This window comes from Homalodisca vitripennis, unplaced genomic scaffold, assembly GCF_021130785.1.
Source record: "Homalodisca vitripennis isolate AUS2020 unplaced genomic scaffold, UT_GWSS_2.1 ScUCBcl_1699;HRSCAF=5650, whole genome shotgun sequence".
NCBI classification, from domain to species: Eukaryota; Metazoa; Arthropoda; class Insecta; order Hemiptera; family Cicadellidae; genus Homalodisca; species Homalodisca vitripennis.
In genome coordinates, this window is record NW_025777827.1 from 1 (window position 1) to 72,089 (window position 72,089).

The 72,089-nt window shown below is 36.7% G+C and overlaps 2 protein-coding genes across 2 annotated transcripts in view; one reads left to right on the forward strand and one right to left on the reverse strand.

The window, feature by feature from the left end:
• Positions 1–1,436: 1,436 nt before the first annotated feature.
• On the reverse strand, positions 1,437–35,287 carry LOC124371596 (glucose dehydrogenase [FAD, quinone]-like). The gene is made up of 4 exons (XM_046829942.1): positions 35,215–35,287; positions 22,550–22,766; positions 13,082–13,331; positions 1,437–1,576 (listed from the first exon to the last, which is right to left on the reverse strand). The coding sequence occupies exons 1-4, from the start codon at positions 35,238–35,240 to the stop codon at positions 1,437–1,439; spliced, it is 633 nt and encodes a 210-aa protein (XP_046685898.1). The 5' UTR covers positions 35,241–35,287.
• A 28,312-nt stretch (positions 35,288–63,599) lies between these two features.
• LOC124371597 overlaps positions 63,600–72,089 on the forward strand; it is a 15,774-nt gene continuing 7,284 nt past the window's right edge. The window contains exons 1-3 of the mRNA XM_046829943.1: positions 63,600–63,796; positions 67,559–67,628; positions 70,509–70,543. Of these exons, the coding sequence (XP_046685899.1) occupies positions 63,777–63,796; positions 67,559–67,628; positions 70,509–70,543 (125 nt within the window). The 5' untranslated portion in view covers positions 63,600–63,776. The remainder of the gene's footprint in view (positions 63,797–67,558; positions 67,629–70,508; positions 70,544–72,089) is intronic.

Sequence of the window (72,089 nt, forward strand, 5' to 3'; positions counted from 1 at the left end):
CTCACCTCTGAGCCAGCGAACTCTCTTATTGTGTCGACATCGAGATTATCTTCTGATTTTTTAAAGTTATGGCAATACCTCGTCCCAGCCCCAGCCGTTGATGCCCATGTCTGTTAAGGCTGTGTAGTCTCTGATGTTGCCCTCTCATGTACATGTTTCCCATGCAGTACCGAAGTCCCCTCCCATTACCTTGCCTGTAAATATCATTATAGACTGTTAATAGTAAAGGTCACTCAGAGTCGGCACTAGCTACTTCGCCCATGTCTGTTAAAGCTATGTATTCTCTGATGTTCCCATGCAGTACCAAAGTCCCTCCCATTACCTTGCCTGTAAATGTCATTATAGATTGTTAATAGTAAGGGTCACTCAGAGTCGGCACTAGCTACCTCGCCCATGTCTGTTAAGGCTGTGTAGTCTCTGATGTTGCCTCTCATGTACATGTTCCCATGCAGTACCGAAGTCCCTCCCATTACCTTGCCTGTAAATGTCATTATAGACTGTTAATAGTAAAGGTCACTCAGAGTCGGCACTCCCATGTCTGTTAAGGCTATGTATTCTCTGATGTTCCCATGCAGTACCGAAGTCCCTCCCATTACCTTGCCTGTAAATGTCATTATAGATTGTTAATAGTAAGGGTCACTCAGAGTCGGCACTAGCTACTTCGCCCATGTCTGTTAAGGCTATGTATTCTTCTGATGTTCCCATGCAGTACCAAAGTCCCTCCCATTACCTTGCCCGTAAATATCATTATAGACTGTTAATAGTAAAGGTCACTCAGAGTCGGCACTAGCTACTTCGCCCATGTCTGTTAAAGCTATGTATTCTCTGATGTTCCCAATGCAATACCGAAGGCCCTCCCATTACCTTGCCTGTAAATGTCATTATAGATTGTTAATAGTAAGGGTCACTCAGGAGTCGGCACTAGCTACTTCGCCCATGTCTGTTAAAGCTATGTTATTCTCTGATGTTCCCATGCAATACCGAAGGCCCTCCCATTACCTTGCCTGTAAATGTCATTATAGATTGTTAATAGTAAGGGTCACTCAGAGTCGGCACTAGCTACCTCGCCCATGTCTGTTAAGGCTGTGTAGTCTCTGATGTTGCCTCTCATGTACATGTTCCCATGCAGTACCGAAGTCCCCTCCCATTACCTTGCCTGTTAAATATCATTATAGACTGTTAATAGTAAAGGTCACTCAGAGTCGGCACTAGCTACTTCGGCCATGTCTGTTAAAGCTATGTATTCTCTGATGTTCCCATGCAGTACCAAAGTCCCTCTCATTACCTTGCCTGTAAATATCATTATAGACTGTTAATAGTAAAGGTCACTCAGAGTCGGCACTAGCTACTTCGGCCATGTCTGTTAAGGCTATGTATTCTCTGATGTTTCCCATGCAGTACCAAAGTCCCTCCCATTACCTTGCCTGTAAATATCATTATAGACTGTTAATAGTAAAGGTCCACTCAGAGTCGGCACTAGCTACCTCGCCCATGTCTGTTAAGGCTGTGTAGTCTCTGATGTTGCCTCTCATGTACATGTTCCCATGCAGTACCGAAGTCCCTCCCATTACCTTGCCTGTAAATATCATTATAGACTGTTAATAGTAAAGGTTCACTCAGAGTCGGCACTAGCTACTTCGGCCATGGTCTGTTAAAGCTATGTATTCTCTGATGTTCCCATGCAATACCGAAGGCCCCCTCCCATTTACCTTGCCTGTAAATATCATTATAGACTGTTAATAGTAAAGGTCACTCAGAGTCGGCACTAGCTACTTCGGCCATGTCTGTTAAGGCTATGTATTCTCTGATGTTCCCATGCAGTACCAAAGTCCCTCCCATTACCTTGCCTGTAAATATCATTATAGACTGTTAATAGTAAAGGTCACTCAGAGTCGGCACTAGCTACTTCGGCCATGTCTGTTAAGGCTATGTATTCTCTGATGTTCCCATGCAGTACCAAAGTCCCTCCCATTACCTTGCCTGTAAATATCATTATAGACTGTTAATAGTAAAGGTCACTCAGAGTCGGCACTAGCTACTTCGGCCATGTCTGTTAAGGCTATGTATTCTCTGATGTTTCCCATGCAGTACCAAAGTCCCTCCCATTACCTTGCCTGTAAATATCATTATAGACTGTTAATAGTAAAGGTCACTCAGAGTCGGCACTAGCTACTTCGGCCATGTCTGTTAAAGCTATGTATTCTCTGATGTTCCCATGCAGTACCAAAGTCCCTCCCATTACCTTGCCTGTAAATGTCATTATAGACTGTTAATAGTAAAGGTCACTCAGAGTCGGCACTAGCTACTTCGCCCATGTCTGTTAAGGCTATGTATTCTCTGATGTTCCCATGCAGTACCAAAGTCCCTCCCATTACCTTGCCTGTAAATATCATTATAGACTGTTAATAGTAAAGGTCACTCAGAGTCGGCACTAGCTACTTCGGCCATGTCTGTTAAGGCTATGTATTCTCTGATGTTCCCATGCAGTACCAAAGTCCCTCCCATTACCTTGCCTGTAAATATCATTATAGACTGTTAATAGTAAAGGTCACTCAGAGTCGGCACTAGCTACTTCGGCCATGTCTGTTAAAGCTATGTATTCTCTGATGTTCCCATGCAATACCGAAGGCCCTCCCATTACCTTGCCTGTAAATGTCATTATAGATTGTTATAGGTAAACCGATAACAAAAAAAAACCTTGGTTGATTTGAGTTCACGCAGGGTGGGGTAAATATCCCTCCGCCGCCCCTCCAAGCATCCCCACCACTGCTCGGCGCTCACTCTATTTCAATCTAATAAAATCAGCTGACTAATCCGGCTCAGTCGGTATCGTTCACTGCTGTGATCCGTTCAGTTGAACCGGTCAGTACAGAGTTACTAAGCCTTCCCGCTAGAGCGTGTTTTACCGGTCATCGTGTTGTGATTGAACAAAATGAACGACTGGATGTAATGACCAAGTGAATGAAAGGATCTGCTTGCAAAAATGTGTTCGGATAGAGGAAGAAACAACATATTTTACAGTGAATGGATAGATATATAACAATAAATATATTGTTTCAGGAATCTAGTAAATGTAAATATATATTATTATTATTAGAAACTGATTAACAAAAATTAACTGTATGTTACTATATGCATTACTAAATATTTTAAACGTTAATACTTAAGAACAATGGACTTGGTTGATTCATATGCCTTTGATTTATCATAAGATTATTTCACTACAAATGTTTCGATAAATTACTAAACATCAAACAGACACATTGCAATGTTTGAAAATAATTTATTTTTATAAATAACAACACATTTTAACCATTTAATCGATTAAGTTACCACCACTTTTCATAATACCCAGGCTGAGTCATTAAAATAATATTACGCACACTTTTACACAGAACGCCTCCTCTCAGATCGACCCTGCACATCGCACCTATATCGACCACATGATAACCTTTTAAATGCTAATAGGCAATCAATTTTTAACAGCACTAATGTTAATGTTTTTACATTACAACTACAGAATATTATTACAATTTCAATAGACAATCGAATAAATTTAAAACGAGGTCAATAAACGCTAAAACCATGGATTACTTCAGATTTAGTTCATGCTATAAGACAAAGAGATAAATTACGTAAAATTAGTGAAAAAGCAACCATTTAATGTGGATCTTAAAACCCGCTATGTCAATTGCAGGAACATTGTAAGCAGAAATTTAAAGCGATAAAAAAATATTATTTTTGTGATAAATTCGACCAAGCTAATGAGGATTTAAATATGTTTTGGGGGTTTTAATTAAATTGAGTGATAGAGGGGTTAACAAAGTTTCTTCCTTAAATAAATATTTTCCAAATACCAAATTATTCAATGACAAAATTAAGCTTTAAAGTAGCTAACGAATTTAATACATTCTTTACTAATGTGGGTCAGAACTTGGCGAACTCTAATGGCTCAAATATAACAATCTTTTTCGAAGACAGATCTTATAGGCTTCATTCGACCTTTAACTTACGCACTGTTACAAGAGGTTATATGTTACGTATCCAGTTTGAGAGGAAATTTCGCTCTTGGGCACGATTCAATACCTGCAAGTATATTTAAAAATATCACATCATAATGTGAATGTATCAAAACACATTCATTTTGACGTGACAACGTCTTAAATTAGGTTGCGGCTCGGAGTCACTCATGAAAAAGTGTAACGCCCGGTAACGTTACGATGCCCGTCCAGTGGGTCCGCCGCACGGGATCCGCACGGGATAAAGCAGATAACTGTGGGTCCGCCGCACGGGATAAAGCAGATAACTATGTTTATTCGTGAAAATGTGGAGTGCTTAGATTCGTCATTTACAACAACTACAACAATAAAGGTAAATAATTGTACACTGATATTTCATTATCGTAAACTATGATTGATTGATTAATTGTTAGATTGACACAAAAGTTGAGAAACTGAGTTTATAGGTTATGTCATACTATTGACAAATGTTGATAGTGTTAAGTAAATTATTAGTTTAAATCACTCTGCAATCAATCGTAATTCAGTCGATTGAGAAGAAAACAGCGCGTATTGCTAGTCAAACATTTTAAAATAACAAATTATAACCTCTAACCTGTCATAACAGTGCGACCCAAACAAACGAACTAAGCCGACCAATCACCACGCGCGGAGTTAGAATTTAACTGTGTTTAGCAAGAATTTCAAATTCCAATTTTAGTAAATGTTTTATTCAACTTTACCATTTACAATAACAAATTTTAATTATTTTCAAATTATGTACAATGTTTTAGTAAACAAAATATATTTCTATAGTTAAAATTTGTGCAATTCTTATTTTCATTCAATTCCTTGTTCCTATTGTGCAATTTAATAATATTCATATCAGTAAATATTCTACCGAGAAAAAGACGTTGTCACGTAAAATCTTCGCCCGTAAAACCGACTTTACAGGCAACCATAATTTTTTTTGACAAATAAAATCCACAAGTACATTTTTGCCTTCAGACAATTACGAGAAGTACTCACAGATAAGGAAATTAAAGTGGTCTATTTTGCTTTCGTTCAATCCCAACTTTCATTTGGTATTATAGTCCATGGTGCTGCTTTCAAAACTATTCTTGAGCCAATAATTTTTTAACAAAAAACAACACTAAAAATAATGTTCTTTAAGAGTACAACATATTCTTTAGAATTAATTTTCTTTGAGGAAGAACTAATGACTATAAGACATTTTTTACCAAAACCATTCTTATTTACTTATACATTAATTTTCATACTCTTTTAGCGTTGACAACTTATACTCATAACACACGGTACTCGCAACAAGTCGTCATTACAGTTTCTATATTAAAAAAAAACATTCAGCGTAACAAATTTGTATTATATTTCTCAAGTTTTGTACCGTAACGTGTGTTTGAGTTACAACTTTGCTTCTGTGTTGCAATGACCTAATCTTAATTTAAAAACGCGTGAACAATGGGTTTACTATCGTTAGATGGCGAAGAAGTATATAGACTTATTGTCCCCTTGTTATCGCTGAACTTCTAACCCTTCCTCGCTATTTATTGTTATTCGGTCTGTCCTGCACTATAATTAGCATAACTAATACTTCATACGACAGTGCAGCAAAACTAGATTTATACGGTTATATCGGTTACGTATCATTATCAATGTGACTCATAAATTGCCTGCGTGGTCACTGTTCTCATTGCCATCCAGCCGGATTAAAAATAAATTCTAATACCACTAATAATATCAAAAATTACTAAACTACTATTTTTTACTTATAAAATCATTTCAAAACAACCCCAAAATGTTCTGGTCTATCGTAATCGAGCTTGCAGGTAAAATTAAGAAGAGAGATTCTTTTCCTATCCATAAAGTTTTACCGGATACTCCGTATATATCTCATGGTTTGTGTAAAGAAGTAGCTAATGATTTTAACTCCTTTTTCTCCGCGGTTGGACACAATCTGGCTAGTGCCATCGATTCAAGTGGGGACCCGGTTTTGAGTGATGCGGATTACAGACAGGACACCGTGTTCACATTGACCACTGTTACTGAACTTGATGTAATACGGCACGTGACTGGACTGCGTGGGGGATCCGCCCCTGGACGTGATGGTTGTCTTCGGCTGATATGTTAAAGGACAATATTTATATCTTCTCTAAGCCCCTTCTGCATTTAATAAATTTAAGTATTTCTTCTGGCATTTTTCCCAGATAATTTTTAAAAATAGCTAAGGTCATTCCCTTGCATAAAGGAGATAGCTTCTTAGATAAAAATAATTTCCGCCCCATCAGTCTTTTAAGTGTATTCTCCAAGATCCCTTGAGGCGTATAGTTAAAGAACAATTGGTTGCATATCTTTTCTAACAATCAAATCTTGTGCGAGTGTCAGTGTGGGTTTCAGAGAGGACAGGAACATTTCTGATGCTCTTTTTGATGTCAATAGACAAAATCAATGAGGCTATATCTGACAACTTGCGCATTATTTTTAATATTTCTTGATTTGAGGAAGGCCTTTGACAGCATTGATAGAAATAGGCTGCTTCCTTAAATTGGATGCCACTGGAGTTCGGGGGGTTTAATGCGCTTTTCATGGTTCTCAACCTACCTTACAAGTAGGCTACAGACCGTGTCTGTCTGTGGGACAGAGAGCGACGACGCGCTTCCGGTGGACTACGGGGTGGTTCAGGGCAGTACGCTCTCGGCCCAATTCTGTTTTTGATTTATATTAATAATATCTCTAAATTGAATTTATATGGCAATCCTGTTTTATTTGCTGATGATAGCTTAATTTTAATAAAAGGTAGCGATTGGGGTAATGTCCGTTCTAACGCTCTACATGACCTCATGGTCTTAAAAAAATGGTTTGACCAAAACATTCTTTCATTAAATACATCAAAGACTAAGTTTATGCCCATCTCTCTCCGAGAGACCACAGACTATACCCTCGGTGACCTCGTGGTTCATAATTGTGGCAGTTACAACAATGAACTTTGTTCGTGTGAAACTATTGAAAATGTATTCGTCTTATAAATATTTGGGTGTCTTCTTTGACAAGCGTTTAAAATGGTCTGCACATGTTGAATATGTAATAAAAAAGAGAGCAAGGAAATATATATTTTGCGTTTTAAACACACTTAAGTGAAATTTTAAATGAAAAAGAAATTAAACTTGCTTACTTTGCCTATGCCCAATCGTTGTTCTCGTTTTGGAATAATAGCCTGGGGTGGTGCGTAATAATAACTCTTTTTACAGCTCATTGCAAGTGGTTCAGAAGGCAATCTTAAAAGCCGGTTTCAAAAAATCTAGGAGATACCCAACTGACACTTTATATTTCAAGAAAACTGCCATTCTATCAATTCGAAAAAATCTTCATTAAAACACTTCTTGTTACATTTATAAACATTTTTTATACAATTTTCTCTACAACTTTCACATTCTCATAACACACGATATTCACGGAATATTGGAGAGTCGCATCAATGCAGATCAGTAAATCCTTCTCTGCTACAAATTCTCTTTATATATCCCATCTTGTGTATAGAAATATCTGTAAATACTTTCCAGACAACCAAATATTCACCTCACCTTCAATACTTTACATGTATAGAAACGCTCGAATGGAATGGCTATATCTTATCAGCGCGGAGGAGGCCGAGGCAATTATCACGGCTGATTACAGAAGGACCTGACTTTGGAACCCTGCCTCCCCCCTCTTGATGGCCCTTCAACAGCACTGATGCCTTTAGATGGACTTTTCCTATTTTGTACATTTATTTGTTTTTATGTTCATAACAGTTCGTAAAGAAAATTGCTAGTAATGTGTTAGGTTGTTCTGCAGGTAGACTTTTTGATCCTTAAAAAACACATCACTCCTTAATTTTGCTTTTTCTCCTCTTTTAATATTTCCTTTAAACTATTTGTAGTATTTACGCTGATAAATTTCAATACCGTATTATGTGGATTGTGTGTGTGTGTGTGTGTATGCGTGGTGTTGATGTTATAATATGATAATTAATTAATTACCAGATTCAGTTCGTCCAAAATCTCCAGGGAAGCAACTCGAGCCTACGCACAGGGCTTTTCCGCCCATGTAGGCTCATTTCCTAGGCCACTTTAAATTTGATGTGTATAATATTTTGATGTATAATGTTGTTATGTAAACATTCAACTAGTATAGTAACAAGACAATATAAATTTAATAGTAAATTTGCACACATGTAAATATTTTTTGGAAATAAAAACTATGATTCAATTCAATTTGTTTTATTATTAGTTTTGAGTTCCAGTATTCACGACCAGAGCCTACGCACAGGTCCTAGGCCCATGTAGACTCATCCCGGTTATACTACTCTTCTTATTTCAAATTTTAATTGAATTAAATAGAATTAATGCAATGTTTATTATAATTAAGAAATAATTAACTACGTATAAGTACCGTATTGTTACACTCTGATACATGATTTTATCAGACATTGTAGGCTATATATTTGCTTACGTTTGTTGCAAAACGTGTATTATGTGTTTTTATTGTACTATTTTATAGAAAATAAACCTTTTCATTTCATTTTTCATTTCACTTGATTTGGAAAAAAAGTATCAAATTTTATTCAGTTGCCAGGCCAAATTGAACAAAACTTTCAAAGTGAATGGGTCTTTCGAAAACACTCCGATCCGGATCACTCGTTCACCTGACTGACTCGTTCGAATTGAATAATAGTAAAGGTCACTCAGAGTCGGCACTAGCTACTTCGGCCATGTCTGTTAAGGCTATGTATTCTCTGATGTTCCCATGCAATACCAAAGTCCCTCCCATTACCTTGCCTGTACATCTCATTATAGATTGTTAATAGTAAAGGTCACTCAGAGTCGGCACTACCTACTTCGCCCATGTCTGTTAAGGCTATGTATTCTCTGATGTTCCCATGCAATACCGAAGGCCCCTCCCATTACCTTGCCTGTACATCTCATTATAGATTGTTAATAGTAAGGGTCACTCAGAGTCGGCACTAGCTACTTCGCCCATGTCTGTTAAGGCTATGTATTCTCTGATGTTCCCATGCAATACCGAAGGCCCTCCCATTACCTTGCCTGTACATCTCATTATAGATTGTTAATAGTAAGGGTCACTCAGAGTCGGCACTAGCTACTTCGGCCATGTCTGTTAAGGCTATGTATTCTCTGATGTTTCCCATGCAATACCGAAGGCCCTCCCATTACCTTGCCTGTACATCTCATTATAGATTGTTAATAGTAAGGGTCACTCAGAGTCGGCACTAGCTACTTCGGCCATGTCTGTTAAGGCTATGTATTCTCTGATGTTCCCATGCAATACCGAAGGCCCTCCCATTACCTTGCCTGTAAATATCATTATAGATTGTTAATAGTAAAGGTCACTCAGAGTCGGCACTACCTACTTCGGCCATGTCTGTTAAGGCTATGTATTCTCTGATGTTCCCATGCAATACCGAAGGCCCTCCCATTACCTTGCCTGTACATCTCATTATAGATTGTTAATAGTAAGGGTCACTCAGAGTCGGCACTAGCTACTTCGCCCATGTCTGTTAAGGCTATGTATTCTCTGATATTCCCATGCAATACCGAAGGCCCTCCCATTACCTTGCCTTGTAAATATCATTATAGATTGTTAATAGTAAAGGTCACTCAGAGTCGGCACTACCTACTTCGGCCATGTCTGTTAAGGCTATGTATTCTCTGATGTTCCCATGCAATACCGAAGGCCCTCCCATTACCTTGCCTGTACATCTCATTATAGATTGTTAATAGTAAGGGTCACTCAGAGTCGGCACTAGCTACTTCGCCCATGTCTGTTAAGGCTATGTATTCTCTGATGTTCCCATGCAATACCGAAGGCCCTCCCATTACCTTGCCTGTAAATATCATTATAGATTGTTAATAGTAAAGGTCACTCAGAGTCGGCACTACCTACTTCGGCCATGTCTGTTAAGGCTATGTATTCTCTGATGTTCCCATGCAATACCGAAGGCCCTCCCATTACCTTGCCTGTACATCTCATTATAGATTGTTAATAGTAAGGGTCACTCAGAGTCGGCACTAGCTACTTCGCCCATGTCTGTTAAGGCTATGTATTCTCTGATGTTCCCATGCAATACCGAAGGCCCTCCCATTACCTTGCCTGTAAATATCATTATAGATTGTTAATAGTAAGGGTCACTCAGAGTCGGCACTAGCTACTTCGCCCATGTCTGTTAAGGCTATGTATTCTCTGATGTTCCCATGCAATACCGAAGGCCCTCCCATTACCTTGCCTGTACATCTCATTATAGATTGTTAATAGTAAGGGTCACTCAGAGTCGGCACTAGCTACTTCGGCCATGTCTGTTAAGGCTATGTATTCTCTGATGTTCCCATGCAATACCGAAGGCCCTCCCATTACCTTGCCTGTACATCTCATTATAGATTGTTAATAGTAAGGGTCACTCAGAGTCGGCACTAGCTACTTCGGCCATGTCTGTTAAGGCTATGTATTCTCTGATGTTCCCATGCAATACCGAAGGCCCTCCCATTACCTTGCCTGTAAATATCATTATAGATTGTTAATAGTAAAGGTCACTCAGAGTCGGCACTACCTACTTCGGCCATGTCTGTTAAGGCTGTGTATTCTCTGATGTTGCCATGCAATACCGAAGGCCCTTCCCCATTACCTTGCCTGTACATCTCATTATAGACTTGTTAATAGTAAGGGTTCACTCAGAGTCGGCACTAGCTACTTCGACCCATGTCTGTTAAGGCTATGTAGTCTCTGATGTTCCCATGCAATACCGAAGGCCCTCCCATTACCTTGCCTGTAAATATCATTATAGATTGTTAATAGTAAGGGTCACTCAGAGTCGGCACTAGCTACTTCGCCCATGTCTGTTAAATCTAGGTCTATGTATTCTCTGATGTGCCTTCTCATGTACATGTTCCCATGCAGTACCGAAGGCCCTCCCATTACCTTGCCTGTAAATATCATTATAGATTGTTAATAGTAAGGGTCACTCAGAGTCGGCACTAGCTACTTCGCCCATGTCTGTTAAATCTAGGTCTATGTATTCTCTGATGTGCCTTCTCATGTACATGTTCCCATGCAGTACCGAAGGCCCTCCCATTACCTTGCCTGTAAATATCATTATAGATTGTTAATAGTAAGGGTCACTCAGAGTCGGCACTAGCTACTTCGCCCATGTCTGTTAAAATCTAGGTCTATGTATTCTCTGATGTTCCCATGCAATACCGAAGGCCCTCCCATTACCATGCCTGTACATCTCATTATAGATTGTTAATAGTAAGGGTCACTCAGAGTCGGCACTACCTACTTCGCCCATGTCTGTTAAGGCTATGTATTCTCTGATGTTCCCATGCAGTACCGAAGGCCCTCCCATTACCTTGCCTGTACATGTCATTATAGATTGTTAATAGTAAGGGTCACTCAGAGTCGGCACTAGCTACTTCGGCCATGTCTGTTAAGGCTATGTATTCTCTGATGTTGCCATGCAATACCGAAGTCCCTCCCATTACCTTGCCTGTAAATGTCATTATAGACTGTTAATAGTAAAGGTCACTCAGAGTCGGCACTAGCTACTTCGCCCATGTCTGTTAAGGCTATGTATTCTCTGATGTTCCCATGCAATACCGAAGTCCCTCCCATTACCTTGCCTGTAAATGTCATTATAGACTGTTAATAGTAAGGGTCACTCAGAGTCGGCACTAGCTACTTCGCCCCATGTCTGTTAAGGCTATGTATTCTCTGATGTTCCCATGCAATACCGAAGGCCCTCCCATTACCTTGCCTGTACATGTCATTATAGACTGTTAATAGTAAGGGTCACTCAGAGTCGGCACTAGCTACTTCGGCCATGTCTGTTAAGGCTATGTATTCTCTGATGTTCCCATGCAATACCGAAGGCCCTCCCATTACCTTGCCTGTAAATATCATTATAGATTGTTAATAGTAAGGGTCACTCAGAGTCGGCACTACCTACTTCGCCCATGTCTGTTAAGGCTATGTAATTCTCTGATGTTCCCATGCAATACCGAAGGCCCTCCCATTACCTTGCCTGTAAATGTCATTATAGACTGTTAAAAGTAAGGGTCACTCAGAGTCGGCACTAGCTACTTCGCCCATGTCTGTTAAGGCTATGTATTCTCTGATGTTCCCATGCAGTACCGAAGGCCCTTCCATTACCTTGCCTGTAAATGTCATTATAGATTGTTAAATTAAAGGAAACTTAGAGTCGTTAGAGTATTTAGATTGTCAATAGTAGTGATCAATCAGAGTCAGTACTAGCTACTTCGCTGCTCTGTGCAATCAATATTTTTGCCCCCTCCCGAACTTCTTGTGAAATGAGGTTAATGACTATCGGCTTTTAAAGTATGTTTTCACAAGTGAAGGCATAAAATGTTATATATCTGCAAACCTTAAACTACGTCCTCTTAAGTTACTAAATATTGCATCCACTCGTTTTAGTAAAACACACATGTATAGTTCATAACTAATGACGGAAGATTTGAAAGGATAGCAGTGTTTGCTAGCGTTATGTACAACGGAAATGCGACACTCTGTTCGGTTTTGGATTTCCATTTACAATTAGTGCTAAGAAAATTATCGTAAGATTAGTACAGATGGGCCAAGGGATCTGAGCGCGCGGCCGAGGCTGTACTAGCCATCCACGAAACATTGACCTCATCTACGCGCTTCCATTCTGTTGTTGGTTTAAAAGAGATAAAATTCGGAACACCCTTCATTTGAATATAACCACGAGACAACTGAATAATCAGTAAATGCTCCAGTTCTTGCCTCAGGAGGACGCGCTGGTCCCTTGGCACATCTGTAATTAGAATAATAAAGCAAGATGGTTTAATTACTTAATTAATAAAAGGCTAATTTGATCGAACAATTAAATAAAAAGGTCAAATTTGAGAGCATTGGTTAGTGTTTACAAATGTTGTCCTCCCCATCCATGATGCCTGGTGTATACTTTAGTGATACAATGGTTAAAAGTATGTATCCAAAACAGTTTTAATATTAGACAAAACAATCTGATTCACCTCTTGGATATGAGCAGAAGCTACCGGGTTGACTGAGACAAGAGTAGGGCTGTTTCTCAAGAGGGTAGTTCCAGTCGATGGGAGAGCCTTGGTAGTTGAAGTACATAGCTGGAAGTTGAGTGCCCACGGGAGCAGGTCCTCCAGCCTCCAACAGAGTGACTGTCCAGTGGTGAACCTCACTGAGCCTGGATGCCACTACACATCCTGCCGATCCTGCCCCCACCACCACGAAATCAACAGACTCTGTCTCCTGCAGCAACAGGCAGCAATAAAATTTACTGATTTATTAATAATTCCATTTTTATAGATACAGTTAGGAATAGCTTAAGTACGGAAACAACAGATTTTTACTGAACGGACTCTCCACCGTGATCCTTGCACAGGCCAGTGATCCATGAGGACAGACGAAATGAGGCTGAGAGGGCGTTAGTTTCTCCTTACAAGACCTCTACGGGAGACTTAATGATGGTATGAAATTGTTTTGTTGCAGTCCTACAAAATTCATTGAATTACATAAGCAATTTTAAAAATTTGACTATTATTAATTATTGTAATTGATTCTACCATACTTTTGTAATTAATCCTTATCCACATTATTTCACTCATACCAATTGCCATTCTTTAGCACCAATGCAATCGTCATTCTAATCGTTGAATAACCCAGCAGATCTCATTCATCCCTCAACAGAATTGACACTGCTTGGTGTTTTAACTGAAGTTTCAGTATTGGACTATTTAAGATCTTGATTGTCTCAAGGGTATTATTGTGCATGTGAACTGTATTAATTTTATTCTTGCAACCTGCATATTTACTTCTTAATTTATTATTTAATTTATGTAATCTTCTTATTATCAACATTCTGCACTATAACAACAGCAGGTGGATCGAGTAGCTACTGATAAGCATTGTTAACTCAGCTCTATATAATATCCATTATGTCTGATTCTTGCCCTGTCTGTGTTAAGATGGTGTTGGACACCGAAGAGGGGATTGGTTGTGATGGTGATTGCCAGCGGTGGTTCCATAGGGAATGTATCAAAATGTCAAAAGCTGAATATCAAAGTAAATGTGCCGATACGAAAAATAAATGGTACTGCGCTAGAACTGATTGCTTGGGGTCATCTAATCAGCCTTTCAGGTTGTTGTCTTCCCAAATGTCAACTGTATTGACCAAACTGGACGATCTCTTAGGCAAGGTTAAAAAGATAGATGATATATCTAAAGATATTGTAGACATAAAAACCGAGATTACTACAATAAGAGCTAGCTTATCGGTATTGGAGCCCAGAGTGGAGGTGATTGAGAAAAATCTGCTTGTAGCTGAGAATCAAATAGCTGACGTAAAGTCACAAGTATTGGCAAACACTACTAGGTTAAATAAAATTGGAAATAGTCCTGCCACGTCCTTGGACGCTGTTGTCGCTGAAGTTCATGATAGAGCTGGTAGGACCAAAAACATCCTTATGTACGCTATTCCAGAGAGCACCAAGTCACTACCTTTGGAAAAAAAAGAAGATGACCGAAAGAAGATTTGCACTGTCTTTGATGCTGTAAATTTTCAGCCCACTCAGTTTTCCTATCATAGAGTTGGCAAGAAATCTAATCGGGGGCCTCGCCCACTAAAAATTGTTCTGGGCTCCCAGAATGAGGTTTCCATCTTTATGAAGAATTTTTCTGGGGACAAAGTGTCCCTGGCTGATCCCTCTATGGATAATGTTTCAGTCTCCCGCGACCGCACCCCAAATGAGAGAGCCACTCTTACTGCCCTGCGCAAAGAACTTGATGAGAGGGTTGCGAATGGAGAAACTGGCATTACTATTAAGTACTTGAATGGGGTACCCAGAATAGTTTAAAAATAACTCAAAAAACTAAGTAAAGGCGGACAACCAAAACTAACAGTTTACTATCAAAATGTAAATGGGCTTCGGAGTAAACTAAATAACTTAAGTCTTTCCCTCTCCACAACTGATTTTGACATCATTGCTCTCACTGAGACAAATCTATCCCAAGACATTAGTGATGCCGAGCTGGGGTTTTCCTCTTATAACGTATTTCGCAGTGACAGATCCTACGAAACTAGTGTCAAGGCCAGTGGCGGAGGTGTCCTGTTGGCAGTCAAGTGTTGTTATCCTTCTCTGCGTATGCCCATCTCAACAGCATCTGTCGAGTAAACCCTAATCTCAGTAACGACTTCAGCTGGTGTAAAAGTTCTAGCAGGCGTTGTATACATCCCTCCTGACGCATCTGTCAATTCTTACGAAACATACGTCACGTCAATAGAAGAAGCTGTCACGTTGGATTCCTTCTCTCGAGTGCTACTTATGGGTGATCTGAACCAACCTGAAATTGATTGGAGCACTTTCCCTCGGACTAATCTCCGTTCCGGTCCAGTGAGAGCCTTGAGCGATCTTACTTCTACTCTTGATTTAACTCAAGTAAATCTCATTGAAAACACTCGTGGTGTAATTCTGGACGTCATCCTCTCCTCGGATATACACACTGTTGTCTCCAGGGATGATGAGCCACTGGTACCTGAGGATGTACATCACCCCGCTCTTAGGATTGCTCTTCCTTCCGTTCCCACAGCTGGCAACAAGACTTCCTACGTCCATAACTTCAAGAAATGTAACCTTATAAATGTCTATCAAGAACTGCAGCATGATATCCCGCGTGTTTGTTACAAAAACTCTTTTTCACCTGATGACGTAAACATGCAATTCTCTAACCTTGCTGAAACGTTAAAAACCTCTGTCTTAAAACATACACCTTTGATTAAAGTCGGATCATCATTCCCACCGTGGTTCAGTCCGGAGTTGAAGAGACTGGTAACTGAAAAGAAACGACTTCACTTACAATATAAGAGAACTTTGAATGACTGCACATACTATTCTTACTCTCGCACCAGGTCAAATTGTAAACGGCTTTCTCAAGAATGCTTCGAAAATTACATAAACCATGTCCAAAATATCCTTCCTTCTAATCCCAACAGGTTCTGGAGCTTCGTTGATGGGTTAAAGAAGAACCATGGAACTCCGTCAGCTCTGGTTTATAATGGCACCTCATCGTCCTGTGTGAATGAACAATGCGAAATGTTTGCTGATTTCTTCTCCTCGGTGTTCACGTCTCAACAACAACCTCCTACTAGTTTAGACAGTGTCGACTCTTGCAATGTTATCTCTCATTGTATTTTTAGTGAAGATGAAGTCAGAAAGGAGCTTCTCAATCTCAACGTAAATAAAGGCTCCGGGCCTGACATGATACCTCCTGGTGTCCTGAAGTATTGCCACCTCCTTTTATCTGGTCCGCTCCAGGAGCTCTTCAACAAATCAGTATCCAGTGGTGTTTTTCCTGACGTTCTTAAAAAAAGCTATGTTGTACCCATACACAAATCCGGGACAACATCTGAAGTTACCAATTATAGACCTATTGCTGTCCAGTCAGTTATCTCCAAAGTCTTTGAGAGACTGGTGCTTTCTAGAGTGTCTCCCCTACTACAAAGGTGTATATCTTCCCATCAACATGGGTTTTCGCCTGGAAAATCGGCAGCAACGAACTTAGTAGTCTTCCAGTCCGACATTATCTCATCCTTCACAAGACGGAAACAGGTTGATGCAATTTTTCTGGACTTCTCCAAGGCTTTTGACAGAGTCAGTCACTTGCATCTGCTTGTAAGGCTCTCTGCATATGGCGTCCATGGCCCTCTTTTAGAGTGGTTTTCATCATACCTTCAAGATCGCAAGCTAATGGTGAAATTCTCTTCTTCTTTCTCCAGAGAGTTCGTGGCGATTTCAGGAGTCCCACAGGGTTCGCACTTGGGTCCCGTATTATTTAATCTATTCATCAATAATATATCTGACGTAGTTTCCTGCCAATCACCTATTGTTTGCTGACGATATTAAACTTTACTCTGAAATCACATCTGAATGCGACTTTGAAATCCTTCAGCGAAGTATAAATGCTGTTGAGAAATGGTGCTCTGATAATGGCATGTCCTTAAACTCAACGAAATGCTCCGTTATCACCTTTCACAGGATAACATCTCCTAGTTTCCATGATTATCAATTGGGTGGATGTAGTCTCAAAAGAACAAGCGAGATTAGAGACCTAGGTGTGATGTGTGCTGCCTCTCTGAGTTCTGAAGATCACGTGAATCACATTTGTAGCAAAGCAAATAGGAACCTCGGCATGATAATCAGGTACTCACGTTTTTTCACGGCTCCTTTGGCGTTAAAGACTCTATATTGTTGCCTTGTTAGGTCTCACTTGGAATATTGCACAGTTGTGTGGTCTCCTAATCAACAATATCTCCAAGACAGACTCCAATCGATTCAGTCTCGTTTCATCCGCTTAGTTGGTTATCGCCTGGGTCATCGTTATGCTGATGTCCCTGTGAACTCTTTGGCAGCTGAACTTGGCCTTCAACCACTTGCTTTGAGGAGAAAAATTTTTGATCTGGTGTTTTTATATAAGTTGGTTAATGGAGATCTCAACTGCCCTCAGTTACTGGAGCGGGTAAGGTTCCACGTTCCTGCCAGTACAAGATCGAGTGACCTGTTTGCAAGACTGCATCACTCTACAAACTACGAAAGGAACAGCACGATGGTCCGGATCCAGACGCTTGGGAATACCCTACCACTGGAACTAGACATCTTTAACACTGGTGCTGTATCGTTTAAGAGACAGATTAACCAACTGCTCTCCATGGAAGATTAAAAAAGGAAGGCTCCATGTAAAACATGCATTGTTTTTTATGTTCGTATAGTAGATATTTGTTATTACTATTATTTATTATTATTATTTTTAGATTTCTTTATTGCTTGTAATCACTTTATTTAACGCTTCTTACTGTTAATCCTTTTTAATACGGTATATTAACTATTTTGTCCTTAATCGCGGTTTAAAATTTATCGATTCATATCTATTTCTGCTTGCTTGCACTGTTCATTAGTACCAAATTGTTCATTTGTTATTTATTTATGTTTCATTGTTCATAAATTATTTATCATTGTTATTTATTATAATGTTAAAAATTGTGTTTTTTTTTCGCTTTCGTTTGTTGATATTCTAGGTTTTGTTTTATTTCTTCATAGTCGATCATTGTTAGCTCTTTCATATTTTATTGCCTTGTTGTCTGTTAGTCATCATGTTATTTTTCATAGTTTATTATTGTTACCTCTAATTGTTTGCTAATTCATTTGGTCTTTTGCATCTTGCATGTATTAATTCATCTTAATACATGCATATTAATTCATAGGGTATTAAGGCGTTCCTATAAAAGTGCAATAAGGAAGTCTAAGTCGGATCAACTCCTGAGTAGGATCTCTGAATCAGCAAATAAGACAAAAACCATTTGGACTCTCATTAATGACAGCAAGCCTTCCAGAAAAAATAATAATGTTTTCCCCACTTTGCTTGATTCTAAAGACAATGAAGTTAGGGATCCTGTCAGGGTTGCCAATATGTTTAACAACTTCTTCTCGACTATTGGTCAATACCATGACACCAGTGGAAATATTTCTCATGGCCTAAGCGAGTCAACACAAACTACCACACCACAATCTGTAACCAAGTCGCTGTTCTTGTCCCCCACCACAGAGCGGGAAGTATCGCGTGTGATACTTGCTTTAAAACCTAAGCCATCTTGTGGAAATGATGGACTATCGTCTAAGCTTTTCAGGCAGATCCATGATTTAATTTCTTCCCCACTTGCTTATTTAATTAATTTATCTTTTTCAGTGGGTGAATTTCCTAATTCACAAAAACACGCTATAGTCCACCCTCTCTACAAGAGAGGAGCTAGGAACGTTTGTAGTAACTTCAGACCTATTTCGCTGGTTACAACCTTTTCTAAGATATTTGAAAGAATATTTCTGGATAGATTGTTGTCTTTTCTGGCGAGAAACGGAGTTCTCTCTGCAAGTCAGTTTGGTTTCATTAAAGGAAATCAACCACTGACGCAGTTGACTCTGTTATTTCATTTTTGACACAGGCTCTGGACTCGGGCAATTCAGCTATGGGATTGTTTTTCGACTTGACCAAGGCCTTTGATATGGTTAATCATAAAATTTTGCTAAAAAAAACTTCACTTACTTGGCATTAGAGGTGTATCGTACTGTTGGATTTCATCTTACCTGCGTGGGAGGACGCAATCAGTTCAGCTTCCTTTTTTGGACAGCTATGGCTGTCAAAGAACAGCCTCGTCAAAACCATGTGAGGTAATAAGAGGAGTCCCGCAGGGTTCAGTACTGGGACCAATCTTGTTCCTCTTGTTTGTGAATGACCTCCCAAATTGCATTTCTGGTCCCAATGCCAAAATTTGTCTTTTTGCAGACGATACATCCCTCACAGTGAAAGCCCCAAACCACTTGGACCTCATGACTCTGGCTTCTGAAGAAGCACAAAAAATATCCCAGTGGTTTCAGCATAACCAGCTCGTAGTAAATAACGAGAAAACTCAAATGATCCATTTTTCTATCAGAAGTTCTCAGGATTTGGAGCAAATTCCATTCCACTTGGGGGATGAAGAGATTTCATCTGGTAAGTCGCTAAAGTTTCTAGGCGTTCAGATTGACAATAAATTAAGCTTCCACGATCATATTGAGCTCGTTTGTAGGAAACTAAGCTCGGGGATTTTTGTTATTAGAAACCTGTCAAAGTTTGCTGATACCAGAGTGACCTTGGCTGCTTACTATGGGCTTATCTACCCCTTTCTCACATATGCTGTAGTCATTTGGGGATGTGAAAGTGTACGTACAAAATTCGTTTTTAAACTCCAGAAAAGGGCGTTGAGAGCGGTTTTTGGGAAACCGTGTAGAGCTTCTTGTAGGTCGCTTTTTAGGGAGGCAAAGGTTCTAACATTCCCATCGATTTATATCTTGTACTGCGTGACATTTGTTCACAAAAACCTCCACCTTTTCAAATCTCAAAATCCCCTACATCGTCACAATCTACGTCACTCCAATATGATTACCATTCCTGCCCATAGAACAAGTTTTTTTGAAAGACATTTATTAACCAGCGGCATTAAACTATATAATGCACTCACAGACTCTATGAAAACAAAAACAAGTCCTTCTTTTGAGAGGGAGGTCAAGCGGCATTTGGTACAGCGGGCTTACTACAGTGTCAGGGACTTTGTCGAGTGCTCTGGTCAGACTAGCTTATGTTAAGCTTTATGTTAAGACCAGCCACCTATGTAAGCTTTAGTTTGATTTATTTTAGCATTGACAAAAACTTTAGTGCTGTTTAAATTAATCTGACGTTTTTATATTTAATTTTATTGGGCTATTCTGAAAATAACTTAATGTAATTAACTATTACATAATATTGTTGACGCTATTTTGCAGTGTTCTACTGTCTGACAATAAAGAATTTCTGATTTCTGATTTCTGACATCTTAGGTTGTTTTGTATCTATTATCATACTACAGTACTTTGTTAATATTACTGTTTTGTGTTGCAGCTTATCTATATTAGCCATTGAAACTTTGTACTATATTTTGTTTAAAATGGGTTGTCCGTATATAAATAAATAAATAAATAAAGGGTCGTCGAGCTTTACTCCAATTTGAAATGTAATAAGGGAGACGCTCAAATTTGGACGTTCTATGCTGCTGGACGTGGAAGTTGTTTCTGATTTATGTATTGTACCTATAAATATATCTACCCTGTGTCAATGCACACCAACAGCAACAGTCTATTTAACGTCTGCAGTAGCGCAAGGCTACTGCGGTAAGCTGAATAACTGATATGCAGATAACAGTGATAGAATATGGATCTTGATCCTTTTCCTCCCTGGGATGCACAAATCAATTGTCACCAAGAAATCAGTGCAGTCTACTATCACATTCACCAATTTGAAGAGGTACTCAACTATCACCATCATCACCAGCCATTAACTGTGTACCGAGAATGTTGACGTATAAGATGTAAATGAGCATCGCAATGTAATATTATAGACAACAAGAACAACATCCTACCTTAAGGAACAGACTTGGACTTCATTCAGCAGGCGAATCTGAAAAGCCTACATAGAGCAGTTGTCACTATGTCATATTCTCCATCTATTCTTCCTTTGTCAACAGGTATCAAACCAGTAAGTTTCTCACCACAACTCATAAAGGAGCTCTTTTCAATCTCTTAATCCTTCCAGTGAAACTCAACAAGTATTCCTCTAAGTAACTTCTGACACTTCACTGATCCTCCGATGGGCCAGTTACACCAACCCATTATATCCCTTAGATTCAATCAAATAGGAGCTCATTTTCATACCTTCACACTAATTGCCATACCACTAACTAACACACAACCAATTTCTAATTACTTTGAACCTTCCACTCCTCTATGCCCCTCACCTGTCCTACCATTAGCCACTGACACTCAACCGACGTAAATCACAGCTTCAATCATTAATGACTCATTTCTACATTCCACCTACCATGCAAAGAATAAATAACACCCAATTAGTCTCATGTAAGCTGTAATGTCCAATCATATTAGACCTCAGCATTCCACCAATCTCTCACTTTGCGAATTACCCACAACCATTAGAGATCTAGATACAATCAATCAGTTTTCCCATTAGCCAAAGACAGCCAAGTAGTAGACCCCTGACCAGCAATAAAGTCAAACTTTTCAGTCCTTTTCCCACCTATCCTTATACTGGTTAATAACATAATCCAGATAGATCTCTCATATCCAATAAAATATCACTTGCTCGTACGTTCTATTCTTACGCTGTCCAAAGACATCTAACCAGTAAACCTTACACCACTATTCATAAAGGAGATCTTTCTACTCTCTTAGCCGTGCCTGATACCCAATTAACACACATCCAACAAGTATACCTCTAAGCTCCAATGATACTGAACCTCCTGACTACCACCAATCCTTAAAATTCGCTGGTTCTCCATTAGCCATTAGCATTAAATATGCCTTTATGCTCCAATCATGTTGGACTATTACACTACATCAATTCTCCTATTGGTCAATAATACCCAACTAGTAGAACTCTCAGATCCAATCAGACTGGAGTTCGTATACAACATCAAATTAATGGGCATCCAATAACATAAAACCAGTAGACCTTTAAGCTCTAATTATATCGAATCTCTGACTCACCCTAGCACTCTACCAATCGCCCAGTTTTGGAGCCACAAAGGAGATATTTTTAATCCCTTAATCATCCCAATCCTCCCGGTGAAACCCAACAAGAATTTCTCTAAGTAACTTCTTACACTTCACTGACCCTCTAAGCTTGAATCATATCGGACTTTTCACTCCCCCACGCACTCCACCAATTCTCCAATTGGCCAATTACATCCAACCTAATAGACCTCCTGATGCAATTATAGAATCTCTTGATCGTCCATTCACAAATGAGATCTTACTCACTCTACACGATAAAATGTCACCTATCTTGGTTTACTATTAAGAAACTAAAAATAGAGATGTATTATTACATTTTACCATATCAGGTTGGTAGCACTGAGTGGGATCCTGCAAGGTACATTCTTCCATGAGAAGGCCCTCCATGAACTGCATGAAGGGAGACGGGGGGTTGCCACATGTGATTGCAAGAGTCGGTTCTTCTCTCCTGGGGCAATAACACTGAGCTCGGAAACTATGCTCATTGAATATCAGTTTACAGTCCGCACCTAGCAGCAGGCCTACCAACAGTGAAAACCTGAAATTTATGCTATCTGTTAAAATCGCAATAAAAATGTATACATTCAACATTTTTCTAGCGCAAATAATTAGACAATAATACTGCTACAATGTTTATGTAAAATCAAAGCTTCTCGGTTAAAAGAATAATGGACACAACATCAAATCGAAATAGAATCTTGCTTTTTTTACCTACAATCCACAAAAGAATCAATATTTCTAGAAATATTGATGTTAGAAAGTCCATTGAAGAATTCTGTAACATAGCGTGGGGAAAGTGGACATTGTTCATTTTTATTATCGTATTAAATTCATATGTATTTAGGTGTATATATATTCTTTCCCCCTTCCTTTCTCAGAATAATAATAAAACATCTCGTCATAGAAATATAGCATAATTTATTTATTAATCATTTATTTCACTTCCTAAGGTGAACTCAATGTACACAATAGTAAACAAAGATCTATTAATATCAACATAATCATTTTGTGTTAAGATTAGAATAGTAAACAAGGTGACAAAAGTACAAAATAATCTAAAAGCATAAATATAGTAATGAGTTAATACATAACAATAATAAATACACGATAATTAATAATAACACAGTAATAAGTTATAATAACAAGTAAGTGATAACATAAAATATAGGTATATAAGTATAGGTATAATATAAATAAGACTGCAATTCAATTGCAGTGGAAGTTGAGTCTATAATTTATTATTTATTTATTTATTTATTTATTTATTCTTCCAACGGAATTACACCACTTGTACATGCAATAAGTTAAAAGGAGTATAAACTATTAATAGCACTAATATAATGTATACATATTATAATTAAATAACAAACAGTGTTAAAATAAGTAATACAGAAAAAAACAGCGAATTAGTAATAAATATGAGTTAACAAATAACCAACGAAAAAGTAAAAAAAAAAAACAAAAACAATAATAAATAGTTAAATATAAAAACGAAGCAACAGTAATAAATGTGTAGTGTATGATAAGAATTAAATAACAACTAAGTGATAACAAAATTTGACACATGCAAAAGTAACAATAAATAACTAGCGACATGCAAAAAAAGATAAATAATCAGTAACATGCGTAAACCTAATAAATAATCAACAACATCTTAACATCTTAAATAATTTAACATTGAAATAAATATAAACTAAATCCACTACATGCATACCAGTGACGTGCGTGTTTGAGTGTGTGTGTGCGTGCGCGCGCGCGAGGGGGGCAGGCTACTAGTTAGTTGTTTACAAGGGAAGCCACTTTCCTCTTGAAGGATGCGACAGTCTCATTGAAGAAATCAACATGTGGAGCAGCATCACTTCCAGTTCTAAGAAGTCTAGAGAGACCACTGTGGTAAGCGTAGTAAGTAGGATGGTAGCGTCTACGGAAGATGGTCATCGAACGAGTTCCTCTTGAGATGGAGAAGTCAATGCCACTGAGGAGACCTGGGCAGTCAAGGAGTCCATTCACCAGTTTGAAAAGAGTCACCAGATCTGTGAGCTGACGTCTTCTATGTAGAGGTAGGAGGTTAAATTGACTCTCGACTTCGCTTATAGGAGTTGTGCGGTAAGTGAAACCCAACCTGGAGCCAAGCATCCTGATGAAGCGCTCCTGGACACCCTGTAGTTGGGCGATATGGTTGAATTGGTAGGGGCGACCAAATGACCGATCCATACTCCAGAACAGGGAGAACCAGAGACTTATACAAGACGACAAGAGTGTATGGTGAGTTGAAATGTTATGTTGTTGTGTATAATAATTTTACTGGTGAGGCTATAAAATCATCAATGCAAAAATTTGTTTGTTCACCAAGCCTGGATTTAGCTCAGAAGTTGTCGAGGGGTAGTAGCATATTTTCTAATCGTCCATGACATCATAGAATGAGCTGTGATCGACTCAGAAGTCAGAATATGGAGTTCTTTGTAAGTTTGAGAATAGCTTCTCGGCTGCTTATGGACTTTTTTTGGCCACTTAGGACAAAAAGCAGATATAACTATAATTGCACGTTGTCCTAAAAGAACCTTTGTATTCGTTTCCGGAGCGACAGGATATTGCTTATAGGTTAGGTTATACACTGGTCCCGGTTATATCAAAGTCCACCGAGGCAGACGTGAACCTCAGAGGGTAGAATAAAATGACAACCAGTGCGCAGGCGCTTTCACATGGTCATTCATTTTTAGTCTAGTCATCTTTGTTTCCGTTTATGACAAGCAAAATTACTTGACCGGGCCCTATTCCTGCTGGACACTATTTATTGCTATTATTGCCATCAAATTTACTAGCAGATAAAGTTGCATGATAGCAATGGCTATATCAATCACACGTAATAATATTTGTGTATTCACAAATTTTCAAACCTTATACAAAATATAAAAAATGGTTATTCAAAACCTAGCAGAGAAAATTAGAGAAATTTTAGTATTTTAGGCATTTACATTGGAGTGAAAAATTATTTGACTAAAGCTTCATAAATTTCGCAAAATAAAAATAAAAGTAACAACACAAACTGTAATAAACAAATCCAAAAGCAGATGTAGCCCATGAAAACCATGCAAATTCTTCTTAAAAAGATATTTTTTACTGGATTAACTTTTTAATTTAAAATAAATTTAACATTTTACAATGTAGCCTTGGTCAATTTAGCTCAGTCCTTGGACAAAATTAGAGGAGACAGCCAGACTAACTTTGGCTCTGTCATATATGCTTACCCGGCAGCTTTCAATACAATCAGTTCTTTAATTGTCTGGTTCACATCGCATCAAAACATTACACAATGAAAGTACTGAGATGTTTCACCTTCGCTGTGGAGAACGTTTTCAATTAAGAGATATGAACCAAATTATTAGGAACAGACAAATTAGAATATACTCTTAATGACAATTATCCTGCTTTTATTATTTGGTTCAATCATTTTGTGTTGAGAATGAATATCCAGTACTTTAAAATATTGCTTGCCGTTGTTTGTGAAAGGAACCCGTTTAATCTAAAAAAGTAATTTTACATGAAACACTGAGCAATGTATAATGTTTTCTTGCAGTTCAAGCTTAAAACCTACGGACTAAGTAGAAATTTAAAATTTCTGTCTATCGATATGAGTGAGTGAATTAAAAAAGGTTACTCTTCCAGCTTTACCACTGAGCTATGTACAGATTCCTGTGTGACAATGATCCCAATGAAACAATTAAGACTATCGTTGATTTCATGTTAAATAAACTAATAAGGCTTAATTGTGAGATAATCTTGCAATGAGTTGCTATAGTAAATTATTGCAGAGCACTAATGTGATAAGCACATCATTGTCGAGTGGCCAGAGATGGATCGGGCGGGAGTAAATGTTTGTGGAGGAAAAGCAAACACTTAACATAATGACTGTTTAGTAAAACGGAAAATATCATATTATAACTTATCCAACAATATTCTGACTGTGTTGATTTTTCAATACTTCATGAATATTCAGAATAAAGACATTTCTCAGAATGAAAACACAGTTATACTTGTTTGCTACAATTTATACCATAATTTTAATCGGAATAAGGTTCTAACAGAATGAGTATGCCTAGATTAAAGCGCATTTATTGAGCCACATTTACGTCAGACTTATGATTCGATCACTGACATTGTGTATTGGCGGAAGAATACAGACAGGATGAAAGGCTCAAGGTTAGGGAAAGGTGAACTTGTGAAGGAAAGTGAAAGGGTTTCCGTCATGATTTTCGCGTTTCGTGACCGGTCGGCATCGAAATAAGGATCCGGAAAGCAGAAATTAGGTCACAGTTGTAGTCCATATTGTTTTGTAACTACAACGCTCTTCTCAGATCGTTACTAATTCCCCAACCGTCTTGTTGAACCTTAGTTGTATGATCTGTAACATATATTGCTTTTAATTGTTAGACTATCATTGACGTTATTTATGTGATATGGAACTCTCAATAATAGCAAGAGTGCAATATTAGCAATGAAGTATTAAGTATTGTTCTAGTTTTTTGACGTTTTGTTGAGTGATATTTTATAGTAAATGTAATAAGATATTGCCTTTTAGAAGTTATATACTTCTGTACAGACAGTGTCTACGGATGAACATTTGCGAAAGGACTGAACTATCCTTTTTTGCCTGTTGATTTCTAGTATCCAGTGATGAAAAACACACGTTTCAAGTGAATTACTAGGAAGTTTTATCCAACTGAAACAAAACTAAAAACAAAACATTTCGGTAAAACTCAGTTGGCAACACTGTTATTAATGAAATGTTAATTAATAAAGCTGAATGTAACACTTCACGCACTCCAATACATTCTTTCAATATTTACAATTCAATAATGACCGTTCCGGTTTGTTAAAAACTACGGCCTTAGAATTGGCAACATCGCAATCGCAACCACACGCCATCTTGTTGTTATCCGGGCGGACCAATGATGCCATCCTAAACTCTATAATACCGGGTCATTAAACAAGTATGGAGTATGTAATACAATACATCCTCTCCCTGGCAAAAAAATTAGGCACACATTTTGAATTTTCTCGTTAACTTAGCCTACAACTATCGAATAGTTTTGTACGCTCTGTTTCTATGAATATTTAGGCAAACGTTGTCGTTTTTGCATGCAAGTTTTTCTTAAAAGCGCGTTTTTTCTTACTGTTTCTAGAACCGCTTTCACTGAAATTGATTATGTATAACTTAACTTGTCGATTATTCTAAATAAATTAACTAAATATAATGGTAAACGACTATCCTTTTAATTTACCAAAAAATCATAACAGGATAACTATGACGTTAACAATTTTAGTGCCGTATAGTAACCAAACCAATTAAATAAAAATACTCTGCAAAGGTTAAGTATGTTAGAAACAATAGCTTTCAAAAAGAGTAAAAATTAAAAATATACAGGAATTAATTAGAGCGTTCTTTCAAAACCATTTATGTTAAAATTTTCTGTCTTAATACATTTGCCAAATTCAAACAATGCTATCTAATGCAGTTAATACATAAATAAATACAGATACACTACACTAATAGGCTATATGATTGATTCATTATGATCACACATGCAGTTAGAAAGAAATTAACATTACTCGCTCTCGTGTTGAAACAAATAATTATAAAACTTCCTATTTGTAAACGGCCACTGACACACGCTGTACTCGTTGAAACAGCCGTATTAATTTAAATCTGTGTAGTATTTTGTAATTTATAAAAATAATATAATATTGAAAGCTATAATATGAGTAGAGGTATCAAAATCGATCACATAATTCACAATAAGTAAAACAAATGTAGCCTAAACATTAAAAGTGTTTATATAGGTACTTCAAACAACTTCAACTATTTATAAACAGTGTATTCATTACTGCTAGAGATAGGATCAAAGGAAGATATTACACCTTTTCAGGTACTTGGATGATGTTGCGAACAAAAAAACGCGATCCGGTCGAGATTGGAAATGTAAAAAGTGCCGATCTTCGTCCTTACAAAGTGATGATAGTGGTGCGTCTGAAGAAACGACCAAGGATTTCTTGTTTAAGCTTATGCAGGATTTTAAGAGCGAATTTTTTGGTGAGCTTAAACCCTATAGAGCTGAAATGGCTGAACTTTCTGCAGCTGTGAAATTTATCTCGGATAAATTAGACACCTCCAACTGTCTTATGGAAGACATAAAAAAAGAACTGGCAGCGGTGAAGAAAGAAAATATCGAACTTCGTATCAAGAATGATGGTCTGACTGCTGAGGTTGACGACCTGAGAGAGAGAGTTCGTTCACTCGAACAATACTCGCGTAGGAGTAATATAGAAGTTAATGGAATTCCTGTAACAGCCCAGGAGAACATCTGTGCTATCGTCAAGGACGTAGGAGTAGCTTTAGGGGTGGAAATTCAAGAGAACCAGATCGCTGCCGCCCATAGGATTCCTTCCTTCAAACAAGATCGCAACCCCTCAATCGTGGTACAATTCTCAAGCAGGTCCACCAGGGATATCATTCTCACAACATTCCGGGAGAAGAAAACGCTAACTGCTAACCAGGTAAATCCATCGTTTCGTTCGCAAAAAGTTTACATCAACGAACATCTTTCGCCTGCTAATAAACTACTTTTAGCTAAACTCAAACAAAAGGCCAAGGAGGCTGGTTATGCCTACGTATGGGTCAGAGATGGGAAATTTTTTGTAAGGAAATCGGCTGGAGAAAAATGTATAAAAATAAACAGTTATGATGATTTTGTTAAGATTAAGTAGTATGACAGTACATATAAGTAGATTTCTTGAGTGGGTAAACTGTGTTGTGTTTTTCTGTTTTCATTATATAATCTGTAGATATTTTGTGTATTGTTGTTTGATATATGCCCTATAATGTTAACTTAAATGACTTTTTCGGTCCAGTAAGATGTAAAGACGATTTTAACCTTGTTTATACCAACATAAGAAGTTTGAGGAGTAATTTTAATAGCTTTATTGTAGAACTTAATAATATTAAAGAAATGCCCCATTTTGTAATTTTAAGTGAAATATGGATAAGTTCTGACGAATTAAAATTGTACAATATAGCAGGTTTCAAAGCTTTCGCTAAATGCAATGATCAGTACAGAGCAGGTGGTATTGTTTGTTTTATTGATTGCGCATTCAACGTTAATCAACTTCATCTAGATATGGTCACAGCTGATGCTTTACTTCTTGACATCAAAATTAATAATACTTATACTTTAAATTATTGTGTTTGTATAGATTTCAATTTTATTCAGTAAATCAGTTTTTAGTCGAATTAACACAGCTTCTTAATAAATTACCAAATAACGTTATTTTAATTGGAGATGTTAACTTAAATTTGTTAGTAGATACGTCAGAATCACAAAATTATAATAATCTTCTATCTAATAATGGATTTGTATCCCTAATTAATTCACCAACTAGAATAACTAAAAACACCGAATCTTGTATAGACCATATTTTTATAAGAAATACTCGTAGATACATAAATAATTATAGCTCTGCTGTGTTTGACCTTGGTTTGACTGATCATTGTTTGTTGGGACTTAGATTTGCAAGTGCAAGTAAAATAAATAGAAATATAAATATAAATACGCTTGTATCACGGAAAACTACTATTAGTTTTGAATCAGTTAAATCTAAATTGAATTTTGTTGACTGGAACATTATATATTTGAATAATGATGTTGATAGTATTTATAATAAATGTTGTGACATCCTTACCAATATTATCAATGAAAGTAGTACGACAAGAGATTATAGTAATAGGATATTTAAAGCTAAATTAAGAAGTCCATGGATAACGGTGAATCTGTTAAATAAAATAAGTAAAAAGAAAGAAACTTTATAAAATATCTAAAAGGAGGCCATATGACCAAAATTTCTTATGTTATTATAATAAATTTTGTAAAGACTTAAAACTTGAAATAGACAGAGCTAAATATCAACACTTTAAAAAACAAATAGAGAACTGTAATGGTGACCCATCCATGCAATGGAAAGTAATAAATGAGGTAACTGGTTCTGCAATCAATAAGAGCGTACAAAAGGTCGAGTTAGATAACGGAGAGATAGTGACTGAGTCTCTTGCGGTGGCCGAGATAATCAATAACTATCTTATCAATATACAGAGTACGCAAACTGTCGGCTCTGTCCATCAGGCGCGCGTCACTTACCCGCACTCGTTTTTCATTAGTCCTGTCACTACACAGGAACTACTACAAATTGTCAAAAATTTAAAGAATAAAAAAATCGACTGGTTTCGATCAATTTAGTGTTTGTTTACTGAAAAACATAATTGAAGTAATAGCACCAGTCTTAGTTTATATAGTGAATTTAAGTTTTAGCAAAGGGATTTTTCCGTGAAAATTAAAAATCAGCACTATCATTCCTATTCACAAAAAAGACAATTCTATCAAAATTGACCAGCTGAGACCCATTAGTTTGTTATCAATTTTTTCTAAGATTTTTGAAAAACTTATGTTGAAAAGAGTTCTAACCTACTTAAATAAATTTAGTTTTTTCAGTGATAATCAATTTGGTTTCACAAAAGGGAAATCTACTGAAGATGCTTTGATTTCAGCAACTGAACAAATTTACAATAATTTTAACTCTGGTGATAAAACTATAGGCATCTTTGTCGATTTTAAAAAAGCCTTTGATTTTGTAAATCACGAAATTCTTTTAGCTAAACTAGAAACGACAGGAATTCGGGGTGTGGCTTTGGATTGGTTTAGAAGCTTTTTGACTAACAGAAAACAACAAGTTAAAATAAATAATTGCTACAGTTCTCAACAAGAGATTAAAGTTGGCGTTCCGCAAGGATCAGTGCTCTCAGCAACTTTGTTCCTGGTCTTTATTAATGACTTATTGAAGATTGGTTGGAGGGGAAATATATCTGCATTTGCCGATGATGTTATACTGTTTTACAATGATAAGCAATTAACACTGTTAGATAATTACATAAATAATGATTTAAAATTATTAAGGGATTGGTGCAATTTTAATAAAATGCAAGTAAATGTTAATAAAACGAAATCGATACTTTTTGATCCAGGTGGTGGCGATTTACCTTTTGAGATAAAGTTCCATTCCACTAATTGTGATTTACTTGTTTGTAACTGTGGAACAATCCAATGTGTGAAAAGCATTAAATATTTGGGAATTATTTTTGATAACAAACTTAAATGGGACGAACATATATTATCTCTACACAGGAAAATAAAATCATCTATTCGAACTTTTTATTTTTTAAGAAATTTCTGTGAAACTTCATTGTTAAGATCGTTGTATTTTGCTTTAATTCACTCACGTATACAATATGGTATCGTCTGCTTTGGAGGCACATTTAAAACTCTGATCGATAAATTACGAATCTCTCAAAATTATTTTTTACGTATTATTTTAAAAAAGCAGAAAAGGGAAACCTCCTTTCCATTATACCAAACGTTAAATATACTACCTTTCCGTCATATTTTCGTGTTTAAAGTTTTAAGTCTGTTCTACAGGAGAAGTGGCAATAAAGAAAATAATTTAATATATCACTATAATACTAGGAGCTGTTCTGCAGGTGATGTTAGACTAATTAAAGTAAACAAATCCATTTTTAGGCATTCCTATAGTTACCTTGCACCTAAATATTTTAATCAAGTCCCTTATTATATAAGACAGAGCATTAGACTTAGGGAATTTTGTTCACTGTTGAAAAGTTGGCTAATGACTAAACAAGATGTAGAATTTTTGAATCTTGTAATTAGTTAATATAGTTTAATTATTTCCATAGCATACAATATATGTCATAAATTAATGTTAACGCACATTTGAAAAACCTTTTCACAGTTCTAATCATTGAATAGTTATTACAATATTTAAGTAGTCTAGTTTAGAGTTTGAAAGCATAAACATTGCAGAGAGTGTCTTTCTTGAATATTTAAACTTTATGTGCTAGACTGAAAAAAAATATTATTGTATTTTTATCTTTGCCTTATAAAAACTGACCACACCACTGGTTACGTGGCCAGTCAATTTCCAGGTTTTGTATTTGCAATTTCTGTTGTATGATGCTGATGGAAATAAATCATTTATTCATTTATTCACTTCAAACAACTTCAACTATTTATAAACAGTGTATTCATTACTTGAAAAGATAGGATCAAAGTAAGATATTACACCTTTTCAGGTACTTCACACAACTTCAACTATTTATAAACAGTGTATTCATTACTGCTAAATATAGGATCAAAGTAAGATATTACACCTTTTCAGGTACTTCACACAACTTCAACTATTTATAAACAGTGTATTCATTACTGCTAAATATAGGATCAAAGTAAGATATTACACCTTTTCAGGTACTTCACACAACTTCAACTATTTATAAACAGTATATTCATTACGGTACTGATAAAGATAGGATCAAAATAAGATATTACACCTTTTCAGGTACTTCAAACAACTTCAACTATTTATAAACAGTGTATTCATTATTTGGAAAGATAGGATCAAAGTAAGATATTACACCTTTTCAGGTACTTCAAACAACTTCAACTATTTATAAACAGTGTATTCATTACTGCTAAATATAGGATCAAAGTAAGATATTACACCTTTTCAGGTACTTCACACAACTTCAACTATTTATAAACAGTGTATTCATTACTTGTAAAGATTAGGATCAAAGTAAGATATTACACCTTTTCAGGTACTTCACACAACTTCAACTATTTATAAACAGTGTATTCAATTACTTGTAAAGATAGGAATCAAAAGTAAGATATTACACCTTTTCAGGTACTTCACACAACTTCAACTATTTATAAACAGTGTAATTCATTACTTGATAAAAGATAGGATCAAAGTAAGATATTACACCTTTTCAGGTACTTCACACAACTTCAACTATTTATAAACAGTGTATTCATTACTTGTAAAGATAGAATCAAAAGTAAGATATTACACCTTTTCAGGTACTTCACACAACTTCAACTATTTATAAACAGTGTATTCATTACTTGTAAAGATAGAATCAAAATAAGATATTACACCTTTTCAGGTACTTCACACAACTTCAACTATTTATAAACAGTGTATTCATTACTTGTAAAGATAGAATCAAAGTAAATATATTACACCTTTTCAGGTTACTTCACACAACTTCAACTATTTATATAAACAGTGTATTCATTACTTGTAAAGATAGAATCAAAAGTAAGAATATTACCAACCTTTTCAGGTACTTCACACAACTTCAACTATTTATAAAACAGTGTATTCATTTACTTGTAAAGATAGGATCAAAGTAAGATATTACAAACCTTTTCAGGTACTTCACACAACTTCAACTATTTATAAACAGTGTATTCATTACTTGTAAAGATAGAATCAAAGTAAGATATTACACCTTTTCAGGTACTTCACACAACTTCAACTATTTATAAACAGTGTATTCATTACGGTACTGATAAAGATAGGAATCAAAGTAAGATATTACACCTTTTCAGGTACTTCACACAACTTCAACTATTTATAAACAGTGTATTCATTACGGTTACTGATAAAGATTGAATCAAAAGTAAGATATTACACCTTTTCAGGTACTTCAAACAACTTCAACTATTTATAAAACAGTGTATTCATTACTTGTAAAGATAGAATCAAAATAAGATATTACACCTTTTTCCAGGTACTTCAAACAACTTCAAACTATTTATAAACAGTTGTATTCATTACTTGTAAAGATAGATCAAAGTAAGATATTACACCTTTTCAGGTACTTCACACAACTTCAACTATTTATAAACAGTGTATTCATTACGGTACTGATAAAGATAGGATCAAAGTAAGATATTACACCTTTTCAGGTACTTCAAACAACTTCAACTATTATATAAACAGTGTATTCATTTTCTTACGTGTATTATTACTTCAAACAAATATAAGGATTCATACGGTAATGTATATTCATATTACACCTTTTCAGGTACTTCAAGCAATGCAACTACTTCAAACATATTCAAACTATTTATGTAACTAATTAAAGAACTATGTATCGATAACTAAAGATAGGATCAAACTAGTGTAGTAGATAGGATCAAAGTTAGATATCATACTATTTCAGATCTTTAATCTAGTGTTATAATACTAAAAACAAAGATTGAGGACTCTTGAAAACATGAAGCAGAGACATTCTTCTGTACTTGTATATAGGTACTCTTATCAGAAGTAGCAGCTAATGAAGCAAGACTAGCAATTCGAATGGAATTTAAAGTTTAATTTGGCTATGCGCAATTATTATTTGTAAATGTACTTGAACATTATTTTATCGTTATCAACATGATGTCAATATTTCAATATCGGCACAGAGGGTATAATTTAGAAAATGGTTAAAATTATAATAAAGAACACTAATTAATACCTTGTAAACTGTATTTTAATTTGGATAATTGTAGTTTACTAATTGAAAAATAAATAACAACAACGAATTGAAATAACCAGAACGGTGTAAACTCTACGGTTTCCCTAATAAGTGATATTTCACAATCATTTCACTAATAATTGATAAAATAGATGTTGTAACTCTTGTTTTTAACCTATTAATAATATTAAATCCTGTTTAGTTTTACAATAATATGGTTATTTATTACAGTGTATTGAAAGCATGCGTTGGTTGGATGGCTTATACTTCTATGAAACAGACAAAAACAGAAAACAAATAAAAAATAGTTATTCTTCATACAGCTTAACTTTGAGGAAAGTACAACTACTTTTTGAACTTGCCAACGCAAGTTCAGGAATAAATTTGCATTAAGCCTAATTATTTGTTGTATTGATTAAGAATGAGGATTATTACTTAGTTTCTTTTTTGCGAATAAAATGCGTAAAAAGGCTATATGGAACATCTAAAATAATTGTTTGAAGTAAAAAGTCCTTATTATGAAAGTCACTTCAAACGTTATGTAGGAAAAAGTACTCACCTGGAGACGAAATGCGCGACAGACATAGTGGTACCAATAGTCAGGTTTGAAGTGATCAGAGAAAGGCTCGCAGGTCGGGCGTTACCAAATTAAGTAATTTATGTACCTAGCCAATGCCACTTGGACGCGCAATCGCGGACGATAAGAGAGTGTAAATAATTTACCATGATATTACAATTTGCATTATTTAAATAAACATTACCATCTTAGACATCAAAATTAACTTACTTCTAAAACTAAATTTATGAAATAGTAAACAAATTATAGGATCGACAGGCACATGTTTAAGGACTGTACAAAAAATTTTCTGTGGCATTTCGAAATATAAAACCTTATTTAGTCAATATTCGTAAAATTATAAACACATTTACCTTGATTCCAACACGCATTACAGAAGAATGTAAGTTGATGGCTAAAAGTAGATTGTTTTGTTTTTAATGATAGCATGTTTTTTCCGACCAAAAACGCGGGAAAATAGTTTGTCCGTCAAAAGCGGAATTAAATGTGTTTATTTATGCCTCTACCGAGGTCTACAGACGGGCCAATATTTAAAACACACACACACACACACACACACACACACACACACACACACACACACACACACACACACACACACACACACACTTTGGGATTGGTGGAGGACTTTTGGGCTCTGATGGGTCATGGTTGTTGAAATCCTAACATCCGGACATTTGCAATAGTCCTATTTTGGATTCTAAATCCACCTAAAGTTAACTGTTGAGGGTAAACCCAATATTGAAAAACAATATATAGACTATGCGCAAATGTTATTACCTGTAATGTAGTTGCATCAATATCTGTAGATAAAATTTTCATTTTTTACATCATTGTTTACAATAATACAATACAATTTTAAATAACAGAATGATATTTAAAAAAAATAATCACTCTTTTAAAATAATATCCACAGGCATTCTCTTTTCTTGTCGAAGGAAGCTCTTAGCCTTCCCACAAAAAAGAGAATTTTCGTTCTCCTTTTTGTGGCTTCTCTTACGCTCAACCGAAAATTATGTACAATCATACACAAAGTTAACGTCTATCATGTTTTATTTTACTTTAAAATACAAAACAAAAGCTTACGGTATAATATTGTAACTACTCAGCTTACCTTCTCAGGCTTGAAGTCATTCCTATATTCACATTGAGGATCTAAATATTATTGTGTCATAACCACTAAGCTAACTTGGAACTTGTGTTTAAAATAGTAGTTTTACGACCGAAAGGATAAAAAATTGTAGCATAATTTGTACTGACTCACTGACTTGTGCTAATAAATTGTTGCACGAATAACTGAATGTGAGAAAGCAAAGAGTGAGAGTGAGGGTAATTAGAACTAATAATAATTGATAACGAAGTGGGTCTACATCAGTGTTCTCGCCCTTCTTCGTGTTGTTACGTTTAATGAACATAGTTTCGCCTGATAACGGTAATAATAGCCTACTCAGTGTATAACTTAACTAAGTAGTTCACTCAATCTATAATGTCATTCCACTAGGCCAACGTTCTATTACATTGATATTTCATCGCTTGTGGAAGAACATGGGATTTTTGGAATCAAAATATAACTAAAAGCAACATTATAAGGGGAATTTTTGAGTTGTAATAACTGATTTAAAGGTTTATCATGGGGACGCCTAAGAAGAAGTTAGGCTATTGGGCCCTTCTGTATTTGATGTAGGCTAAGTTGATTTGCGAGAGACAATAATACTGCCAATTAGAGGTAGAAAAAAACAATTAAAACTTGGGCATCCACTGAGGTTATAGTGATAGGCCAAGAAAATGCAATTCGCTAGTGTTGCGGCAAATCTTGTCGTGTTAGTACTAGGCCTGGCCATCGGATAGCGCTATGAATAGCTGTTCCAGTGGGCCTTCTATGGTTTTGTGCACAACACTTCCGTATTGTTTCAGCATAACTGCAAAATTTTTCGCACGTTTTGTGATCCGACATGCCTCATCGTTGCATCTCTGAGACATTCTTTACTCTCAGGGATTTTTGTATTAGTCAGATTTAAGGTTTGTTGAAAAGAAACAAACATATCGAAGATGTGTAATATAGACTAATGACTACTATAGTCGAATAGATACAACTTCCGTATCGGCGTGCTGGGGCGTTCTGACGTTGAAGTGAGAGGGAGAACTGCCTGGTTGGCTACCTGACCAATAGGAGCGAGGAGCGTCTGACGCGGTTGCCATAGCAACAGGCACTGTTGCCACATTGCACCGCGGCGACCGCTTCTCTGAGCAATCCTCAAGTGCTACTAGAGTGACTACTTCGAGTTTACTGCTAAATTTGTTGTCAGTGTTCGGTGTTTTTGCTGTTCGTTGCGAATATCAGGGTGTGAGTGTGTGTGTGTTTTGTATACTGTACGTTGTACATTAACTATCACCGTAATGGAAAGAAGAGGAGGAACCATTGCTAATAAAAGAGGCCGCCCTCGCGTTCGCCCAGTGAGACCATCACCATACACCAAAATCGGCCAGGGCTCTGCTTTGCGCAGTCAGTCACGAGAACTTGTGGTTAAAGACCGGAAAATTTTCAGCAAGAAAAGGATAACGGGGCTATTTTAATACCAGTAGAAAAAGTGGTAGAAAGATCCGCAGCTGAGTTAGACATAAACAAAAGCACCGTAGTTGCAATTTGCAAGGAGAAAGAACGTTTAAATGGGGTTGTTAATACGACCTTACAGACTCCTGGGAAAAGAGGAAACAGAAAACCGTTACTGCCTTAGATGGTTTCCAACAGGACGCTATTCGCCGTCATGTATATGTAATATTATGAGAAAAGAACATCCTACTGTAAAAAAAACTGTTAGTTTCATTAGGGAACGCAAATTTGTTTAGAGGCAGCATTTTTTCTCTCAAGAGTGTTTCAGTTACTTTGGGGTTTCAATACAAAAAGTTGAATAGGAGGAGAATTTTATTAGAAAGAAATGACATTGTTGCTTGGCGTTGCCGATTTCTGCGGGAGGTGAAAGACTTAAATTTTGATAACATAGTGTAGTTAGACGAAACATGGGTAAATACCGGCCACACTGTCTCTCGAGGATGGACTGATGACACGACTGAAGGAACATTAGCCGCTCCTATTGGCAAAGGTGGTAGGCTGATTTTACTGCACGCTAGTACATCTGGAGGGTTTGTTCCTAATTGTTGCTTGTTGTTTGCTTCAAAGCAAACCACAGACTACCATGAAGAAATTAACCATGACACTTTTTCAAAATGGTTCAGAGAATCACTTCTACCTAACCTCTCTGCTCCATCGGTTATTGTTATGGACAACGCCCCATACCACTCCAAGATTTTAGATAAGGCCCCAACGCAAGGTAACAAAAAAGCGGAAATTCAGGCATGGCTTCGCGAGCATAACATACAATTTGCAGAAGATTTTACAAAAGCCGAGTTGTTAGAAATATGTGAAATGAATAAACCACCGGTCCCCAAGTATATTATAGATGAGATGGCTAAAGCCCAAGGACATAAAATTGTCAGACTCCCACCTTACCATTGCCATTTCAATGCAATAGAGATGGTTTGGGCACAAGTTAAGGGACACGTTGCCCGGAACAATAAAACATTTAACATGACTGAAGTTAGGAGGTTAACCGAAGAAGGACTTCAAAAAGTTACAACCGTAGAATGGACGGATATCGTAAAGCACACAAAAAAATCTATTTTAGAAGCGTGAGCACAAGAAAGTCTCATTGAAACAGCAGTAGAGGAAATGATAATTCACGAGAATGGAGATGGCAGTGACAGTGAAACTAGTGACCTTGAAGATTTTGCTGACAAATATAGAGTGCAAACTGACCAAGGAACACAGTAAATATACGTCAACAGAACGTATGCTGACGAAGCAGATGATGACGATGATGATTTGGATGGAATAAATCCACAGCCAGCTACGCACGGAAACGTCCTAGAGTTTTCGCAGTATTAGGTAAGATTCTTGTTGCCTCTATATGTATGTTTATTTCAATAAAAATTTCGAAAGTTTCTGATAATACTAGGTTATTTTAATACGACGAACTTCAAGAAATACACCTGATACCTACTCAAATTGAAACTATTGTGTTACTCTAGTGTGTTTAGAGGCGGAAGGAAATGTCACTCATTTCCTAACGGTACAGTTATGACGAAACGTGCGGCTAGTGGAGACTCGGAGAAAGGTTTTATTGCACTTTTCTGCGAACATCGGCCGGACGCTAAGTGGCGTGGAGCTGAGGGGCGGTGGTTGAAGTATTTTGACAGCCCCCGCAATAAATATATTCGTGCTGTGAATGCAATATTAGGTTTTCAGAGTATTAAAATTATTTGTCCTTCACGATATCCGAATTATTTAGTAGTTGTAGATTATTATATAGTACTGTATAATGGTAACATATTAATATCGCACATATTTGTGTTAAATTAGAGAAATTTCGTTTCTGATTACTAGTGTAAACAATCAAAAGACAACACACACTGATGCGTTGTTTGTTGGTAAGTACGCTGGCGCGCACCGTCTGATGTTCTCTTCCCAGTGTTCGGTGAGAAAGTGACCGCTCACGGCAGTGCCCGCACCAACGCGGCAACACCGAGGCATCAGTCTCCCCACTGCTCGCTGCCCCTCCACACCCTTCCAATGCGGAAGTTGTATCTATTCGACTATAAGCAGACATGTCAAAGATGCTAAGTTTATTACTATGGCTTTGGCTTTAAAAAGAGAACATGCCTTTCATCCACATGAGAGGTGTGGCAGAAATGTTGTGCTGTACAATTACAGATGGGCCAAGGGATCTGAGCACGAGGCCGAGGCTGTACTAGCCATCCACGAAACATTAACCTCACATACGCGCTGTCATTCTGTGGTTGATTTAAAACAACTGCACTATCTGAACAACTTTTATTTGATTATAACCAAGAGACAACTGAATAAATCAGTAAATATTCCAGTATTTGCCTCCTAGGTTACGAGAATACCTAAGGATGGGCTCTTAGGGAAGGCCTAATGTTTTTGGAAAAGGCGCCCCTCTTCCCCCCCAACTATTTGTGATTCTTTGGCCCATCTGTAGTTCTGTGCGCGACGATTTGTAGATAAGATTACCATCCTAAGTCTTGTCTAGAGTTGTAATTCGTTTAAATCTTCATGTTTACGAATTAAATGTATTATATTATTTATTATTTTAATTTTTTTAAATATTTAAATTAGTATTAAATTGATGGGGTATTTATTATTATTAATAGCAGTTACCCGCGGCTTCGCACGTCATTCTGAAACTCTAATGGTGTATGTAGCCCTCTTAGTGAAAGCATTTGTGATGTAATATGACGCTGCCGTATGATAGCCTATATTTCAAACAGAAGTAGTCGTTTATCAGGTATATATTACTTTAGTATCCAAGGTTGAGATTCAAAAGTTAAATACAAATTTGACTGGGTCTAGTTTAGTTTTGCGCGTGAATGAGAATGCGTTTGTAGTTCGTTCAATTACATTTCTAATCGTTGAGTTTGATTGTCCTGGCGCCTAGATACAAAACATATACAGGTTTCCAAAACCTTTCGTCCATTTAAATTCTCTTTCGATCCAAGGTATTTACAGTGCCATAGTCGAGTTTGACTTGTAGCCCGTATCAATATAATATAGTATACCGACGGAAACAAATCTTGATCAAGGATCGTCTACTTTCGGTTCTTTTAATTTACTTTCTGTCTAAGATAGGTATTTCTAGTGCCATAGATAAAGATTGCCTTTTTACCCGATTAAGAAAATATACTTACGTACAGCTGAAACGTTACTGCGATCATAAAGTATTAGTTCCGGCCGTTTAAATTCACCTCCGGCCTAATTTTAATATGGTTCCACAGTTGGGTTTGCCTTGAAAAAATATACAATGTTTGCTTTTGAGACCTATTTGCGTCATAAAGCGTATACTACCAGCCCTTGTAGTCTGCTTCCAGTATAATATTTTTCATGTGCCATCAATTGTTCCTTATAACGTTGAAGGAAATATACGAGTAAAACGTTACTGCAAACAAAAAGTATCAGTTACGGCCGTTTAAAATTACTTACGGTCTGATTTATTTACGGTTTCTCAGTTAAGTTTATGATGTAGCGCCGACTAAGACATAAATACATATGTAGGTTTATAAAACCAACATAGAATAAAGTATCTACTTCCGGTCGACGATATTGATTTCGCTATATAGGCCTACTCTGATGAAGAAAATATATACATACTAAGCTTCAAAAGACTACTTCGATCAAAATGTATCTACTTCCGGTGCTTATAATAATTCCGGTATAAGTTGAGAATGGAAAGTCCTCGAAACAAAGTTAATCATGTAAAAATAATCATTTATATTTTACGTGAAAGAAGTCCGTTGTTTTACGAGTTGTAGTCTGGGACATAATGGGTCGTTGAGGCAGCATGTTGGTGCCCATCCACAGTTTTTCTCAGCTCACAGTGAAAATATCAGTGAAAATAGCGTTCTAATGCGATATTCCAATAACAAAAACACATGGCTTGGGCTGTACAAAAGTAAGGTTTCGTCTGACTTAATTAGTAAGGGATTTATCGAATATCGAATTCATTGTCGATCACACTCGTAAAGGCGTGCATTCAACAATAATCAAGAATAAAATTGTATCAGGCTTTCAGTGAATGTTTAGTAATCAAAATTCGAGCCAGTCAAAACGCGTATACCTTTAAATCATCAATCAAAGACAATATTTTGCTGTCAAATCAGCATCTGATTATATAAAAAAAAATACTACAGAACGCAGATAGGAGTGCAGTAAATAGGAGACATTTCAGGAGTAAATCGTGGAGTGAAATGGCGTCACTTGTCTATGTTAATGTTTAGCTTTATTTACTTCCGATACAGCTTGTCACCTGGTTACTATTTATGTTTTACAATAAGCTATATTTGCGTTACAAATTCTCAGGAATCCGCTAGTATTTAATTGGTTTAGAGTAAACATTGAGAAACCCTACATTATACAACATCTCATTAGTGTTTAACTATACTCATGTTACTAACAAGAAAGTTCTTGTTTACTTACTTTATTTACTTACAATAAAGGAGAGATGATAAGACGAGAGATTAACCGTCAATGAGAAATGCAATTTCCTTTGGCTTATTTTTGATCAAATGTATGCGTATTCATTCATATTATGAAAGAAATTAGAAGATATTTCAAAGGAATAAATCAATGTTTTAAATAAACGCATGGTGATGTTAGTCCTATATAGTTTCCTAATATCAGTAGTAATTGAATTATAGTTTCATATGTTGGCTGTCTTGTGGTTAGTTGCAAAATACTGCAACATTACAAATTAAACAGCTGTCTGCTAGTCTGCTAAAATAAGTGTTTATTTAGATTTTGTTTTGTTTGCAATCAGTTTGGTGCGTGAAGGTGAATGCTAAAGTTTATTTGGAAGAAAGTTAGCTAGTAATCAGGTCTAGGTATAATCCCAACCTTAAAAAACGGAATTGGTAACAAATATGTAAGTGTGGAGAGATCTGCTAAATCACACAGCCCTGCCAGTTCTGGAAATTCTGATCCTGGAAGTGAAGGTGATGAAGAGCCTGATAGGTCTAGGCCTAGCACCAGCTCTGAGAGTGCTAGTATAACAAAGCTAGGAGGTAGGCATGACAGCTTTTTCTAAACAGATGATGACGAGAAACCTTACAAGAAAGTGGGCTCGGGCTGGTTGACATAATACTGAATTCTGTTATCGGAAGATGTACCTTGTGTTAAAAATATCGCTGCAAATCAATGTCACTTTCAGAAAAATGTGGAAGAAAGGAATTGCTGGGAGTCAAAGTTGTTACTAAGACGCTGTAAATGTCAGTTTAGCCGCAGCTTTTTCACTTCAGAAAGACTAGGCTTTAAGTTTGAGTGTGATATTTGGCTATGTTTTGGTATGCGTACCATTGGCAGTGCCCGGAAAGCAAGACTTGTTCAGCAAGATCATGAACATGCCCCCACCTCTAGCTAATTTTCAGGGATACATTCCTTATTTACACCAAGCTTCTGGTGAGATAAGTGAAACCCTGCGAAATGCATGTAAAGTAGTTTACAAAAAATAGTCTAGACACTTCAGTTACAGTAGACGGAACATACATGTGTTGTGGACACACGTCCTTATTTGGAGTTTTAAGTGTTCCCTCAATAGAAACAGGCAAGGTTTTAGATATGCTCACATGTCGTAAAGACCATTGTGGGTACCAATATTACAAAAGAACTAACTAGGAATCCTAAAATGAGTATAAGAATTAAACAAACCTCAGCCAACAAAATTCGTACATGCGCCATGACACTAAGGCCTAGAGCCCAAATTTAGGCCCGGAAGCGGCTTGTCTTTACCCCTTCCCCCTCCTGACCATCGCCTTCTTGTCCAATTGTTTCAGATGACACTAAAAGGTGCCGATGAAAGAGTCGACATCGTCGTTCTTCCCAGTATCCTACTGTAGCCTGTGATGCGTGATTGTGATTTCCTTCGGGACTTGCATCCTGTGCAGTGACAACGCTTGGACTGGACTCCATGCAGGTTTTGGGTATGCTGAAACCCTTTTATTTCCCTTCTTTTCTTCTTTCTGTTCTTTATGTTTGTATGTATTACTATCTCCCCCACCTGACGAAGAAGATAGATTCCAATCCCTGAAACGTTGTATTATACCTCTTGTAACATATAATGATGACAAATGTTTGAAATCCTGTTATCCTTTCAAACCTTTCATCATCAATATCAAACTTTCAAACATAGAAGTAGTTATTTTTTGTTAATAACATGAGTAATATAAATACTAACGAGCTGTTGTATGTAGGGTTTCTTAATTATTAATGCAAATTAAGTGCAAGGGAATTTGTAATCCCAATATATACGCTTATTGTAAAACGTAAATCAGTTAGCAGACAAAAAGCTTTAGCTGAATATTAGTAAGTAAAGCAAATACATCATGGACAATGCTGATGTCATTTTGCTCCTGGATTTGCTGCTGAAATGTTTTCCATGCGCTCCACTATCTCAGAGATTTGATGGGGAGGATGATAAGCCTGGCAGAAGTTAGGGAATCCTGTATAAAGTGGTTCTGTTGTTGATCTCCCTTTTAAATCCCCTCCATTAAAATATACTTTAATGACATTGCAGATTTGTTTGCAATGTTAGTTATGTGCTCACTGAAGTCCAGGGTAGAAGTCAAAAGAATACCAAGGTCGCGAGCACTAACGACCCTTCGAAAAATAACACCATGTAGCATATAATCAAACTGGCAAAGATGTCTTGTTCTTGTGTAGGAAATGACCACACATTTGTCTACATTTAAATCCATGGCATTAGCTCGACACCAGTCCTCGATCCTCTCCAGGTCCCTTTGCAACTCGATTTGCTGATAAGCAAAAGAGATTTCTTTAAATATCTTGAAATCGTCCGCGAAGACGTTTTCGAATATTTGTGGAATTTTTACCAACATTTTATCATATATTATCAAGTTCACGCTATTATGAATTATAGAAAATTTATCTTTTAATTATTTATGTTTGGCGCTAACCTCGATTTCTATCCCCACCAAAATTAGAGACCAATTCCTTTCCTATTAATTTTACAAAACCTAGACATGTTTCTGTGCAATGAGTTTTCATTATTCTTGTTAAAACTTAAAATGGAAATATAAACAATTAAGATAATTAATTAATTACGACTCATTTTGTTAAAACTTTACTATATTTTAATGATAGACGTGTGATAACATCCTAGTTAAATAATTGTGTTTGAGTGGCTTACAAAATGAAATTTAGAACACAGTTTATTCCTCAAGGCACTTTTTGACGAGACTACTTTTCGAAGGGTTGTAGGGCCCACTAGGACGCTGCAACTAAAAAGGGTAAAAACACTTGCTTTTGCTAAATTTAGTCCGGTGGGCGATGATTATGGAGTGCGATTTTTTACCACCGTGAAGTTAGCGTCACTTTATCGTCCAGACCGTCTAGTGCATCAATGTTGCAGTCATCAATCTGAAGGCGTTAACAAAAATTCAAAAACTGAGATAAATTGTATAATACTAATTATAAAAACGATCTTTCACAAAATCAACACAGTTTTTTTCTATTTATTACTTTCCACAAAGGTTTCCCATTAAATGTGTCATGAATAAAAATCCCAAATATAATACCTAAGTAAACCGTAGGAATGTATCGTAAAATGGACGTCCTCTAATAAATGCCACTCCTGAGACTTAACCAAACAAGTGCCCGCTATGGAACTTTGTACACAGATGCTCTGTAAGCTGAACTTTAATATACCAACGTCAAAAAGGTGGTGTCGGCCGTCAGAGGTCCTATCGTCTAAATTAAATGCACCGTTAGACGGGGCGTTCTCGTATAAAAGTCGCTCCTGAGACTAAACCAAACAAGTGCCCGCAATGAAACTTTGTACACAGATGCTCTGTAAGCTGAACTTTAATATACCAACGTCAAAAAGGTGGTGTCGGCCGTCAGAGGTCCTATCGTCTAAATTAAATGCACCGTTAGACGGGGCGTTCTCGTATAAAAGTCGCTCCTGAGACTAAACCAAACAAGTGCCCGCAATGAAACTTTGTACACAGATGCTCTGTAAGCTGAACTTTAATATACCAACGTCAAAAAGGTGGTGTCGGCCGTCAGAGGTCCTATCGTCTAAATTAAATGCACGGTTAGACGGGGCGTTCTCGTATAAAAGTCGCTCCTGAGACTAAACCAAACAAGTGCCCGCAATGAAACTTTGTACACAGATGCTCTGTAAGCTGAACTTTAATATACCAACGTCAAATAGGTGGTGTCGGCCGTCAGAGGTCCTATCGTCGAAATTAAATGCACGGTTAGACGGACGTTCTCGTATAAAAGTCACTCCTGAGACTTAACCAAACAAGTGCCCGCAATGAAACTTTGTACACAGATGCTCTGTAAGCTGAACTTTAATGTACCAACGTCAAATAGGTGGTGTCGGCCGTCAGAGGTCCTATCGTCAAAATTAAATGCACGGTTAGACGGACGTTCTCGTATAAAAGTCACTCCTGAGACTTAACCAAACAAGTGCCCGCAATGAAACTTTGTACACAGATGCTCTGTAAGCTGAACTTTAATATACCAACGTCAAATAGGTGGTGTCGGCCGTCAGAGGTCCTATCGTCAAAATTAAATGCACGGTTAGACGGGCGTTCTCGTATAAAAGTCACTCCTGAGACTAAACCAAACAAGTGCCCGCAATGAAACTTTGTACACAGATGCTCTGTAAGCTGAACTTTAATATACCAACGTCAAATAGGTGGTGTCGGCCGTCAGAGGTCCTATCGTCAAAATTAAATGCACGGTTAGACGGGCGTTCTCGTATAAAAGTCACTCCTGAGACTTAACCAAACAAGTGCCCGCAATGAAACTTTGTACACAGATGCTCTGTAAGCTGAACTTTAATATACCAACGTCAAAAAGGTGGTGTCGGCCGTCAGAGGTCCTATCGTCGAAATTAAATGCACCGTTAGACGGGGCGTTCTCGTATAAAAGTCGCTCCTGAGACTAAACCAAACAAGTGCCCGCAATGAAACTTTGTACACAGATGCTCTGTAAGCTGAACTTTAATATACCAACGTCAAATAGGTGGTGTCGGCCGTCAGAGGTCCTATCGTCAAAATTAAATGCACGGTTAGACGGGCGTTCTCGTATAAAAGTCACTCCTGAGACTTAACCAAACAAGTGCCCGCAATGAAACTTTGTACACAGATGCTCTGTAAGCTGAACTTTAATATACCAACGTCAAAAAGGTGGTGTCGGCCGTCAGAGGTCCTATCGTCGAAATTAAATGCACCGTTAGACGGGGCGTTCTCGTATAAAAGTCGCTCCTGAGACTAAACCAAACAAGTGCCCGCAATGAAACTTTGTACACAGATGCTCTGTAAGCTGAACTTTAATATACCAACGTCAAATAGGTGGTGTCGGCCGTCAGAGGTCCTATCGTCAAAATTAAATGCACGGTTAGACGGGCGTTCTCGTATAAAAGTCACTCCTGAGACTTAACCAAACAAGTGCCCGCAATGAAACTTTGTACACAGATGCTCTGTAAGCTGAACTTTAATATACCAACGTCAAATAGGTGGTGTCGGCCGTCAGAGGTCCTATCGTCGAAATTAAATGCACCGTTAGACGGGGCGTTCTCGTATAAAAGTCGCTCCTGAGACTAAACCAAACAAGTGCCCGCAATGAAACTTTGTACACAGATGCTCTGTAAGCTGAACTTTAATATACCAACGTCAAATAGGTGGTGTCGGCCGTCAGAGGTCCTATCGTCAAAATTAAATGCACGGTTAGACGGGCGTTCTCGTATAAAAGTCACTCCTGAGACTTAACCAAACAAGTGCCCGCAATGAAACTTTGTACACAGATGCTCTGTAAGCTGAACTTTAATATACCAACGTCAAAAAGGTGGTGTCGGCCGTCAGAGGTCCTATCGTCGAAATTAAATGCACCGTTAGACGGGGCGTTCTCGTATAAAAGTCGCTCCTGAGACTAAACCAAACAAGTGCCCGCAATGAAACTTTGTACACAGATGCTCTGTAAGCTGAACTTTAATATACCAACGTCAAATAGGTGGTGTCGGCCGTCAGAGGTCCTATCGTCAAAATTAAATGCACGGTTAGACGGGCGTTCTCGTATAAAAGTCACTCCTGAGACTTAACCAAACAAGTGCCCGCAATGAAACTTTGTACACAGATGCTCTGTAAGCTGAACTTTAATATACCAACGTCAAAAAGGTGGTGTCGGCCGTCAGAGGTCCTATCGTCGAAATTAAATGCACCGTTAGACGGGGCGTTCTCGTATAAAAGTCGCTCCTGAGACTAAACCAAACAAGTGCCCGCAATGAAACTTTGTACACAGATGCTCTGTAAGCTGAACTTTAATATACCAACGTCAAATAGGTGGTGTCGGCCGTCAGAGGTCCTATCGTCAAAATTAAATGCACCGTTAGACGGAGCGTTCTCGTATAAAAGTCGCTCCTGAGACTAAACCAAACAAGTGCCCGCAATGAAACTTTGTACACAGATGCTCTGTAAGCTGAACTATAATATACCAACGTCAAATAGGTGGTGTCGGCCGTCAGAGGTCCTATCGTCAAAATTAAATGCACGGTTTAGACGGGCGTTCTCGTATAAAAGTCACTCCTGAGACTTAACCAAACAAGTGCCCGCAATGAAACTTTGTACACAGATGCTCTGTAAGCTGAACTTTAATATACCAACGTCAAAAAGGTGGTGTCGGCCGTCAGAGGTCCTATCGTCTAAATTAAATGCACCGTTAGACGGGGCGTTCTCGTATAAAAGTCGCTCCTGAGACTAAACCAAACAAGTGCCCGCAATGAAACTTTGTACACAGATGCTCTGTAAGCTGAACTTTAATATACCAACGTCAAATAGGTGGTGTCGGCCGTCAGAGGTCCTATCGTCAAAATTAAATGCACGGTTAGACGGGCGTTCTCGTATAAAAGTCACTCCTGAGACTTAACCAAACAAGTGCCCGCAATGGAACTTTGTACACAGATGCTCTGTAAGCTGAACTTTAATATACCAACGTCAAAAAGGTGGTGTCGGCCGTCAGAGGTCCTATCGTCGAAATTAAATGCACGGTTAGACGGACGTTCTCGTATAAAAGTCACTCCTGAGACTTAACCAAACAAGTGCCCGCAATGAAACTTTGTACACAGATGCTCTGTAAGCTGAACTTTAATGTACCAACGTCAAATAGGTGGTGTCGGCCGTCAGAGGTCCTATCGTCAAAATTAAATGCACGGTTAGACGGACGTTCTCGTATAAAAGTCACTCCTGAGACTTAACCAAACAAGTGCCCGCAATGAAACTTTGTACACAGATGCTCTGTAAGCTGCTCTGTATGCATTTTTGTGCGTCTGTTTTATTTTTAAATAAAGCTAAATTTCAATACCTATTATTAATTTTTTTCCTAAGTAATTCACATGAATCTTTTCAGAATTAAATGTTCTACAAATCTGTTTAAGAAAAAAATGACCTTTATTTAACATTTATGGAAGTAATCTTACGTTAAACACAAAAATGTGTTATTTCTTTGCACCAATTCTTGTGTTTTACGTAAGATATCTCTGAAAGTATTGCATTTACAGCTCTGGGACGAATTTTAATAAATTTGTCAGATATAAAAACATAAAAAACAATCGTATTTGTATCTTTGTAACTACCTTTACCATTTTTATACGGCCTGACTTCACCAAGGGTTCTGAAATCCGGGCGAAATCTTTCGCTAGGCGTAACTCGCTAACGAAGCGTTTCCGGGCATATGGTTATATGAACTTTTTTACTTGTTTTTAGCTATAGAATAAGCTCCCGAGAGATTGTCGTTTAGTTTTGAATCACCCTGTAGATCTTTTTTAAACTTGTAGTTTAAGTAACGTCCTGGAAGACATTGAGAGGAAAATGCCTAGTTCTGATTTTGCATTCCTTGCTTGTGTATGGTAGGTAGCGATGTCCTTGCTTCTACTAGGCAAAGTGAATATTGGGATTTGCCAATAGAATCATAAATTCTATTCAAAATTGCTGGCACAAGGGCGGCACACGGGCGGCGCCCTTTGAACCCCGGAGAAAGTTGGACCTCACACTTTGCTGAAAACCCTACAGTAGTCTAGGACCATCTTCCTTCTGTTCCCCGTTGTAAATCTCCAATATGTCAAATAAATATAAAAACGATGCCTGAGGGATGTTTGGCACCATTCTTGGATTGGCTGTGATCTGTGAACGTTGTTTGCATTAGTGCAAAGTTCAACACACGGAGTGCTACTTGATCTTCTGTATCCTGTTATCTGAGGTACGGTAATTAATTTTAAAATTTTAAAACATATTATAAACTTTACCTGGTATGGATAAATTGGTATTAATATTTTATACTTATCACTCGCGATTAAATTTTTAATGATTTCGTACTAATAGTGAAATCGAAATTATGTATATCATCCATCTGAAAACAACAGATGTAGGCTTCAATTGATTATTTTATTTATCAAATAGCAACAAGTTTGAATTTTAACATAAACATTCCGTACTTTACAAATAACGGAAAATATAATAAGAGATTTATACTTAACAGTTAATTTCAAAACTCAGTGGTTACACGTAATCTAACACAACTTTTTTTAGTTTAAACCTTTCTACAGAAAAATTATTTTGTTCATACCAGTTACAAAACATGGTTTAATTTTGTAATACGATTTTCTAGACAAAACATTACCTGTAATGAACATAAATTAAATTATTACACGACGATATTGGTTCTTACCATGCCTATCTGTACACAGCAAGGAAGATATTAAATTAATATATTCTGGACCCGATCCAATTTCTTTCATTGTACAGACATGCATATCGCCTATTATTAAAGTAGGATTTATTGATGCATTTAAAATATTTTCAAAGTCATATTTAAACTGAGCATTACGGTATTATATTATTTTTTTGTGCACGTGTTTTTATAAATATGACAATTAAAACATAAATACATGCGCGGATTTAAGAACAGTGAATACAGAGGCCAGTCTTTTACAAACAAATTTATTTATTTGCTGTGCATTAATATCTGACCTTATAGTGCTAACCACCATCTATCATATCCAAAATAAAAGTAGTTTATTATAAGTTACGGTGACTTAACTGTGATTCAATTTGAAATTTATTTAAGTATTATTATGGAATTAAAATAATTTAGTAAAATGGAACTATTGAATTTAAAACATTTATTAAGTAATCGTTTAAAAATAATCAATGCACATGTATTTACGCTTACAACTTAAACACATTATCCTCCTTACTGGCCGAAGATACATGTTTCGATATTTTTTCAGGATTTGTCAGTTATACTAAATCCTGTTGGTTGATAAATCTGCTACTTTGTCATGGCTTTGTTGCGTGGTGTCGCTACTACCATTATGGAATATAATAGCAGAGACAAGGTAGGCCTGCATTAACTTTAACAAAGGTTTCATAGTTGTGTAAATTTTGTATAATGTGTAGTATTTAAAAATGACTTTTAAATGATGCTATTGAGATAAAAAGAGGTTTGAAGACTGGCCTGTATAGTCCTGGACAATAGATAAATCACTAAGACCAAATGAAGGAGGCGATATAAGTAAAATATATACTTTTTCATATTTCTGTTATAAACTTATCCTAATCTTCTAAATGAGCAGTTTTTGCTTATTTTCAAAACAAGTTATATGATGCGACCATTGTAATATGTAATCAATAATGCGTATTATGTTATAATAATAATAAAATAAGTAATATTTATTTTAGGAGGTGTTTGAAAGAGTTAAGGTTATAGGGGACGGTCATTGTTTATTTCGGGCAATGAGTATGGCGTTGTGGGGTACACAACATCGGCACGCGGAAGTTAGGACGAGCATAGTGAACCACGTAGTAACAAACTGGCAGCATTACTATGAGAGAATACAATATACGCTCGGAGAAGAATTTAACTCTCCTCTAAAATATGCAAACCTAATGGGAAATGTACAGAAGCGAATATATGGATCGGAATTTGAAATTACAGTTTTTTGCGAGGTTTACAAGAGAAATGCAACTGTATACAGAGATAGAGATGTTAAACAAAGGATTTGTGGGAAAGATACTATCTTTAAGGTTGCTAATTTTAATATCAATCAAGTGTATACAACATATGATTTTGTATTTCAAGGAATAGAAAAAGGTCACGAGTCAGAAGGCCATTATGATCTACTAATAAAAAGAGATTTATTTGAGTTGGAAGTCTCCGATGAACCCCACAAATCTAACACCAGACATGATACTACCATTCATAAAAGTGGCATCGCAGAAAACAGTTACATTTCGTCTGATCAACCTAAAAATGTAGAAAAAACCCCATTACAGAGTCTGCAATTGAAAGAGAAATCGATGACTAGTTCAACATATCCTGATGTGTTAGAGAAATTGATTGCGTTTTTAAACAAGAAAGGATGCTGTAACCAAAAATTAAAAAAACGTAGTAAGGAAAGACACGCATTATTCAAATAGGCTGCTTTGTTGATATTTGGGGACTGCAGTAACAAACACATGCTATTGCTTAATAAATTGTATGAAAAAAACTTTTCAAAATTCATAACAAAAGTTACAGCAGAAAAAGACATCCAACAATCTCCTCGGAACAAAGTAAACGAGAAGTATGAGGAATTACTAAACAGTGTTTTGAACACGCTCGGTGATGAAGTAACAAAAGAAGAACTAATGGAAAAGGAAAAGATCGTTTATCATAAAGTGTACAATCACTATTGTCAGAAGGTAGGATGGAAAGGGAGTAATAAAAATAATGCAAGAAAATTCAAGCATGTTTGGAATAAGTTTCTAACACAATTACCTGAGTCAGATATTGGAATAAAGCAAATAACAGGCAAAGGAGAAACATTCGCTGATAGATTAAAAGACAGCAGAGGCTGTGTGAAATCATTGACTTATTGCAAATCACCAAGCCACCAGGACTTACAAACATCAACGAAAACAGAAATCTTTATTAACAATACAATTCATAGCACTGTTATTTTGTGGGAAAATGAGTGTAAAAAAGATCAGAGATTTGAACATTTAGTCAAAGAGTTTATTAGCTGTCATCGTAGGGTCGGTGGAGTGTGTACGTGGACAGATTTTGATGACATGTATAAATATAAAGAAAATCTAAAACAAATCAGATCTATCAAAAAACCCGTAATTCTAGTTTTTAAAAAGTGCTTGTATAAGTTTTGCGACAATGAAATGATCATACACTTAAGTACAGTTGGGGACGAATTAAAAATTGAAATAAGAGAATCAGAAAGAGGTAGTGACAACTACGACATCTGTGGACATTACCAGTATTATGACGATAAAAAATACCCTTTTGATAGAATGGACGAAATTTTATATCGAGATAGAATATGGATGTCAGTATTCGATAGTTCAAAAGATGTTTACAGTGAATATGTCACCAATGAGACTGACAATATGAATAAGGAAATATTACATCAAAAAGGAAAAAAAATTAATGTATCGGCTAATTGTTCAAACAATGAGGAATACCTAAAAAAAAATATTGAAAATATTGCAGAAAAATCAGGAAAATCGTACATAGCAGTACCTAAAAGGAAACATTCCTTGTCGTGCTCTAATAAATTTGCAGTTGAAGAAAAAAGAGTTACTGGTCACATAGACGACGTAATGGTTAACGGTGTATTTGATACAGCCACATTTAGAATTTGGCTCCGAAATGCTGTAATAAAACAAGCAAATATCAGTTGCAGGTTAATATTTACAAATAGTAGACTAAGACATAATGAAAATTTAAAATATGTAACATATGCAAGGTGTGGCTCAAGCGCAGCTGGAAAATGTAAAGAGTTTAAATTTGAAGTTGAAATAACTGATATTGTTGATGTAAGAATAACGAGCAGCGGTACGTCTGTCCCGATTCATACTGGAAAGAAAAGGTCTTACCAACTGAGGGGAGGAGAACGTAAAATATACAAAAAGAAGTTGTTACTAGATCAAGCAAAAACGGTACAGAATGAAGATATGAAACATATAAATATAGATGCTGCTATTGATCTTAATATGCAGTCTGTCAGAACATTAATGACGCTGAGAAAATGTCGATCAGAAGCGTTCAAAGAAGATGACTTGCACTCAAACGACTTGTTAGACCTAATTTTACTGGCAAAAACCGAATCAGTTTCATCCACTGAGGAGGAGAAATATATAAGAAAGGTAGTAGCCTCACCCTTCCAGGTATATATGTTTACAGGTCTGCAAAGAAAGGTAATCGCAAGTAAAAACGTGCCAGCTGGTTATTTTGATGCAACAGGCTCGGTTGCAAGACAAGTGGTCTTATCTAATAACAAACCTATTTTGTATTATGCATTGGTTGTTAATGTTAATGGTGAAATTTTACCTGTCATAGAAATGTTGTCTGAGGTACATGACATAAGCGCCCTAGCTGATTTATTTACAACTTATAAGTATTTCTGCTTGAAATCAAGTAAACAACATTGGCCACTTATTAAACGTATTGTTTGTGATTGGAGTTGGGCTATGATGATAGGAATTGTTATATCTTGGAACTCGATGGATTTGTTGCAATATCTCCGTATGTGCTACAACATCGTAACGGACAGGAGTGACCCGCAGCAGTATAGAGCTAAAATAACAATACACGCATGCTGTGCACATTTCATGAAAATGGTTAGTGACAGGCTCTCAAAAGAAAATATTTTAAATAAGAGAGTGAAGGAAATGATACTGAAAGTGATGGGTCTCCTGGTAATATGCAATTCAGTGAGTGAGACTGATGAGATCTACACAATGCTTGCAACTATATCACTCAGTGAAAAGAATTACTCTATTACAAAACATGAGATTGATAAAGTGAACCAGATACTTGAAAATAAAGACCTAGTTATATCAAAATCAGACATTCCTCAAAATTCAAACCTTAACGACATAGATAATGAATATGTGAGTGGAAAAACAAAGCTAGATAGTCCCTTTTTTACCAGATATTGTTCAATTCTACAAATTGTTACGGACAAGCTACACACCATCAGGAAAAATGAACCAGCAACCGAAGAATTAAACATTTATTACTGTCCAGGATTCTTCGATTATGTTCATAACCACTTAATGCCACTGTTACCTTTTTGGAGTGGCTTAATGTTGTTTATGCATGGAAGTGAAGAATTTAATAGATTATCAAACGCGAACGTTGAGAACTACTTCCAACAGGTTAAACACAGACTTTTAAAGAGTAAAACGAATTTAAAAATAGGGCGTTTGATAAAACTTCTAAAAAGCAATGTACAGTCTTCATTGAAAAATATAAGTATAGATATTTCAGATTATAACAAAGAAAGAAAACAACGAGTTAGACAGAAAAATAACTTTTGTGATATTGAAACTAAGGTCATATTGAATCCAATGGAGCCAAAGACTGTCCAAACCACTTTTGAACAGCCATTCCAGATAAGTAATGAATTTCATTCTGAGGATATTGAAGATGTTGATGATCCAAGTATCACAGAAACATGGCAAAAGAAGCGCAGGTCGACTTCTACATATCACTTGACTACAAACAAACCCTTAAGAAATTCGAAATTATTTACAAAACAAACTTGTAGTGCAGGATTTGAGAACGCCGATAAACCTACAGTAGACGAGCCGCCAGAAAATGAAGAGAAGTACATAACTATTGATAGAGGACTACCTTCAGAAAACGAACACAGTACAAGAAAAGAAATAGGAAGTGTAGGTGAAGATAATAACAGGAAATTTAGGGTGAGTATGAGCAAACAGTATCCTCACGTCTGTGCGATTCCAAATGGCCTATTTATGAATCCAGATTTTTATTTGTACGAGGAAAATGAATTAGAAACAGATACGTATGTAGTAGCCTTTTTTAAAAATTTAGTGCCTACAAAAAAACTGTATCTGTTCGGAGACGCGTATTTCACATTGAATGGATCGAGAGAATTACACCAGAATGTGATCGACTGCGCTATTGTTGCTCTAATTAAAAAACTGTGCAAAACAGACAACGTTAAATTCGTCAATACAGAAACTTGCGGAACACTTTTTAAACACAATTCCGTTACTGCAGCATCGCCTGTTTGGTATTATTTCCGAAACTTAAATGAGTATGACAAAATTCTAATGCCGTATATTGTATCAAACAAAAATCACTATTGCGTGCTGGTTGGAGACATACAGAACCACACATGCTTTTTTCTACAACCCACTGCCAAGATATCCGGACAACTGTGAAGTTGGATTTAAAAAATTTAGGACATTTCTCAGTGGTCTTCAAAAAACTCAGTACAAGAATGATGGCATGAAAGTAGACAGATGGACATATGTAAAAGGCGAGGGGGCAGTCCAAAGTGATAGCTTTAATTGTGGAATATATGTTATAAATTATATAGAATGTTTTCTGAAAGACCAAAAAATGCCGACGAAAATAAATCCTACTGATTATAGAGAATACTTAAAAAGAGAAATTCTGCAATGGTCAGATAATATGGCAGACATATGCTTACAATGTGGAAAGGGAGAGACTCGATGCAAAATATGGATAATGTGCGACAGCTGCAAACGATGGGCTCACTTCAAACCATGTCTTAAGTATTTAAGTAAAACCCAACATGAGGTTGAGGTAAATGATTTCATATTTATTTGCAAACTTTGCCAACAATTTAAATCGAAATACAACAGGAACCCATGGGAATGAAACAATTAACAACAACACCTGTTTTTAAGGAAAAATATTAGGTCCCGCCCAACGCAAAGAAAAGTGCTTAACGGTTTGGTGGTGGATTGAGTAGCTGCCAATATCGTTATGCACAGTATATTGATAGACAGAAGCCAAGGAAAGAAAGCAATTTTATTAATTTGTATATAGAATTAGCATCAACCACGGTATAGCAAAAATATTAGGTCCCGCCAAACGCAAAGAAAAGTGCTTAACGGTTTGGTGGTGAATTGAGTAGCTGCCAATATCGTTATGCACAGTATATTGATAGACAGAAGCCAAGGAAAGAAAGCAATTTTATTAACCTGCATGTAGAATTAGCATCAACCACGGTATAGCAAAAATATTAGGTCCCGCCCAACGCAAAGAAAAGTGCTTAACGGTTTGGTGGTGGATTGAGTAGCTGCCAATATCGTTATACACAGTATATTGATAGACAGAAGCCAAGGAAAGAAAGCAATTTTATTAATTTGTATATAGAATAACATCAACCACGGTATAGCAAAAATATTAGTGCTTAACACCACGGTATAGCAATTTTAAATTTGTATTAGTTAGCATTCCCAACGCAAAGAAAAGTGCTTAACGGTTTGTTGGTGGATTGAGTAGCTGCCAATATCGTTATGCACAGTATATTGATAGACAGAAGCCAAGGAAAGAAAGCAATTTTATTAACCTGCATGTAGAATTAGCATCAACCACGGTATAGCAAAAATATTAGGTCCCGCCCAACGCAAAGAAAAGTGCTTAACGGTTTGGTGGTGGATTGAGTAGCTGCCAATATCGTTATGCACAGTATATTGATAGACAGAAGCCAAGGAAAGAAAGCAATTTTATTAATTTGTATATAGAATTAGCATCAACCACGGTATAGCAAAAATATTAGGTCCCGCCCAACGCAAAGAAAAGTGCTTAACGGTTTGGTGGTGGATTGAGTAGCTGCCAATATCGTTATGCACAGTATATTGATAGACAGAAGCCAAGGAAAGAAAGCAATTTTATTAATTTGTATATAGAATTAGCATCAACCACGGTATAGCAAAAATATTAGGTCCCGCCCAACGCAAAGAAAAGTGCTTAACGGTTTGGTGGTGGATTGAGTAGCTGCCAATATCGTTATGCACAGTATATTGATAGACAGAAGCCAAGGAAAGAAAGCAATTTTATTAATTTGTATATAGAATTAGCATCAACCACGGTATAGCAAAAATATTAGGTCCCGCCCAACGCAAAGAAAAGTGCTTAACGGTTTGGTGGTGGATTGAGTAGCTGCCAATATCGTTATGCACAGTATATTGATAGACAGAAGCCAAGGAAAGAAAGCAATTTTATTAACCTGCATGTAGAATTAGCATCAACCACGGTATAGCAAAAATATTAGGTCCCGCCCAACGCAAAGAAAAGTGCTTAACGGTTTGGTGGTGGATTGAGTAGCTGCCAATATCGTTATGCACAGTATATTGATAGACAGAAGCCAAGGAAAGAAAGCAATTTTATTAATTTGTATATAGAATTAGCATCAACCACGGTATAGCAAAAATATTAGGTCCCGCCCAACGCAAAGAAAAGTGCTTAACGGTTTGGTGGAGGATTGAGTAGCTGCCAATATCGTTATGCCCAGTATATTGATAGACAGAAGCCAATGAATTGAAGAGATCCAAATAGAACTTGCAACAACCACTGTTTGAAAAAGTTATTAGGTCCCACAAAAATAATGAGATGTTTCCTGAAGTTGTTGGTAGTGAAACTAGTAGCTACCATTAGTTTTATATTAATTGTAATTATTATAAAGAACCCTAACCCTACAACTAACTACCTCATGCGCCATACTTAACCCCGAAATATACTATACTCTACTTCCACCACCTCATCTCTTTCGAAAAGAATCCTTCTACAACCAGAACCTGCTTAGACGATGGTAATGACCACACGAAGGACGTGTCGCTGTCGTGAGCAACATGTTCTCCTCTTCCTGACAAGATGATTTACTGAAGTGGTAAAGGGATACAATTGTCCCTCAGATTGATATTTAGATTAAACGTATATTTAGATTGTTTATAAGAATACTCTTTACAGGTGAAGTAAAACATTAATAACAAAAAGTAATTTTTAGAAATTGTAAATGTTTTACAGCCGTATTTTTCTTCATTATTATTGTATGGGAATTGTGTCATAACTGACAGAGCGCAGTGAATACATACATACGGTCCTTCTTATCCCATACATGTGTTAGCGTAAATATTTCCATCCACGAATAATTTAATTGTTTTGCTTAAATCATGGCCTGTAAATTCATTCCCATAATATATCATACATGTATATAGACATTTCAGTAACAGTTTCTGCTATTGATGTCCGTAAAATAGGTCCATAGTTGCATGGCAGAGTAAATTTTGTTGGTGTTGGGTATTTGTAATATAAATTTAAAAAACTCGTACATAGCATATGCTTTAAGAAATTGTAATAACATATTTGTTGGTATTATCTTTTAAGTTTGTACCCGTTGAGTTCCAGAGTCTAGAGAAGGAAGAAGAAAAAAAGAAGAAAGTGGTGTTTTTTTAGTGGGTATGCCATCAGAATACTATCTGGTGGAGAGCCCCACACTTGTTCGCTTGGTTACGGTAAGACCAAGCGTTCGTGCAGCAATGCATTTTTTCACCACTTAAAAAAAAAAAAAAAAAAAACATGGTTTGTGTCATATTAATTTTACTTTTTGTTATAGCTCTCATTTTTTTAAAATTTCCTGACTACATGGAAAAGAAGTACGAGTATTGTCAAATAAAAAGGTAATGTATTACTTATATAACTAATAAGTACAAAACACAAACAACTTCAATTTCGTTGGTATATTAAAGTTCAGCTTACAGAGCATCTGTGTACAAAGTTTCATTGCGGGCACTTGTTTGGTTTAGTCTCAGGAGCGACTTTTATACGAGAACGCCCCGTCTAACCGGTGCATTTAATTTCGACGATAGGACCTCTGACGGCCGACACCACCTTTTTGACGTTGGTATATTAAAGTTCAGCTTACAGAGCATCTGTGTACAAAGTTTCATTGCGGGCACTTGTTTGGTTAAGTCTCAGGAGTGACTTTTATACGAGAACGCCCGTCTAACCGTGCATTTAATTTTGACGATAGGACCTCTGACGGCCGACACCACCTATTTGACGTTGGTATATTAAAGTTCAGCTTACAGAGCATCTGTGTACAAAGTTTCATTGCGGGCACTTGTTTGGTTTAGTCTCAGGAGCGACTTTTATACGAGAACGCCCCGTCTAACGGTGCATTTAATTTCGACGATAGGACCTCTGACGGCCGACACCACCTTTTTGACGTTGGTATATTAAAGTTCAGCTTACAGAGCATCTGTGTACAAAGTTTCATTGCGGGCACTTGTTTGGTTAAGTCTCAGGAGTGACTTTTATACGAGAACGCCCGTCTAACCGTGCATTTAATTTTGACGATAGGACCTCTGACGGCCGACACCACCTATTTGACGTTGGTATATTAAAGTTCAGCTTACAGAGCATCTGTGTACAAAGTTTCATTGCGGGCACTTGTTTGGTTTAGTCTCAGGAGTGACTTTTATACGAGAACGCCCGTCTAACCGTGCATTTAATTTTGACGATAGGACCTCTGACGGCCGACACCACCTATTTGACGTTGGTATATTAAAGTTCAGCTTACAGAGCATCTGTGTACAAAGTTTCATTGCGGGCACTTGTTTGGTTTAGTCTCAGGAGCGACTTTTATACGAGAACGCCCCGTCTAACGGTGCATTTAATTTCGACGATAGGACCTCTGACGGCCGACACCACCTTTTTGACGTTGGTATATTAAAGTTCAGCTTACAGAGCATCTGTGTACAAAGTTTCATTGCGGGCACTTGTTTGGTTAAGTCTCAGGAGTGACTTTTATACGAGAACGCCCCGTCTAACCGTGCATTTAATTTTGACGATAGGACCTCTGACGGCCGACACCACCTATTTGACGTTGGTATATTAAAGTTCAGCTTACAGAGCATCTGTGTACAAAGTTTCATTGCGGGCACTTGTTTGGTTTAGTCTCAGGAGCGACTTTTATACGAGAACGCCCCGTCTAACGGTGCATTTAATTTCGACGATAGGACCTCTGACGGCCGACACCACCTTTTTGACGTTGGTATATTAAAGTTCAGCTTACAGAGCATCTGTGTACAAAGTTTCATTGCGGGCACTTGTTTGGTTAAGTCTCAGGAGTGACTTTTATACGAGAACGCCCGTCTAACCGTGCATTTAATTTTGACGATAGGACCTCTGACGGCCGACACCACCTATTTGACGTTGGTATATTAAAGTTCAGCTTACAGAGCATCTGTGTACAAAGTTTCATTGCGGGCACTTGTTTGGTTAAGTCTCAGGAGTGACTTTTATACGAGAACGCCCGTCTAACCGTGCATTTAATTTTGACGATAGGACCTCTGACGGCCGACACCACCTATTTGACGTTGGTATATTAAAGTTCAGCTTACAGAGCATCTGTGTACAAAGTTTCATTGCGGGCACTTGTTTGGTTTAGTCTCAGGAGTGACTTTTATACGAGAACGCCCGTCTAACCGTGCATTTAATTTTGACGATAGGACCTCTGACGGCCGACACCACCTTTTGACGTTGGTATATTAAAGTTCAGCTTACAGAGCATCTGTGTACAAAGTTTCATTGCGGGCACTTGTTTGGTTTAGTCTCAGGAGCGACTTTTATACGAGAACGCCCCGTCTAACGGTGCATTTAATTTCGACGATAGGACCTCTGACGGCCGACACCACCTTTTTGACGTTGGTATATTAAAGTTCAGCTTACAGAGCATCTGTGTACAAAGTTTCATTGCGGGCACTTGTTTGGTTAAGTCTCAGGAGTGACTTTTATACGAGAACGCCCGTCTAACCGTGCATTTAATTTTGACGATAGGACCTCTGACGGCCGACACACACCACCTATTTGACGTTGGTATATTAAAGTTCAGCTTACAGAGCATCTGTGTACAAAGTTTCATTGCGGGCACTTGTTTGGTTTAGTCTCAGGAGCGACTTTTATACGAGAACGCCCCGTCTAACGGTGCATTTAATTTCGACGATAGGACCTCTGACGGCCGACACCACCTTTTTGACGTTGGTATATTAAAGTTCAGCTTACAGAGCATCTGTGTACAAAGTTTCATTGCGGGCACTTGTTTGGTTAAGTCTCAGGAGTGACTTTTATACGAGAACGCCCGTCTAACCGTGCATTTAATTTTGACGATAGGACCTCTGACGGCCGACACCACCTATTTGACGTTGGTATATTAAAGGTCAGCTTACAGAGCATCTGTGTACAAAGTTTCATTGCGGGCACTTGTTTGGTTTAGTCTCAGGAGCGACTTTTATACGAGAACGCCCCGTCTAACGGTGCATTTAATTTAGACGATAGGACCTCTGACGGCCGACACCACCTTTTTGACGTTGGTATATTAAAGTTCAGCTTACAGAGCATCTGTGTACAAAGTTTCATTGCGGGCACTTGTTTGGTTAAGTCTCAGGAGTGACTTTTATACGAGAACGCCCGTCTAACCGTGCATTTAATTTTGACGATAGGACCTCTGACGGCCGACACCACCTATTTGACGTTGGTATATTAAAGTTCAGCTTATAGAGCATCTGTGTACAAAGTTTCATTGCGGGCACTTGTTTGGTTTAGTCTCAGGAGTGACTTTTATACGAGAACGCCCGTCTAACCGTGCATTTAATTTTGACGATAGGACCTCTGACGGCCGACACCACCTATTTGACGTTGGTATATTAAAGTTCAGCTTACAGAGCATCTGTGTACAAAGTTTCATTGCGGGCACTTGTTTGGTTTAGAGTCTCAGGAGCGACTTTTATACGAGAACGCCCCGTCTAACGGTGCATTTAATTTTGACGATAGGACCTCTGACGGCCGACACCACCTTTTTGACGTTGGTATATTAAAGTTCAGCTTACAGAGCATCTGTGTACAAAGTTTCATTGCGGGCACTTGTTTGGTTAAGTCTCAGGAGTGACTTTTATACGAGAACGCCCGTCTAACCGTGCATTTAATTTCTGACGATAGGACCTCTGACGGCCGACACCACCTATTTGACGTTGGTATATTAAAGTTCAGCTTACAGAGCATCTGTGTACAAAGTTTCATTGCGGGCACTTGTTTGGTTTAGTCTCAGGAGCGACTTTTATACGAGAACGCCCCGTCTAACGGTGCATTTAATTTAGACGTTAGGACCTCTGACGGCCGACACCACCTTTTTGACGTTGGTATATTAAAGTTCAGCTTACAGAGCATCTGTGTACAAAGTTTCATTGCGGGCACTTGTTTGGTTAAGTCTCAGGAGTGACTTTTATACGAGAACGCCCGTCTAACCGTGCATTTAATTTTGACGATAGGACCTCTGACGGCCGACACCACCTATTTGACGTTGGTATATTAAAGTTCAGCTTATAGAGCATCTGTGTACAAAGTTTCATTGCGGGCACTTGTTTGGTTTAGTCTCAGGAGCGACTTTTATACGAGAACGCCCCGTCTAACGGTGCATTTAATTTAGACGATAGGACCTCTGACGGCCGACACCACCTTTTTGACGTTGGTATATTAAAGTTTAGCTTATAGAGCATCTGTGTACAAAGTTTCATTGCGGGCACTTGTTTGGTTAAGTCTCAGGAGTTACTTTTATACGAGAACGCCCGTCTAACGGTGCATTTAATTTAGACGATAGGACCTCTGACGGCCGACACCACCTTTTTGACGTTGGTATATTAAAGTATAATTAAAGTATATTAACGGGAATTTTTTGTGGTAAGTAATAAATACGATTAACTGTGTAGATTTTGTGAAAGATCGTTTTTTAATAATTAGTTTTATACTATTATTTCAGATTTTGAATGTTTGTTAGCGCCTTCAGATTGTTGACTGCAAAATTGTTGCACGGAATACAGACGGACGATAAAGTGACGCTAACTTCACGGTGGTGATTTTTTGAGGTATCAGTTCGTTTTGTTTATAATTTCGTATTGGTGGTTAGGATCGAGCTTTTTCTATACTGTAGCTGTCTATACTTTCTAAATTTGTGAAGTAATAAATTTGAGCTAATTATTGTGTTATTAATGTTATATTTTTAGTTACAATTCAATCATTTTAATTCAACTTCATCTTATTATTTTAATTTTCAGGAACCGGTATGTTTGGATTGTTATCTCTGTAAGGTTATACTTCTTATCAAATCCTAATATACTAACATTATGAATATTAAAGAGTTTTAGTCTGTGGATCGATATGTTTATTGCAATTTGGTAAAAATTACTGAACAGGTGTTTCTGCAAAATACAGCATTGTACTGTACAAATTCTGAAATGTTGTTTAACACGTTCACTGCATGAGGTTGAGGTCTCGAGACATCAAATAAATAAATAGGTTATGTTTGTTTTGTTGTATGGGCTCTGCTGAATTCTCTGTACGTGTAGTTTACACTTCCTGTGCTCGGCAAGTCTGTGGCGTTTTATTTCCGTGACACGGAGTATATTTACTTTTGTATTGTCTTTAGTGTTACTTTTAGTTTTTATTAAATGCATATAATTTGAGTTGTGTGTTATATGTGATCAGTTTCACAATGGATCCACAACCAGGAACAAGTGCTGATGTTGAAATTGATGTTTCGAAAGATGAACAGATGATCAGGAGTTTGAAGAAAATGACAACGACTTGGACCCTGATTTTCACGCTCGTCCTCTCTTGTGGTCTGATAATACAAGTGGATTAAAGCAGATTCGGTTTACAAAATGGGAGGGACTTCTGGTACCAAATCCTGGAAATAGGCCTATTGATTTTTTTTCCTTCTACTTGACATTATCTTCTTTGAAAATATTGTCAGAAAAACTAATAAATACGCACTAGGGTTATTTTGTGGCCCAAATACGACTCCAGAATCCACAGATGGAAAGACCTTACCGTTGAAGAGTTCAAAGTCTTCCTGGGGTTGCTTATCGGCACAGGATTGAACCCAAAACTTAGGCTTCAGGATTATTGGAGGAAAACGAAGACTTTCTCGCCTGTCTATGGGAAATTTATGAGTCGAGATAGATTTTTATTGATATTGAGATATTTGATATGCACAATGCAACCGACCGGCTTTCAAAAATAAGGTACTGTGTGGATTATTTTAACAATAAAATTATGGAGGTTTTTTATCCTCAGAAAAATCTGTCATTGGATGAAAGAATGGTATTGTGGAGAGGTAGACTCTATTTTCGTCAGTAGGCCTATATTAAAAATAAACACCACAAGTATGGAATCAAATTGTATACATTAAGTGATCCCCATGGATTTATGCTTAACTTTTTAATTTACTGTGGAGTTTTGGATGATATGGGAGGAAAAGGGCACGCAGCGAATGTTGTTTTGAATCTAATGAGAGAAAAACTCCACAACGGCCACAGCCTATATATGGATAATTATTACAACAGTATTCCATTGGCAACGAAACTGCTGTCTAACAATACCTACTGTACTGGCACATTGAGGCCTGACAGAAAATACATTCCACAAGCTGTGAAATCAGCAAAATTACCGATTGCTAAGTACGGTGAAGGAATGATGGTGGGAGCCTGAGATATACCAGAACAGTTACATATATATCAACAGAGCATGAAAACAACCTTGGTACCATGGTAAACAATAGAAGTCAGGAAAAATAAAAACCAATTCCGATAATCAAATACAACGCCTTCATGAAAGGAGTGGATCGTTCTGATCAAATGCAGTCATATTACCCGCTAGAAAGGAAAACTATGCGATGGTACAAGAAGATGTTCATCCATATCCTGCAAATGGTCATGGTAAACGCCCACTACCTATATACCATAGAAATTGCAAATCAGAGAAGGAAAATGCCATTGTTCAATTTCACTGAGTCCATTGTCAACTCTTTGCTACCAGATGTGCCAAATCCTGCCAGGGGAATTGTTTGACCTATGGTGCACAGTATCTCTAAAATTGCAAAAAAGAAACCTAACTCAAACAAAAACACATAAAAGAGATGCCGACAGTGTTACAGCCAAGGAAGAACAAAGTACGTCATCTATGATTGTTCAACCTGTCCTGATCAACCAGGACTTTGTGCTGAGTGTTTCGACCGATTTCATCAAGGAAACTGAGTGCTAACAGGACATTTGGGTGGCTGGTAGGGCTGTATATATAATTGTAAATACCTAGTTATGCATATACTTTAGCTTTCTCAAATATTTCTAGACATAAGAGACAAAATGTGTTTTTCGTACAAGTGATAGTGACAAATCGGGTGCTATGTGCTATGTGTGAGGTCCCGGGACCTCAAGTTTTATAAATGGCCTAAATGAACTTTTCCGGGCTACAATTGAATATGTTTTACCTTTCTGACAATAATTCTATACATAGGAGACAAAATGTGTTTCCTTTGCACAAGTAAAAGTGATGTCAGGGGCTGCGTGCTCGTGAGGTCCCGGGACCTCAAGTTTTCAAAATGGTAAAAATAAACTTTTCCAAATTACAATCGACAAAATACCATCCCTAATCTGCAAGAAAACAACGGTAAGTTTAAGCCAAAAATATATTTTAGCATATAGGGTACGTAGTGGGCTGAAATTCAGCAGGTGAACGTGTTAAACTTAGAAGTAAACACCGGAATAACATATTAGCCTAATTATATTTTGAAAATACTGTAGGGCTCTACTCCTCTAACATTTTTAGACGATCATTATGCTCTTTGTTAAAGGACATCTAACATGATAAGTCGGCTGCAGTATAATATGCTGCCACCAACACTATAGAATCATCAATATTCATGATCATCAATAAATGAAAACAAAATGTCGGACCAAATTACATAATAGGTATTTCAAATTAAAAATATAGTTCTGCTGGTTTTAAATAAATTTATTAACGATAAATATTTTTAAATAACTGTCTATGCTATGTTAATATGTATTTAGGCTATTAATTGTTAAAACAAATCAATAATATTTACTCACCTTTTACTATTTTCAAGAATAAACATGTCTGACTCCTTGTGAAATAAAGAACACATGTACACCGTCATTCTACCTGTTGCCATTAGTCAAATACTAAACATCATTGATACTTTTCACTTGCAAGATATTTTTCGTGACAATTCTGGATGAAATAATAAATATTTGTGAAAGTCTGCACAAGTCATTTGTTAAATGTTGTATTTAACTGAATACTCCCTTCTTTCTTCCTGGATCCCTACACCAGTTCTTTCAGTCTTGCATCCGTCTGTATATGATTCCAACATTATCGATTTTCATTTGATTCCTTCCGTTATTCCATTGAACATTAATCATTAGTAACTATTTTTTTATACTAGAGTTAGAACTAGGTAAAGCAAAAAAAAACTCATAAATCTTTAAAAGTTATCAAAACTGTCAGTATTCGTGTATTTGGAGAAAAATGCATTTCATGGAAAGGAACCAAACGAGGAAGAGGTGGTCTTCATTTTGGTTAACTATGAATTTTTTCAAAAAATGTAGTTGGTCAAAAAGTCTGTCTGCTACATTACCCCTCTTTCTAGAAAGTGAGTTAAACTTGGAAATAAGAGAATCTTTAGTTCAATAGTATTACACATCACGTTGTTTGTTTGTTTCACTGAGTTAGTTTGCCATTTCTGCTAAAATAACTTTAAAGTCGATTTAAAATTATTCTAAATGATTAAACAACATCTCGTGTCCCCTCAAACTAAAAATTCTTAATAATTAAATAATTGCAATGGTAGGATTGTGCGAGTCTTGTTTATAGTAACACAGAAAGAACCAGGTGAGGGTTCTTCAGCACAGATCTTTCACATTTAAAATATTGTTAGGACAAAGGTAAGCCTAAGTTAGGTGGTGTTAGATTTACTATTTCATATAGTAAAACTGTTTAGACTTAAGAAAATACCACTTTATAAAAATAACTAATTTTTTGTTACAGAATGGCTACTGTGGAGAGCCCCCTGAATGGAAATAAACTTTTAAGTGACAGTGAATTGAATTCAGAAGAAGTAAGTTTTGATGTTTCTCTAACCATTCTTACATTGCAATATGATTGATGTTTTGTGGAGACTTTAATAAGTGGCCTACACTCGTTATTCGGTTGTTTTTGTCGAATTGTTCGATATATTATCCAACTTCGATATGAAAAATTTGTACACAATAAGAGTTATAATAAATTCCTGTAACAAGAAGAATCTCGTTTATTAAAATTTTAAAAACATAAGTTTAACACTAACATTACAAAACAACAAAACCAACTAAGTTCTGGACTTGGATATCAAAGAAACTTTACAATATTTATAACTTGCCCAGCTTGATAGCAATTAGTAACAGCTCTTGTGAAATGGAGGAAAGAACTCTCCCCATGGGTGACCAGGAGACAAACGTACATGTTGAAGCCACTTAAACTAATCTTGTCACTTGTGAGAAATATCTCACATATTTTCCTCATATTCATCGCCATTTTCAGTCTCAAAATATTAGTTACTTCTTGCTGTTATTATTTACATTAAAACTGCTATAAGTAATAAGGTGAAATCATATGCTAAGTTAAATAAATTGTAATATCAAATTATGCCTGCGGATAAAAACATTGAACAATTCGTTAAAACAGCTGAATAACGAGTGTAGGCCACTTATTAAATTCTACCCCATGTTTTTATACAGATTACTGATAAAACATATTTGCTCTATGGCAAAACAAAATATGGCAATATGGGCTTTGCTTTCTTCATTTAGAAACACTGTAAATATCCTCAGCTTAGATTTTACTTCTAGGTTATGGGTAAATATTAAATAAGAAGCAGCTTACCTTTGTAACTAGTATATATATATATATATGCATCTCCTTGTGTAAAAATTGTATCATTTTTGCTACTTTTAGTTTGTTAGAAAAAATACCAAACATCAATTGCGAATTATTTACATAAGCTAATGACTTAATACACTTTAGATAAATATTTAAATTTCCAATAAATATTATATTTTTATATATTTATTTTAATACATTACTTGAGATAAAAATGCAAGAAAAATAAGGACAAAATTGGCAATTGTATATCCATATTTAATTTGATCATGTGACATATACAGTGCAATAACATCAGGATTCAGCAATGACAGAAAAAAAGTGTAAACTATTCATACAGTCGTGAGGCAGGTGTTGTATGTTGTAATAAAAAAATTATACAGTAGAGCACTGATTATCCGAAAGTCGGTCATCCGAAACCGGTTGGTATTATTAATTCCTAAATTTCTGCCAAGCTGATATTACACAAGTGGTTGGAACAGTAAATAAAAAACACGAGCGCGGGCAGGAGCGCATGTTGCGAAAATGTCTAGTTGTTTAACGTCCAACTGTACGTACACTTAACCTCACTTTATACTGCTGAAATTAGTGTTTGTTTTAAGTGTATATGCTGTTGTACTGTATGATGTCTAGCAATGTTGGCGAAACGCTAATGTGTTGTGCTTTGTCTTTCTGACAAATTTAAAATTTTATAGAATGATTAAATAATGTGTAAGTGGTCAAGCTTACCTTTTGTCTTTGAAACACCTATGAGTCTCAAAGCGTAAGCAAACAAACATGTTTGAATTTTTTTTTTATCGTGTATATTACTGAAACAAAAATAGTTTATCTGCTGTATGTGCAATTCCTACTTTATGTGTATCTGTATTGTACATTGTGTAAAACCTGTAGATTATTTACATACATACTGTAATACTATACTGCAGTGTTATTAAAACGTATAATAGTGTGGGTTTATAGTCTAATAACATGTTTTATTTGTGTCCCACCCGAGATGGCTGGGACACAAATAAAACTAGATATAAATATCCTCAACAAAAACTAGATGTTTCTCAAAAATGTTCAACTATCCGAAAAATTGATTATCCAAACATCCCCTACACCAGTTGTTTTGAAAACTCTGCACTCTATTTTATGTTGTTATTGAACACTGGACTTTTGAAACAATGCACACAAGCAATGGAGGTTTATAAACCAATTCAAACTTTAATTAGCCACCAAATTTGATAGGGTAACACTAGACTTCTGGTTTGTGCTATTCTTCTTCTTTTTTTAATACCTTTAAAATAAGGTGTTACTTGCTAGGGATTCATATTTAAAAATTTTGACTTGCCCCCCAAAATACTCCATTTGGGGAGAGTCAAAACTTTTCATACTTCAAAAACTCCTCAGTTGATCATATAAACATCCCCCGAAGTACTCTTTATTCATAGGAAAGTTAATTGGAGGGGGAGGGACATTTAAGACCCCATATTTGTCTTTAAAATAAATTTCTGGTTGCAATTAAATCTTGAGTGTTAGACCACTTTATAATAAGGTACATGTATGTGTACAATGGCTATAAACATACACTTTTAACAGATTTGCCTGATTGTGGAAACAAGGTAAACTCTTCATCGGCGTTGAAAATATAATTCACTTCAACCAGAAGTGCTCGTACACAGGCAAAGCTTACGAAAAGCGTGTGAAGCCGCTGGAAACAGCTAGTATCAACTAAATTAAATATATAAGCTCTTATGTACTAGAAAGCATTAATTTTTCAAGAAATGATAACTTCCTAGTTAATAGCAACTCAGGTCATCAATGATCATTTCAGAAAGGGGCAATTAATATTAAAAATGACAGTTTTAATTTAATTTAGAGCTAATATTCTTACAGGTTAAGGTAGGTTAAAAAAAATGTTATATAGTTGAATTTATTAGGTCTTCATAAGTTTGGGATAAACTATTATAGACTTTGTAGTTCTAGCTGCCTAGCTCTTTTTTACTGATTTTCCTCACCATCCCAGCTGTACTCTAAATAAACTCAGTTAAAATTTCTTCATATCTTTCATAAAATGTTGACAATGTGTTTGTTTCAGAATGAAGAGAACATTACTGAACTTCAAGAAGATTGGTAATTATACTGCAGTTTCATTTTTTATAACTCTATTCTCTTTCTTTTCAAATTTTACTCTGGGAGTATCCTGTTATTGTCTGCAGTATTCTGCATTTTAGGTAGATTTTATAGAAATCTGTCTATTGCAATCCTTCTCATGACGGAATTTCAGAGAAATGATTTTGCATTTTTATCGTTCACAGACTCCAGAACTAAAAACAAAGGAATAAGACATTTTTTGAGAAACACAAATATTTCAAAACACTTGCAATGACTCATTTTTTATCTGTCAAGGCATGGTAAAATGATGTATACAAATGTTTGAAAGGGATATAAATTATTATGCTGTAGAATTCTCAGATAGCTTACAACAAAGTTTTACTTTCAAGTTTTTGTGATATTGTGTAAGGTTTTAAGAATGCAGCCATTCAAAACTTAATGAATGATTACATTTGAGTTATTACACATTATAAGCAAATTGGAAAACGTTTTTGAATTCCCAGATAATTTACACAAAGCTTCTTCTTTTGTGAAGATTCTTAGCCATGTTTGATATCATGTAAGAATTCGTGGTAGCAGTCCCTGCAAAATTTTTAAAAGATGACTAACAGCATGAATAAAGGAAAATAAATCGTTCAACCTTTTTATTCAAAAGTTTTTAAAGGAATGATTTTCAAAAAGTCAAAAGTAAACAATAACAAAAATGAATAATCATTATGTTGGCCAAACTCTGATAAGTTGACCAGCTGATCAATGAACTGGGTGTACATTATAAGTAAACATGGTAACTATCTTCATTTCTAATTCATTCAGACTAAACATGGTACAAAAATAAGTTAAATTTGTTAGCCAGTATTAACCAACAGAAAGTTTCAGGATGGTGTTGTTCAAAATTTGTATCTTAACTATTCCACAACACTGATAGTAATAAATACTACCTCCTTAGAGAAGGTCACATGAAGATAGTGCAGGAATTTCCTGAGGTTGAAATGCTAACCAATGTGTCAGAAGCAATGTTAAGAAATACTCCTTTGAAAAACCATATACTATCTCTATTGATGGAAGGGAGAAATGGATTAAAAAGGAGGTCTACTCTACAAAAGGAGTCCTGAAGTTTTACACAGATGGTTCACACCTTGACCTAGGGCAGGATACGTAATATATGGACCAGGATTTAACATGGCTGTGCCCCTGGAAAAATATGCCAGTCTTCCAAGCGAAAGTCATGGCAATAGACTCATGCTCCAGAAGACTCATACAAATGAGGGCAAAAGGATTTAAAATACTTGATACTTTCTGATAGTCAGGCTGCACTAAAGGCACTTGATACCTATTCGTTTGACTCGAAAGCAGCCTGGGAATGTAAGAATGCTCTAGCGGAGCTGGCAAAACAGAGTAACACTTGGTTGGGTGCTGGGTCATGAGGGCATTCATGGAAATGAAGAAGCAGACATCCTCGCCAAAAAGAGAGCGGGGTCCATAATAGTGGGGCCTGAGCTAGGCTGCGGGATAGCTTTCTTCAACAGCAAAGCTCTTGTTAAAGATTGGGTAAAGAGGATAAGAA

Excerpts from the sequence above, each read along its gene's own strand:
- LOC124371596 (XM_046829942.1), bottom strand. The coding sequence starts at position 35,240 with ATGTCTGTCGCGCATTTCGTCTCCAG. Across the intron at positions 22,767-35,214 it reads GTCGCGCATTTCGTCTCCAG|GTTTTCACTGTTGGTAGGCC; the intron begins GTGAGTACTTTT and ends CATAAATTTCAG. Across the intron at positions 1,577-13,081 it reads CTTCTGCTCATATCCAAGAG|GCAAGGTAATGGGAGGGACT; the intron begins GTGAATCAGATT and ends TGATATTTACAG.